The sequence below is a fragment of the Actinia tenebrosa genome, unplaced genomic scaffold (genome assembly GCF_029948245.1).
Source record: "Actinia tenebrosa isolate PJP-AT-01 unplaced genomic scaffold, QUT_ActTen_1.0 PGA_scaffold10__47_contigs__length_13832649, whole genome shotgun sequence".
Taxonomy (NCBI): Eukaryota; Metazoa; Cnidaria; class Anthozoa; order Actiniaria; family Actiniidae; genus Actinia; species Actinia tenebrosa.
Window position 1 is genome coordinate 7,052,979 of NW_028292570.1, and position 71,823 is coordinate 7,124,801.

General features: G+C 37.9%; 6 protein-coding genes and 2 pseudogenes across 6 annotated transcripts in view; 4 read left to right on the forward strand and 4 right to left on the reverse strand.

The window, feature by feature from the left end:
* Positions 1-1,386: 1,386 nt before the first annotated feature.
* Positions 1,387-4,000, reverse strand: LOC148912904 (uncharacterized). The gene is made up of 2 exons (XM_089026873.1): positions 3,401-4,000; positions 1,387-3,156 (listed from the first exon to the last, which is right to left on the reverse strand). Exons 1-2 carry the CDS (start codon positions 3,994-3,996, stop codon positions 1,881-1,883), a joined length of 1,872 nt encoding a protein of 623 aa, XP_088882999.1. The 5' UTR covers positions 3,997-4,000; the 3' UTR covers positions 1,387-1,880.
* A 349-nt stretch (positions 4,001-4,349) lies between these two features.
* LOC116307331 (uncharacterized) lies at positions 4,350-6,362 on the reverse strand. Its single transcript, XM_031717517.2, has 3 exons — positions 6,240-6,362; positions 5,887-6,161; positions 4,350-5,377 (listed from the first exon to the last, which is right to left on the reverse strand). Exons 1-3 carry the CDS (start codon positions 6,322-6,324, stop codon positions 5,279-5,281), a joined length of 459 nt encoding a protein of 152 aa, XP_031573377.2. The 5' UTR covers positions 6,325-6,362; the 3' UTR covers positions 4,350-5,278.
* Positions 6,363-21,036: 14,674 nt separating this feature from the next.
* Positions 21,037-21,573, forward strand: LOC116307332 (uncharacterized). The gene is made up of 2 exons (XM_031717518.1): positions 21,037-21,354; positions 21,487-21,573. The coding sequence occupies exons 1-2, from the start codon at positions 21,037-21,039 to the stop codon at positions 21,571-21,573; spliced, it is 405 nt and encodes a 134-aa protein (XP_031573378.1).
* A 4,082-nt stretch (positions 21,574-25,655) lies between these two features.
* On the reverse strand, positions 25,656-29,219 carry LOC116307336 (uncharacterized; annotated as a pseudogene).
* Positions 29,220-41,444: 12,225 nt separating this feature from the next.
* Positions 41,445-42,275, forward strand: LOC148912905 (uncharacterized; annotated as a pseudogene).
* A 4,445-nt stretch (positions 42,276-46,720) lies between these two features.
* LOC148912906 (uncharacterized) lies at positions 46,721-48,872 on the reverse strand. The gene is made up of 5 exons (XM_089026236.1): positions 48,492-48,872; positions 48,057-48,130; positions 47,862-47,953; positions 47,421-47,530; positions 46,721-47,333 (listed from the first exon to the last, which is right to left on the reverse strand). Exons 1-5 carry the CDS (start codon positions 48,870-48,872, stop codon positions 46,953-46,955), a joined length of 1,038 nt encoding a protein of 345 aa, XP_088882362.1. The 3' UTR covers positions 46,721-46,952.
* A 3,311-nt stretch (positions 48,873-52,183) lies between these two features.
* On the forward strand, positions 52,184-56,458 carry LOC148912907 (uncharacterized). Its single transcript, XM_089026252.1, has 2 exons — positions 52,184-52,674; positions 53,714-56,458. The coding sequence occupies exons 1-2, from the start codon at positions 52,239-52,241 to the stop codon at positions 55,123-55,125; spliced, it is 1,848 nt and encodes a 615-aa protein (XP_088882378.1). The 5' UTR covers positions 52,184-52,238; the 3' UTR covers positions 55,126-56,458.
* Positions 56,459-67,159: 10,701 nt separating this feature from the next.
* LOC116287822 (uncharacterized) overlaps positions 67,160-71,823 on the forward strand; it is an 11,851-nt gene continuing 7,187 nt past the window's right edge. The window contains exons 1-2 of the mRNA XM_089026693.1: positions 67,160-67,224; positions 68,779-68,880. Of these exons, the coding sequence (XP_088882819.1) occupies positions 68,817-68,880 (64 nt within the window). The 5' untranslated portion in view covers positions 67,160-67,224; positions 68,779-68,816. The remainder of the gene's footprint in view (positions 67,225-68,778; positions 68,881-71,823) is intronic.

Consider the following 71,823-nt stretch of genomic DNA (forward strand, 5'->3'; position numbering starts at 1 on the left):
ATATAAACTTACTTTATTTAGCTTAAGGTAAACATCTACGGTAGTTTCCCAGATAAATAATTGTTAAAAATCCATTAAAAGATGAATAAAACTTTTCTTTTCATACCTAAATATCGTTATCTGATACTCAAACGGTTTTCTCTGTGTCAAAAGAAGTCTAGAAGCACTTCAGGTTATTTTGAATTCCAGTTGCAAGAACAATGTGAGCAATGAGTCCAAAATTACCTAGGACGCCATTTTGAATGTACAAGGAACCCCAAAGCCAGGGCCCCAAAGCAGATGATATTCAAAACAAAGGAAGCCCACACTGCATTTTCAGACAAAAGGCACGAAAGGCGCCCTTCGCTTCCCTAGGCCCTTCCAGGTCTGCGTCATGTTCCCCGCTTTCTAGATTTTCCAAGAAAAACATCTGTTTCATTAAGGAAATTGATTCCAAATGACTCTGGTTTTTACAGAAGTTTTGCAGGTAAGTTTTTTCCTATGTATATTCCGTTTAGAAGTGTACAATCAATAGTGGAAATATCCCGAGGTATATAATTTATAGTACTCCCATATCTCTTTTAGGGGTAAAAATCGTAAGTCGCCACCGCCGGCCCTCTTTTAGGCGATAAAAATGAAACTTAGCTGAGGTTTTCAGCACTTGCGTTATCTTTTAGGGGTACGTGATGGATAATTTCAAGAATCAAGCTAGTGGCAATCTTGTTTTAAATGGTTTACTTTGTTTTTCAAAATCATATCTTTTAGGGCTAAAACCAAACCAGGATGACGACCAAAATTCCCTCTTTTACGGTTAAAATTCATTTTTTTCGACGATCATCCCCGCCCTTTTTATACAGGAGTACCCCACCTCCCGGGAGAAATATATTATTGTGGTCACTCAACCTATGCAAGTGATTGAGTAGCGTTTAGTAAAAAATAACAATTGGCAAATTTAGCAGTCAAACATCATAATACCTTCAAGGTATTAGTGGGCATTTCTCCAAATGGCCAAGTTATATTTATTTCAAAGTTATGGGGAGGTCGTGTATCTGATAAACTTATCACCCAAAAATCTGGACTAATTCGTCATTTGCAGTCAGGAGATGTCATGGCAGATAGAGGCTTTGACATTACTGACATCTTGCCAGCTGGGGTTGGCCTGAATATCCCCCCGTTTAAAGGTGCTCGTGCTCAGCTGTCTGCAGAGGAAGTAAGAGAAACTGCTCGCATAGCTGCTGTGCGGATCCATGTGGAGCGTGCAATTGGGCGAATAAAAAATTATCACATCCTTGATGGTACCCTGCCCCTCAGCTTGGCTCACCTTGCTGACCAGACATTCAGTGTATGTGCATACTTGACAAACTTTTTACCTCCTCTCCTTCCCCCAAAGGAAAAGTAAGAAATTAATTTAAGTTATTTTGTTTTATTTATTGGGTGTGTTCATTCTTAGGTCAAAACGTTTGCACTGCAATTCTTCAATGTCAAAAATGACTGTTGAGATATGTCACAGTCAATACATGTCAAAATACTTATGTATCTCTACAAAGTGGCCTTCTGCTCGTAGATTTATTGTGATGTATATGAAAAATATAGTTAAATTTCATTACATAAATTTCTCTTCACAAACTCATATAATATTAATTAGAGTGCTTGCACTATACCTGTGAAATATCATCAAAGTTGTTAGTAGCTATATAGTTGCTAGTTAGTAACTATTTTGTCACTATCACTGAACCAGAATATTGTTAAACAATACACTTGAGACACCCCATACACTAGAGACCCAATTATATTGTTATTAACAATGTACTGGTTGACCAATAGTGACTACTAGTTACTATCTAGCAACTGATGTTTCACATATATATTGCAAGCAATCTAATAGAAAGGAAAGCATTTTATTATTTAAAGTGTTTCCAACCCCCATGCTTGTATAGTTTGACACCACGCTGAACTCTTCTGGTTAAAACTTCAGGTAGGAATGCTCTTTTATAGAAATGCATTATCCTTGGTAATGCAGTCTTATACCACCATTCTTTATTAAAGTAAATGCGTTCAATAAATATGACATCATCACCAAACCATGTGGCAAAATCCACCCACTCTAAATTACATACAAACATTTGTCCTTGAACTTGATAATAGTACTTGTGACCAACTTTTAGTTGTGGCTGCCCACTGCCATTGATACCCAAGAAAAAAGCTTTATCCTTGCATGCATCCTCCACAGACATCCCTTGTTTTGAGTAAGGACATTTAATTTCAAGACCCCCAGTTTTCATGCCCTTTGCAAGTGGATCAATAACCTTCCTATCTAGGCTAGCTCCTAGGCCAGGTTCTTCTTTTGATAGAATTGTTCCAACTTCATGTACCTCGAGAGCATGATTCTCATCTGCTCTTTTCATTGTAAGGTATGTCTGAACAGCATCATCTTCATGTTCTCTGCCAAATCTAAGAGATGGGGCTGAGAGATTACTATCTTGATACATTATAGAGTGTAAAAGAGCATCTGGCTCCTTTTTCCTGACATCTGCAGAGTAGAAATTAGATGCTGTAAGTTTCACTTTTCTTAGGTCTCTCCACGCCTGATTGGAATGTTGCCCTCTTGTGATACGCTCTACTCTTTCAATTTCAGTGTCATCAATTTTTTCTGTGTATAAATCCATCATAGATTTAAATCTAGGTATTGATATGTCATAACTATCATTGAATGGCATACTACCAGAGTCCAAAGGTTCCTCCCTAATATCAGGTGCATTTTGAGGTATGTCTGCACATATACTGTCTATTTCCACCCCATTAGTACTGTTAGTTATCAGTTGGCTCTTCACATTGTGAAATAAAAAGTAGCTGCTACTATGAAGGCTGTTGCTTAGGGCCGTAGAAAGCTCAGCCACTTTTTCAGGATTGACACACGTATCTGCTGGTGCCCTGGGATCATAATTAGTTGACTTGGGAACTGTGGCAGATAATTTTCCAAACTTATACTTTGTTATTACAATGTTGTCAACTGGTTTGGGTTCCACCTTCATGTTTCTAGGAGTATTCCAAGAGCAAAGTTTTGATGTACAAGAAATGGGCTCAGAATGCTCCTTCAATCCTTGGTGGCAGAAGTCCTCTATTGCAAATAATAAGCCTCCGGCATGATTACAATGACCCAGGCCACCAACCCCTTTCCTGGTAATCAGGAAAATAATATGTATATAAATAATAATAGTTTTATCTTGCTATAAGTATATCTTAATGGGTTGAAATAATGTATTAGTATAATAAAACAAAAGTGGAGAATAAATTTATCTTAAAAATAGAAATGCTATCCCCCGGAAGAAAAAAAATTCAGCTAAAACTGGAAGAAAGGAGAGGACTACATTTCTCACTTGGGTAAAAACTAAAAATTGTACAATTGAAGAAAATAACTCACCCTGCCGGGCATTGACATGTGGCTTGTGAAACTTCGCCGCTTTCGCTGTCAAGCACAATCATGACACCATATTTTTCCTGCTTCATGGAAGCCAGAACTTCCCCTTTAACGTAAGTAAGTTTGTCTCGTACTCCCACTTCCAGTTTTTTTATATGTCCTTCCTTGAAAAACTGAAAAGCCTTAAGCTTTTTGTAGCCAGCTTGGCGAATGGAGGCGTGATCATACTTAGCTGTTTTTATAACCAAGTAGTCGTAAAGTTTGAGGAAGTCGAACAGAGGTAACTTGCGCAAATCATTCGTCCAAGCAGAACCAGCGGCGCGTGCTGCAAGGCTTCCGTAAGTCACCTCTCTGTTGTCTACTCGGCTCGAAGATGCTGTTGTAACGAGAGGAACGTTTGCTGAAACTGGAGTAGCAGTGGGAGTGGATGATTTTGCTCTTTCTTGCAGCACATGGCATCGAATGACCAGGTCTGCTTTTTCCCCAGAAGTTAGCTGGCCATGATCTTTGAGAATCTTTTTCAGTTCATCCACTTTTAGCTTTCTCAGATCATCGAGAGATGCAGAATCGATTTCTGACAGAGTTTTCGGAGATTCCATGGAAATCGAGTGATTATGGGGAATTATTATTGTTTAAAATCTCGTATGCCGACGGTATATTACAGCTGATGATTCTCTTTGTAAACAAATGTTACAGTGGGAGCCTCGCATTCATGCCCCAAAAGCGCGCCCGCTGTACGAAATATAGCGGTTATGCAGAGGCGCGGGAGAATTCGAAACTGGACTATTAAAATGCCTTTAACCAACCACAATATGCATAAATTTTGTAATTTACAAACTCAACAAATAATTCCTAGTATTGCAAAAGTTGACTGTCATCAACGAAAGTAATTAAAATCCGTAAACGAACAATAAGTCACTAAGTTGCAAATTATTAACCACAATACGAGTACTAAGTAGACAAAGAACTATTCATTGATTCACATTAATTTTAAATGGACAAGTACTTCAAAGCCATAAGATCTGTGGTGATCTTACCTACAACAATCCATAATAAACCTCTAGCTATAACTGGAGTCACTTACAATTTGATTTGCTAACCTTCACAAAAAAAAAACAACAACAAACAAAACAGAAACCCATGACACAGGATATGGGCATGAGGTCTTCAATCTCCTGTTTTAGACATAATTTATAATATAATGGCCAACAATCAATCTTTCTAAGGGAATGGTATAATTCTATGTTATCTAAATATCAGCTTATACTAAAATCACAAGTTCATGGCAAACCAATTGTAGCAATATTCAATTCAGCATTTTGATTTAATATTAAACCCTACAGATTTACATTCAACATTCAAACCCTTTATTCAACCTCCAACCCCTTCATTCAACCTTCAAACTCTTTATTCATGCAACCTTCAACCCATTCATTCAGCCTTCAACCCATTCATTAAGCCTTCAACCCCTTCTTAAACCTTCAACCCATTCATTCAACATTCAACCTACCTCAACCTTCAACCCCTTTATTCAACCTTCAACCCCTTTATTCAACTTCATCCCATTCATTCAACCTTCAACCTCTTTATTCAACCTTCAACCCATTCATTCAACGAAGGGTTGAAGGTTGAATATAATTGCTCATTTGAATATAGCTACAATCGGCTTGCCATATATAGACAAGTAAACGCAACCAAGACTTGAGTACAGGAAAAAGTCTTAAAATGTGACAGCTTTTACAATGTTAGTTTCTATGTCATACTGGATGGTCATACCAGATGAACTCAAAAGTGCACTTGTAACGTCATCCTCTGATGATGACGCATTAAGCTGTGGATCTTGATTCTGGATTATGATCTGAAGCTCATCATTGAAAACGGTTAACCAGAGTGGATTATCTTCATCATCTGCAATAGCAATCCGCACACTTGCACGACAGCCTTGCACAACATGCATTTCACCGCTTGTATTGTAGATACCTACAGATTAAATGTATTCATTTATTCATATATTGTTTATAATTGCATTAAGTATGATAATTATTTATAACTAACAAGGAACCGTTGCTTGTTATAAAATTTATTTTTTAAAAGATTTTACAAAATAATTTAATATGCTTGATCTGAAAATGCATCCTGAAATAGTCATACTACCTCAAGTGCGCATGCACAGAAAAACAATCCATCTAGAAAAAGAGCAATCTCGTACCCAGAGCCCTTATTTCTTACTGCGCATGCTCGACGAAATAATTATTTCGTCCAGCATGCGTAGTAAGAAATAAGGGCTCTGGGTACGAGATTGCCTGGGTACGAGATTGGAAAAAGAAATTCTAAAATTAGCATCACGTACCTAGGCCTGATGATGGGTAACGACGATTTCTTCTCTTAAATAATTTTCTATTATCCGAAAGTTTGCACAGAAGGGTTTTCACTCTCTGATGTTATCATATAAGCAATACTCAAAAGCTTCGGTTTACTTATTAACTTACCTGAGTTAACTGCTTTTTGCAATTTTTGCAGATATACCAAGATGAGAAGTTGTTAATCATCAGTACCTCTTGCACTGCGATAGACCTTAGTGTGTCCAGAAGATCAATCTCTGGCTCCGGAAACTCTTCATCGATTTCTTCGTAGACGGTGTTTGGCGTAGTCGTCAGAAAATTTTTTGCGCTGTATTCTTTCACTCTCACGCCACTTAACTTGTAACACCGGCCAGCCGTTAGCGTGTTGACCATATCACCCCAAATAGTCACTTTGATGGAGCCTACGGTGTAGTGGGGAAAAAAACTTTTAAAAAGGCAACAGATTTACTAATTAAAATATATAGCGAGTTTGAAATTACCTGTGCTGTCTGTGATTGTACAGGCATCTAGTAAGGTTTTGGAATTTCCGTTAACTTCAACAGTGCGGATTCTGGTCTTATCCATTTTAAGTAAACCTTTCACAGTAAGGAGTTAGCCAACTCGTACCGATGATATATCTAAAACCTGGTACTCGGGAGCTTCAGCATCCTCTCTAGGACACGCACTGATTTCAAAATTCACCTCTGTATTTGCTGCTTCTTCTACTCTAGACCTGTTATTTATCACGATGTCTAAGTTCTCTGGTTCGTACCAGTTTGGCTTGTACGTGCAGTTGCGAATTTTTACAGGAATTCCTGATGTCTGGTACTCTTCGAAAGATGGTTTAAGTCTTTCATCAAAACAAACAGCACGCTTGAAACTGTGCTCGCCAGTTTGCAAGCTGAAGTCGAAGTAAGAGGTATTTTTTCGTTTCCCTCTTTTAGAAGGGGATAAGTTTTGAACATAACCTACTTTATCCATAGCTTAGACTACTCGTAAAACTTCCACCAGCCAAGAAGTGCACATGCAAGTCTGATGAAGAATTCCAAAATCTCCGGACATAACTTGAAATATAAACCAATCACGACCCAGCTGAAAGTTGAAATGGACCAATCAGCATTCTCGCAAGATAACCTCGTAATCTTATTGGCCGAGCGGCATTACCAGAAAGTAACTATTTTTAGGTTGTTTTGTGGGAAAATCGACGTTGTATGATAGGTTGCAATGTTTGGAAAATCAAATGCCTCGTATGGCAAACTCGTGAATATACGATTAGGACTGACGAAAATGAACTGTAAACTTCATGTATCTTTTACAGTGCTGCTAATTCAACTGAGACCACCTCGCGTTTATTACCCAACCACTTTTTCGCTCGAAACAAAAGGTATGTTGTCAAGGGCAACATCAAAATATATCCACAGTGACAGTGAACAAAGCCCACAGCGGCGAACAAGCGTGGAAAAAAACATTTTGATTGATATTGCTATTGATATCTTTTGACGTTGCCCTTGACAACATGCACATTTTATGGACAAAACGTCGTCACAAAACCTGTGTCCCGCCGAACTTAACAGCTCAACTGAGAAGTGTAGTATCACTAAGATTTTACTGTAAAACACATTCGAATTTCTCGCGTACAATTTCATTGGTTGTTACTATGCAACTACTCCAACCAAAACCACCCAAACAAATTTTTCACACCAATTAACCAATAGCGATTAAGTATTTAAACGACAAAATCGGCACAAAATTTTTCAAATTTTCGATTTACTGTAAAAGCTAGCATATGAGAATTCAACAACAAACACTTTAAATTAGTCGACACCATCCTGTTATTCAGCTTCAAAAACGCCACCTTTGTATATTTCATTTAAAATTTGTTTGGGGCCTTGCTTCGAGTAGCCGCACTGTAAAGACACAAACTCTATATCTTTTGTTCTCGATCGAAAACTTGATTCGCTAATAAACGCGAAATACCGGTTGTTTAGCTTAGGTTACCTGGCTTACGATATTCACTACTAAGAAATAGCTGTCTAAAGCAAACAGTTGTCTTCCATGTGTTACGTTAAGCCTTATTCACACTAGCGTCATTAGCATCGTAATCGTAGTCGTAGTCGCAATCGCAATCTTCAGAATCTTACGATCTAGTGTGAATGAATGCGACGCAAGCCGAATCTTAATTATTTTCCCGCCAGCTTCGAAATCTTCATCATCATAATGAGCCCAGTGATTGGTCCGTTCCTTACGATTACCATTACGTTTATAAAATTAATAATGGAGAAAAAAGCCGAAACCTATGACAGGCCTGCAGCATGCAACCCACTAACTATTTGAAATGCGCTATTTTAACATCACTTGCACCATTCCAGTACCATTTCCATTAACTAGTGCTCTCTGTTTTCCCTTTAAAGTTCTACATTCTATTATACACAGGTAGCCCGAGTATACGCCTTTAGGGCGTCTAGTTATCTATTGTTTAGTGTTCTACCTAATTAGCGCCCTGAGTGAAACCCTACTTAGATTTCATTCAGCGACAAAACTTATATTAAGCATCCTTTTTGGGAAATAAGCAAGAGGTATTTCAACGTAACCATGAATAAACTTGACATGAGAACTCTACAAAAAATCGGCATTAATGGTTCGCAGTAAATCACAGAAGGCGAGAAAAAGATACTGAAAAAAATGTAATAGCGATTACAGAGACAATAAATAACTTCTAACATGGAGACTTTCTTTAAAGTGCTACTACGATGAAAATCGCTCAAACTTGGATTCAGCTGAAACTTCCTAAAAATACTCTTTAAAGGTCCAATAATCACTGTATGAAGTGTTTTCTCAATATTCAGGACGAAAGTATGATATTTTTACGATTATTTTTTGGAGTCTGTGACGTCATACACTCAACATCAAACATTGCTACATATATTTCTTTGTATTTAAATCCTTAATTAATCTTATTCCTATGAAGCCCAAAGGGTGGCTAATGTGCTTATTTCACATTACTTGTGACTATAATTTATATTTTGGGGTGTTTGGGTATTTCTTTCTCTCTTTACTACTGATATTTTGATCATAAACTACGATTTTCGTCGTAGTAGCACTTTAAGGAATGGAAGAAGTGAAGCTTGCTACTTATATGGCGAAGTGGCCCTCCATTTCAAAACTTATCTTCTGGAGAGAAGACGAACGAAGGTTTAGTGGCAAAAGTATGGGAGAGCTAATTACCTTTCAAGAAAAGGATAAATGCAGGGAAAATACGCAGACTTACATATAGCGCCCCTTTTATGTAGGTATAATCAAAGCCGCTCTACACAGTGTGAATGTACGATTGCTTTTTTATGCAATTTACAAACATGACTGAGATGGTTAGTATGAGTTGTAGACACTGAGGGTACTCACTGCCAGGGTTTCTTTACGTCCTCAGTAGTTCTTTCTGCTCAGTTATTTAAATACCCTGAGTGTTGGTCCAGCCAGGACCCAAACCACAACTTCCTGCACAAAAGTCTGATGCTCAATGAACTGAACCAACCAGTTGGCGGGCAAATCGGAAATATGTTGGACAAAACGCTTAAAAAAGAAAATGCGTTATTTCTTTTTCATGCAGCCTTCGTAGGGGGAATGGTGATCTTTACTGTATCACGTATATCATAGCTTGCTAATACATAATAATAACCATGCGTAAATATTGGGGATGTTCACTCATCGCGTTTCTCTTTTGTTGTTGCACATCACGTTACAAATGTTTCAGTGTGCAACTTAAGTTGAGATGAGTTGGCCGCAAAGTACTAGCTAGAGCTGTGCTATATCGTGAATGGTATTTTGAAAGCATATCATAGCTGAGCAAGTTTGCGCTGATTGTGGGTACTCTTGCCTGATAAAAAAAAATGCAAAATAAAGAACAATTTGGAGATGCAATGACTACTTGAACTTGTATATTTACTTTAACAAAAGCAAAAGAAAACTGGGGCTTAAAAGAACCCTAAACAATAAGAAATTGTTTACAAATGTGTACAAATGTGTTATTTTCTTTTATCAAGGTCCATTGTATATAAGGAATGTGCATACTATGGAACAGTACGAAGCGATTAAAATGCCACAGGTTTTGTCTGAATATGTGAATATTACAACTCACAACCGAGGCTAAGGAAAGAGAACTTGAGAAAAAAATGTAAGCTCAGGCAAAGAAAAACCTGTAATCATGCTCCCTTTTCCTGTTCTTCTTTGGGAGAGCATATACCAAGACACATTGTCATTTTCTCCTCCTTTATCAGAACAATCACGAGATTGCAATCTAGATTCCTCAACAGCAGCAAGGAAATGAGCTTGGCTGTTCCTTCTAGTGTTTTTACCTGTCATGTCATGTGTATGGACAGCGTCAGAATATTGCATCATATTCAATCGTACTCAGTCCTAATCGGTCACAGTGGAGGTCCCTGGCGATTTTTCTAATTTGTACGGCCATCTTGTACGAGTTACTTTTTAATAGTTCACACTTTCAGTTTTAAGCGGGAGGTTTGAAGATATAAACAATGATTTGGAAAGTTAATTCATTTGCCGATGAGCATTCCACGCTCATTGAGCTAACATGGCCAATATGCCCTCGCTTGGTAGCTCGATTTGTGGCGTCACAAGCGAGTCCCTCGGCCCACAAAAGAATTGGTACGTCCTAACGAAGGAAATCTGCAATCGCAACCCTGTCGACATTGTCAGGAATGATTTCTTCGTAGAATTTCCCAATGAAGTAGTCAGCATTTCTGCGGGAAAGCTGAAAGCCACTGACAATCAACTGCCATTCAAGAACAGATTGCCAAGTCGTCCCGTCTATGTTGTGTCTACTTTTGGTCTGTGTTCAGGACTGCTGAGACAGCGAGACCTCTCAAGTATCGACTTGCTTCATTCGAGCCAGTTCAATTCTGTGATAACTGCAGTGAATAGAATCAGTTTATCAGAGGAATTATTGGCGCCAAAAAATGGCGCCAATGCCTCACACACTTCTTCAATCTCAAGTAACAGTCCATCTACTAGCCCTTCAATGTCCACAACTTTACCAATCAGACCTTCTTCGGACTTTGAAATGAGTTTTTCAAGTAGTGATTCATCTCCTTCAAGCCAAAATATCTTCAATCCACTGTCATGTTTTACACCTACATGCATATCCACCTCTCCACCATCTATCAACCCATCATCATAGAATCGACACTGAAAACAACAGAATTAGAAACAGACTTTCCATCATGTGGTGTCGACCTAAACTCTGTTTTGATATGGGCCATAAGAGAGCAGCGATTGTAAGGAGCTAACACCCCACATATGGAGTTCAATATCAAGATAGATGGACGACCCCTTGGAGGCAAAGATCAAATAGCTGTAGGGATTGTGCCCATTGACTTTGTAAAGAAAAGTCCAGAGAGTGCACTATCTGTCTATCCTGTGCAAATTGCTAATTGCAAAGAAAAAAGGTGAATGAATGAAAAGCAAATTTAAAATAAACAGTAAAAACTGATAGAAGCATAAATTTTGCTCTCACAGGGCTTATTGAGAATGAGATTAAGCCTGCATTACGGTATATTTTGTCAGGAAGTTAACTTAGTCTTTGGCAACTCTAAACTGTGGTATTTGGTATTAACAAATTTTTTTCTTGAGACAGGAGCAACATGAAGCAGTTAATGGGAATGCTGAACAAGCAAAAGAACTGTCTTAAACAACATGGACGTGTGGATGGGAAATCGTACAATTTCAAGTTTACAGGTTCTTGTCTAAGTTATAGAGAGTAGCATTGTACACGTATTGGAATGTGTACAGCTCCTTACTCCTGTTTTCCATTTTTTTGCAACTCAGACATTCCAATGTCTAGTTGTGGAATGGGTTTTTCACTGCTGCCAATCATGTATTAGTCGTTACCTCTTATGTTTGTGATTAGCAGTAGCAAAAAAATCCATTCCACAACTATCCATTCGAATGTCTGAGTTCGCAACAGATAAGCAAAATACTTGAAGTGTTAATTTCCAGATGCCTTTTCATGTATGCATAGATAAATATTGCTAATAGTGGTTGGAATTTGCTAATCATTCATAACTCTTTTTTTTTTGCATGTATGGATATTTTTCAGTTACCCTTGCTTATAAAGCTTTACTGCTGTTGATTCATAAAAAGTACGATGAATCGTTCACTCTAGGAGGCAAAGGATATGGTGTGGAATTTTGTCTTTTGTGATGCTGTCAGGGTAATGTCCAATAGCAGTGCAACATTTATGCAAGAATGCTTTATGCTGACATACAATATTTTAAAATCTGTTAGGCCTGTACACATCATGGCGAATTTCCAAATCATGCTTGTGTTGATCATTTAAAATCAAAAGCCAATTTTGCAAGGCTGAGTATATTTGAATGATACCTTATTTCGTCCTCTCGCATGTTATGCACATTTGAAACAATACATTTTATTTGGCCTTGACATGGTTCTGTATTTTTAATGTGTTCGTGACGATTTAACATTCCTCTTGAAAGAGGATTTGTCAAACATCAACCTCTGCTCCCTGCACTGTGAGATGAGGAATATGGAGCAGCTTTTAGGTTCCTTAGGACTATTTTCACACCGTATTGGTACTCTTAACCAGTTAAATAACATCCTTTCTCAATATGGGCCTGCGAACACCCATGGAAGAACGAGGATTCAAGTGCAAATGAGTTATGATGCATTGATTAATTCCCACAATTTAATGCAAAATGTTGAGACTATTGTGTTAAAATTTAATCTAAACATATGGACGGTTTTTGAAATAGGTGTATACATTTATTTTGACACAACTTAACAGAAATTGATATTATAATTGAAGATAAATGCTTGAATAGCCAACAAATAATGTTGTTTTTTCTTACTTAATACTGTTGGATGTAGAGGCAATTTCTGGATAATGCTGAGAATATAATAACAGAATCTCTACCCACTGAGAAAGTTGCAGATTATTTTTCCGAATGCAGGAATGTCTCCAAGTCAATAGTACTAAATTACATCACATTCACAGAAGAAAGAAAGCAGGTGAGCCATAACATTATTTTATTGATATTATGTATCCAAATCATATTAATAAGCAGTAGATACTATGCCATTGAGTTTACCCAGATGTACTTCAGATCCTATTTAACTAGCGAAAAAGATAAATAACCTAAAATAGTTGATAGTTGACCTAAAATATGAGTACATGTGTCCACTGCTGATAGATACACAGCAACATTTTTGAATCATGTATATGTAAAATATTCACTTGCAGGTATTCGGGGCATAATATTCTGCTTGCGGAGCTCAGTTATCCCTTTAAAGGGCTCAAATATTGGCATTATAACAATCTGAGTCAGTTTCACATTGCATCGGTTCCGTAACAATCGTCCATGAAGCGACATTGTTGACATGCTTCTTGTAGCACAGACACGCCAATTCAGTGGTCGTTTCTTTTTGCGATAAATTCTTTCTAGATATTGCAAGTGCCTGAAAGCACCTTATTAAACAACACTTTACACATTCCACGAAATCTGTGCGCCTTAAGCTTGTTCCAAAAAAAAGATAATTCACTACAAAAATGGTTGCGATTAACTTGCAGAAAACACTGAATCCTACCGAATCATGGTTTGATACATTGGTCAAACGTTTCCCAGTCGATAAAAAGCCGTAAGCAGTCGCAAACAGAGCAGCCAAGTTGACCAGCCAGTACGTGGGACTTCGAATAACATCGGCTATCCTCGCCATGCGCCGCTAGCTGTGCATGTGGGATCCGAAAGTAATCCGAAGTTTTACGACCCTTACATCGGGATGAACTTTATGTCAGTTATATCGTATGTCATTTAACTATCTTTTTCGTTAGTTAAATAGGATATGAAGTATATCTGGGTAAACTCGATAGCGTAGTGTCTACTGCTTATTAATATGCAGTAGACACAAAAATGGCACGTCGATTTGCAGAATGAGAGTCCTTACATTTTTTATTCAGGTACTAAAGAGCAAGCATAAAACTGAAAAGGGCAGTGCTTATAACGTCCTTTTTTTTTCAGGAGGGTAGCACTTTATAGGCAGTGACTAACAAACCTGTGGCCCTCATTTCATGATCGAATTGGAATTTAGGAGTTGATTTTTGCGGAGGGAAGAAAACCGGAGAACCCGGAAAACCCTCGAAGCACAGGAGAGAACCAACGAACAACTCTTGTAATACACAACACCGAACCCGGCGGGACTTGAACTCGGGTTCAGGTGAGAGGCGAACGCTCACACCGCTACGCCACCATGCTTCCTGACGAAACTAGGCAAGAAAGTATTGAGCGATCTGTTGAGGCAAGAAATGATCTGCCTGCCTCACTGAGTGTTAACCTCCCTACGGTCTTAGCTCATTTATCTGATGTAGTAGAAGCAGATCAGCAGATTCCCGATCAGTTATCCACTTCCCTTAAATTTGCCATGAAAGGGAACAGCAAGTGCCGTTCCAGAAAAAATGATGCAGTATTACGTTACACTAGGACACTGTGCTCTTATACGCTTTTGGTTCACTTACAACATTTTTCAAATGTAGAGTAGATGCGACTACTCTATCAAACAAAACAATGATATCAAATCCCCTCTAAAGGAGCGTTATTCATTTTTTATTTTTGTGTTTGGCATTGTATTGAAGACCAAACTGTTAACAAACTCTTTAACAGCACCGAGAGTGGAATACAAGTTACGTGGCGTTGACAACGTTTTCGTGAAGCAGCTGAAAGAGCAGGTGCTTAACAACCCTATTCCTAGCCAAAAGCTGTTAATTGTCGTAGTAAAGGGGCTCCACAGAATAAAAGATTTTAAAGCTGAGAATATTGATTCTTATGAATTGGAGGTTATCTGCGGAAACCAACAGCGAGTGGCTCTGGCAGAGCTCAACGAGGAGCACCAAGATTTGTACCGGCTCAATTCGGTAGATGCCATCTTGTTTACAGGTTTATGGATTCATTTACCATAAATACATAAATGAATGAATGAATGAATAAGTATGGATGACGGATAAAGAAATATATGAGAGAAACTGAGAGAATCATGATAAAGCAATAATTCTTTTCTATTTGGATCTTTCTCGTTGAAGAAATGCCCACCAATGCAGCGATAAAACGTGCTCAGGCACACAATAACATGAACCAGTTCAGTTATGAACTCGCGTCTCAAGATAACGTACGTTAACTAAGTAGTTTAATAGCCTGCATGGCACCGCAGGCTAATAGTTTAAAAGCAATGCTCCGCAAAACCATGTCTGAGTACTGGAATAGTGCATGTTTGCATGGTGGTTGGTTAACTTCAGAAAGTAGGACTGATTAAATGTATATGCTTGCATCATCGTTTGCCAATAACAGATCTGAATGAAGAAGTTATTGCGTAGATCTATTTCAATCATCTAAGGTAAGTACAAACAATTTGCAGCAATGGATAATTCTGCGATTTTGCAAACACATGTAAATTTTCGCAGTTCAGTGCTATGTGCGTGCCTTGCCGTGACAGTGATGTTTTCTAGTATTTGATTGGTTTTTACTATTTCGCACAATTTTATTGGCTTAGCCGTGCAATGTGCTCGTAGTGACAGTATTCGTGCCGTGTTTTGTGTATTTGATTGGACGACGAGTGCGTCACTTGTCGCGACCATGATGTCTTCTAGATTTTTCATTGGTCGAATTCTTGTCTTAACTGCGCTGGTGCAGGGAGCTTTTCACAGGCTTACGAAAACTGCTCTAGGGCTCTATGTTTTTAACAGAAGTTGAAGTTTTGATTACCCTCCCCTTAAATTTTTCAAATTCAAATAAAACTCCATGTATACAAAGGAAATGTGGAAAATAGTGACAGGGACTCTTCAGAGATGAATGCGAAATGTAACGTTAAACAATATTGAAATGGAATCATTCACAAGCACAAAAAAGCCGACAAAATTATGTGGCTTCCACTTGATTCTCAAGTTCTAAAGAATGGTCAGATTAAAGAGGAAATTCTAGGCAAATTTCAGCTTTACCAGTGCACTATGGCAGGAAATTTACACTGGATGAAATCAAAAACTCTGTTCGTTGCTGTTATCAGCATGTGCTAAGGTTGCTGAGTATAATATAGTAGTATGAAAGTACCAGTTCTACATCAGGATCATGCGGATTCATTGTGGATAATCAATTATATCCGGATTTTTCACTCGGTCAGCTTCAGATCTTGGATTTCGGATTCATAGGGGTTTTTTATATTTGTTTTAAGATCTCGGAGAGCATAATGTGGGTTGGTTTTCTTGGCTGTTTTTAGTTATGCTTTATATGTGTCTGCTGATGGTATTACTCACCATCATACCTCTGTTTTATTGCCTTGTGCGAGATACATTTTTTTGCCCCTTGTGGCATATACACGAAGAAGTTGACGGTCACTATTTACATGAAGATGTCAAGTACTTTTACTTGAAGGTCGCTCTGCCAGTCGCTTGAGTTTTTAATTCACGACTCTAGTTGCATAACAAGCGACTCATCATGACCATTCATTGAAACTTTTACCCAAAGGTCGCTTGAGCTTTTAATTCACGACTCTAGCTGCCAAACAAACGACTCATCATGCTCAGTAATTGAAACTTTTACTTGAAGGTCGCTAGAGAGTTTTTAATTCACGACTCTAGTTGCCAAACAAACGACTCATCATGATCATTGATTGAAACTTTTACTTGAAGGTTGCTTGCATTTTTAATTCACGGCTCTAGCTGCCAAACAAACGACTCATCATGATCATTCATTGAAACTTTTACTTCAAGGTCGCTTGAATTTTTAATTCCACGAGTGTAGTTGCGAAGTAAAACACAAATAAACGAATCATCATGATCATTCACTAAACGATCTTTTCTCTTTGATCAACCATACGATGTGAAGACTTGATTTAAACTTCCCGTGCAAGGATAAATCCAATGTAAATTCCTATTGTAGTTTTCTTTGAAGATCAATTTCAATGTTTTTAAATTAATTAACTAATTCCTAAAGCTTTGTTTAATCAAAAGATAAAACACCACACGAATAAGACGCTCTTCTTTATCTCTAAAGCATGGTACGAATATTCGATTTTTTGAGAGACAAAAAAAAAAAAATGCTAGCGTTACCGAGTTAGTATTATTGTTTCTCGATTAGAAACCATTTGTGTTCAAGAAACGTTAGTTCCTATAGCAACGTTTGAAAAACAATAGGAATAAATAAAAACAATTGGTTGATCAAAACGACTTTGTCTAGAAGTTCCTTCGCCGCTTCATTTCATCTCAGAGTTCAAGTGTTTTATACCTTCATATTAGTCTTCAATCCTAAATTATGTGTTCGAAACAAGAAATGCAACGTATTGATGGGGAGCTCTCTTCAGAGCTCGTAGACCCCAGATCAATCCGTTATTCCTGAACACGCGTCCACCTTTGGCTGAAAAAAAACAAGATCCGTTCTTTTGTCTTCAAATCAACGGATGTCTTCTATGGGAATGGCGAAACTTGAATATAGATGATGACCGCATCTTCAAGGCCCTACAAGACACTTTGCCTAAAATTGGATACCGATTGGGTTCTTGCGTGCGCAAACGCGTTGGAAATAGTGTTAAGGCGAGGGTGCACTACCTCGTGAAAAAAATTAGGAGCGCCAAAAGTGGCAAAGAAATCTTTGAAGGCTGAATTTTGGTGTAAGATGACAATTTACCAAGAAGAAATACTTCAAGCGCCCGACGATGTCATCGCTCAGCTTAAAAAAGAAAAAGAAGCAGTCGAGCTGAAAAAAGAAAAAGAAGCAGTCGAGCTGGAAAAAGAAATTCCCCGACAAGAATTAGAAGGTAACTAAAAAGCAAAACTAAACAATGAGAAATTAAACACCTGCTTAATATTGATATGAATAATCTTTTTTTTTTTTAAACACAGAACAAGCATCTCTGCTTCACAAAGCAATGTAAGAAATTCAAAAAGAAAGATCCCATGGTAAAGCGGAAACGGGCCAACGTCAAAAACAGCGTGATCTGAAGAAAATACAGTAGCGAATTGTTTGTTCGTGTTCTTTTTTCCGTTTAATGAAGACATCACCACAACATGGTTTAATTTGTATAAACCTTCATAACTTAGAGACGCATCACTCAAATCAAGAAATATTTTACCAATCAACTATTTACTTTATGCAGAACCAGTACTGAATATATTGTCAAAGGGTTCATTTGCACTTTAAATTTTTTTTCTTTCTTTCCCTTTGTAGAAAAAATTACATACGAGATGCTGAAGACAGAAGACAAAGAGAAAGTCTGAATAATATTATACATAATGGACCGGTTCTCAATGTATCTCTTGGTTTTACAACTCTTTTTAATCTTTTGAATATTTTATTTTCATTTTTTTTAAATACGGTGCAAGCTCAGAAAAATAGAAATTGGAAGTCTCTGAAAGGCTGCTGAAGGAGCTTCTTGACAGTGTCTATGACAGATTAGACGACATCGCAAAACTCTCTCGGCATTCTCTTTTTGAGAATAATGGATCATATAATATGAATATGCCTATGAGTTGAGCAATAAGAAAACTTCCTTTTTTGCATATGAAATGTGAATTTTTCAATGAAGAGAGCATGTCAGCAAAAATCAAACATCGGGCGGCAAGGGTCGAAAATTTGATTTTGCTAATATTTTAAACTTAGGTAGGCCTTAGTGTAAGTAAAACCACTGTGTAGTTTGGTAAAATAGCGCTTAGTTTTCGAGAAAATCGAAGAAAAGAGTTTTGGACTAAATTCGCTAATTTTCGGCTGATTATTTACATCAACTTTAACAGCTTATCGCGACCAAACAAAGCAACCTAGCACTGTAATAAGACTAAATAGTAGTTAATTGTTATCTTAAGAAACAATTGGTAGAGTTTTAGTAATTTTGGTGAAATTTTTCGATTTTTACTTAATTTATTTTTGGAGCACATATAAAACTCCTCTTAAAATAATCAGATTTTTTTTCATGTGCAACGAAAAAATTTTACCAAAAAGACAACCTGAATTAAAGTTGAAATAATGATTTCCACGAATCATGCAAAATTTTCTTGGGGGAATTATTTTGCGCGTTGCACCTTATCCCTGTGATATCACAAGTTAGACTGATCATAAGACAGATAGGAAAGCAATTGCAAATCTCGTGAAGCAGATGAGAAATTTAAGCATTTACAAAAAAAAACCAGAGAGTTGAAACTGAGGTTATGGATGACCTAAAAGACAATTTTCAGATTTTTATTCTATCAATGATGTGAAGGCCTTGGCAACAAAGTCAGGTTGATGAAACATAGAAAGAGTCCAAGGACGAAAGCCAAACTTTTAGGAATTGATAAACTGGACTGATATGGATACAAAATTGTTTCATTCAATCAAGGACAATTTAGACCATCCTTTAAATAGCATTCTTCCAAAAATCAATCATACAAGATATAATCTTAGAAAACAGAGTACTATAAAACCCAAAATTAATACAGAGCGGTATAAAAGCAATTTTTATGAATAGATTAGCTTTTAATAATTTAGGAATTTGATATATTTTAATTTCATTTATTTTAATTCTTAAATTTATATAGTTTTCAGTGGTACAATTGTTAATATATATTTGTGTTTTATTCATATAATAAAGACGTTATTATCATTATTATTATTATTATTATTATGGAAAGTAGATAAGTTCTTTTGGCTAACGACCTTCCATGAAGCCCTGCGTCGTATGCAATTCAGACTTCCCTTGCCAATTTTTTAGAAGCTTTTAATGTTTTTAAGAAGTATGAACATGGTTCAGAAGATCCCGAGTGCCTAAGACCAATCCTGAGAAACTACCTCAACGAACTTTACAATAATAATGACAGTGAAAAAATGATTCAACTGATGGAGGAAATAAACCAAGTCAAAAGCCATGCCTTTTCATTATCTGACAAGAAGATCTACCTCCAAGAGCTAGCCAGTGACCTGGCATCACCAATCGTCAACCCTTGGTTCACCAATCACCCCAATATCATATCTTTGGATGATTTTTTCCAAAACTCCAAATCAAGAATTTGCTATATCCCTGAAGTCGATGGTGGGCATACTGTGAAAAAACTGCTTCTCATGACATGCAATTTTTCCATGTTTTCAAGCCCCATGAGATCCCAAGCGATCAAATTCCAGCGGTCGTGGATCGAATGATAGCTTTAATGTTTCCAGATGAGGTAGCCATTCCTTTTTTAAATGTGTTATCTTCTTCGCCGGTTTTTCCATAATACATTTGATTTTACTTCTCAAGCGAATGAACTCAGTGCAAAAAAGAAACCCCTACAATTGAATAACTTTAATATTTTAAGTCTAAAGACACTATTTCTTATTTTTACAGAACCAATCTAAGACTTAGAGTGGAGGTGGACAGCAAACTGACCAAACCAGCTCCTATCAATGTTCAAGATGCCAGAAAACTTTCACAAATAAAAAGACTTTCAAGCTCCACCAGCGGGAACACGACAAGGGGAAAAGCCACAAGTGTCCACACTGCCTTAAAGGTTTCAAGAGAAATTCAGACCTATCAAAACATCTGAAAACCGTCCACTCGAAGCACAACACGAAAAAAGAATTCAAATGTGGGAAGTGTAATAAAACCTTCTCTGAGGAAAATACCTTCAATGTACACGTAAGACAACACTCCAATCATGAAAAGAAGAGAAAGCTGCCAAGCGATGATTCCACAGGTATGTTGATAATTTTTTTGCTATATCTTAAAACACGCATAATCATTACGTTGTGTTATGTGGGAAGTATAAAAATATGTCAAAGTTGAGCGACTTTTGTAATTATTCACGCTGATAAGCGATTCATGTCCAGTGTGTAAACAATAGTGTCTCGTGTGTAAACAAATGATGGATTATCTGTCTCAAAAAGGAATCAAGTTAAATTAATTTTTGGTCCAGTGAACTCGTGAATAATACTTTGTACAATTTTTAATATTTTATACACTTTATTCACAGGATGTTATTAGACGGTCACAATTGTTAAATTACCAAAGGCAAAACTGAAAACGAACGATGTGGAAAGTCCATGGCTGAGCTTTATGAAACAACAAGAAAGAACAAACAGTACCTAGAGGATCTGGGGTACACTGTAGTCGAGAAATGGGAGTGTGACTGGTATCGAGAAAGGAAGAACCCATCTTCGCCGTCCACTAGACAAAGTACAGCATGACAGAAGATGAGGTACTCAACATGTGAGTGATGGAAAGTTGTTTGGTTGCGTGGAGTGTGATATTCATGTTCCAAACCATCTTAGTGAATAGTTTTCTGAAATGTGCCCCATATTTAAAAATGCTGAAATCAATCGTGATAATATCGGTGATTTCATGAAACAATTCGCTGAAGAGAGAAATATCATGAACCAACCAAGAAAAAGTTTGATCGGTAGTAATCATGCTACCAAGATACTCCTCGCCACTCATCTTCTTAAATGGTACCTTGAACATGGACTGGTGGTCACCAAAGTATATCAAGTTGTCGAATACACCCCTGAAGCATGCTTCAAGTCATTTGGCGATGCTGTTTCGAACGCTAGAAGGGCAGGTGACGTTGATCCAAGTAAAGCCATCATAGCAGAAACTATGAAATTGGTGAGTAACACTATGCATAATTTATATAAAAAATAAAAAAATAGAGAGAGAGAGAGAGAGAAAAGAAAGGGAAGGGGAAGAGAAAGTAATTCGGTATCACTCAAACTCAATTGTTCTTGTCCATCTCAACAGGTTGGTAATTCCAGTTATGGGAAGACAATAACCAACAAAGAGAAGCACAGGGATATACAGTTTTGTAGTGAAGACGAAGCTCCATGAAAACGATGTATTTTAGAGGAATAGAGCAAATACAGTCAACTCTCTTTGAACGACCACCCTCTAAAAGCGACCATCTCCCGTAAGCAATCATTTTTTGAAATTCCCATTTTGTTCCCCATATAAACTCTGTAAAAAAAAATCTCTCGTAAGCAACCACTCTCATAAGCGACCGTGACCACCTTTGAGTTAAAATTTTGGAATTTTCATTGTCTTTTTTCTCCCGTAAGCGACCACCCAAGAGCCAGTCAATGACAGATCCTTTAACAATAAAAAAATTAAGAACACAGAGTCATCAGGTATTAGAAACCCGACCAAATATTGACAATTATAGTACTGTAAACATATAGCAGTTTACTAAAGCAGTTTAATCGTTAATATAGTAATTTTAAAACGTGAGTTACAAATTATAAATGGTTTAGTGTTCCTGTTTTAGGATTCCCATTGTTTGGGATTCCTGTGTTGACTCTCTAGTAAGTGACCATCTCCCGTAAGTGAACACTTTCTCCTGGCCCCAGGGTGGTCGCTTATGGGAGAGTTAACTGTAGATGAACAAACATATGAAATACAGTCTTGTAAACAGAAAATTAAGTTTGATTTGCCAATACAAATTGGTTTCCTTGCATATCAATATGCCAAACTCAGGATGCTACAATTTTATTATGATTATTTGGTTAAATATATTGATAGATGTAATTTTCAATACACAAAAATGGATACTGATTCAGCTTATATAGCTTTAGCAGAAGAAAGCATAGACCAACTTGTAAAGCCTGAGTTAAAAGTGGAGTATTTGAAAGATAAATCAAACTGGTTTCCACAAACAGATACCCAGGAACATAGAGCTTAATTCAAACGAACTCCAGGTCTGTTCAAAGTACAATGGGAGGGGGACGGGATTATTGGGTTGTGTTCAAAAACCTATTATTGGTTTGGTCATAAGGACAAGTTTTCATGTAAAGGCGTCAGTAAAAATAATAATTGCATCAATAAAGAGAAATATTTGAATGTTTTGCTTGACAAAGACAGTGATTCAGGTATCAATAGAGGCTTTAGAGTTGTGAGCAATAGTGCCTACACGTATACACAAGTAAGAGATGGTTTCTTGTATTTCTATCTTAAGTGTAAGGTTTTGAGTGATGGTATATCAACCATCACTTTAGATATTTAATCAACACTTTATATGATAAGATATTTAATATTCCTTGATCTTTTATATTAGGTGCTTATCAATAACATATAGACCAAACATGTAGCTGTAAGTATAACACCTTTAGTTACTCATTCAATAAAATATTTTATGAGTGAACACGCGTCTCTATTAAATGTCCCGATTATCCCCTTTCTCCCTTTTGTCCCTCGAAGCCTATTTAAAATTCAAAATTCCCTAATATGAAACTCATGTTCAATGGGGTTCCTCAGAATATTATATGGTGCTATGGTATGCCCCAACCTGCATATGAAATGATGGTTACCGTGCCAAACCTTTCTTTCGTGGTGAATTGCTAGTAGATTATTATGCCTCCAAATTGGGATAGGCAGTTGAACCAGGAGACAATCCCCTACTCTTACACGAATAATTCAACAGGTTCTTTTATGTCCCCCCATTAACTGTAGGTTAGGAAGGATTGGGAGACAGGGCCTACAGTTTTCAGTCCTTGTCTGAGAAGACTTGAACTCTAACCATTTGCAGATGTAATTACAGGCAGCACCTTCTACTCAGTTATTTTAAGACCCTGAGTGTTGGTCCTGCCGAGGCTTGAACCATGACCTCCCGCACAACAGACTGACATTCTTGCCAACTGAGCTAACCGGGTGGTGGTACACATGGATTACCCATACTGCATCCAACACTTACAGTAAACTAAAACCTAAACCCTAAGGTACAGCTGTAAATCTAAACTCAAAGGCTGCATCATATCTTTTGTGAACTAAAGGCATTCGAGACGGTAACCGATGCTTTAGCCCCATAGAGGTTTAGCTGCAAGAGCTTGGAAAATAAAACCAAGACATTAAAAAGCATTTTGCCTTTTGTCACTACACTGGCATCTACTATCTCAAACTGAGAAGCTAAAAAGGATTTATTCAGATCCTCAAACAGTGTCTTACAGGAAGGACAAATCACTAAAAGACCTTTCGGTCAGAGCCAAGATACCTTCCATTTAAATAAACAACCAGTTTTTTTGAAAATGGCGAATGTAGAAGGTAAAGGCAGTGCCATTTTATCATAAAAGTTCACATGGGACAGAATGGGGTGGTAAAAGTGTACAGTAATGCAGAAGTGCTGTCCTGTCCAAGATCTTTCCATGAAGATCCAGTGCCATATGGTAAATAAGGATTTTTTTATTGATGATAAAATCCAATATTCCAAATAGCTTTTTTTCTATCTCTTCAAAATTTCAGTTCATTATTATTAACTTTTGTGTAACATTTCATTTAATAGATGATGTTGGCTTTGAAGTACAAGTACCTTCCCATGACTCTTCTACCAATGAAATTAATAGTTGATTATGCATACAAGCTATACAGTGGCTGTACCTTTCTTTCTGAATCAACTAAATTTATCTTTCTCGTGTCAGATCCATCTATCCATGAAGTCCCTGACGAAGCAATCAAGTATGAGGTGATCAACGGAGGATCCAAATGTGGCAAAGAACTGTTAGTAGACAGTTCTGGGCATTCATACAGGAAGCATAAAAAATACAGGAAGCTGCAGAAGCTTGCATTCGAATTGTGGGCAACATACAAAGAGGGGGGAAAATCAGTCATGGAGCTACTGATTGGTTCCCTGGTGCAAAACCTGACCAAGATCCTACAGGATCCTGTAGGATCCTGTAGGATCCTGTTTAGGAATAAGATCCTATGTAGGATCCTATTTAGGATTAGGATCCTAAATAAGATCCTAAATAAGATCCTATTTAGGATTAGGATCCTACATAGTATCAAGATCCAAAGTAAGATCCTGGTTAGGAAGTAGGATCCTAAGTAGGATCCTGGATAGGAATTAAGATCCTGAGTAGGATCCTGGGTAGGATCTTGAACAGGATCCTAATAAAGTAATAAGCAGGATCCTAAGTAGGATCCTGGGTAAAAATTAAGATCTTGAGTAGGATCCTCGGTAGGATCTTGAACAGGATCCTAATAAGTAATGAGCAGGATCCTAAATAGGATCCTGGCTAAAAATTAAGATCTTGAGTAGGATCCTGGGTAGGATCTTGAACAGGATCCTAATAAGTAATGAGCAGGATCCTAAGTAGGATCCTGGGTAAAAATTAAGATCTTGAGTAGGATCCTCGGTAGGATCTTGAACAGGATCCTGATAAGTAATGAGCAGGATCCTAAGTAGGAACTTGGATAGGAATTCTATTTTTTGTGGAAAAAAAGGTAGACTATATATAATCAATACATAATTACTTGTAAAACAGTATTTATTTCAAGGATGCATTTTGTTATCACCAGCTTGATTATATCCAGTGTTATGTAATATATTTTACAAAAATACCTTATGTATATTCTAGTTAATTAAAAGTAGTCGTAGTAGATTAAATAAAAAGCTGTGTGTTTCAACTCCGGTAGCAGAGATGTTGCTCACAGGCCAGATGGAATCAAAGTATTACATACACTCCGACTTCATTATCACAATATAAATTTGAAAATTAAATGCTCATTCAGCCAACATAAATACTGTCAATTGAATAGTGTAAGTCAGTCTGTTACAATCACTTTAAGTTTGTTATCAAGAGTATTAAATTACAAGAGTTTACTTTAGACCTTCCAGATAATGAACACGTCTTAAGATATTTATTATTGAATTCATTGTCATTTTCATGATGGAACATAAATGCATATGCATTAATTAGCATCTGTCACTGCAAAAGGGATACCAGAACCAATTGTAATACCAAACTTTTCATCAAAGATATGTTAGACTAAATCGTGAACAAAATTATTAAGTCTAGAATTCCTACTTAGAAGGATTATTCTGGGTATAATCTTCAACAAAATTTTAATTAGCTGGAATATATAATACAATTATTTGTAAAATTCATAGACATATATACAGTCTGATATTATATGCATCTGACATTAGTTCTGCGGTGATACGTCTTGTGGTTGTGAGTTGTGACTGCCTGATGGCTGTGTTAGCATACTAACCTAGTCATGCTGGTAGCTCTTTAACACTGAGGAAACATATCCATCAACACCAGCATCATTACTTTCTACATATACCACCCTTGTTTCAATGTTGGAGCACTTTATAAGCTTAATCCTCCTTGTGAATAGTACTCCAATAAAGGACTGACCAAGAATACCTGATGCCCAAAATTCATGCATCACATCATCAGTTGGAGGAGGTAGACCATCTGAGCAGATATTTGAACCTGTGCTGCATAATTCTTTTATAACAGCATAACCATCATTATTAGAATCCTTAAGGAAGTACTGGATCTCACCAAAGCTCGTGCTGCTATCTTGATCAGACTTGTATTTCACCAAATAACTTGCGGATTTCCCCTTCTTCTTGTAACACAAGCTATGGTACACTTGGCCACCTTTGGACATTCTTTGCGCAGCATTCACATCTCTATGGTCATCAAAGTATCCCTCTATTGGACCATCAACTACTGGAACTTCTCGGAGTAGTGGAGGAAAAAACTTGATGCCATTATTGATTTCTACACCACTTGACGATCCCATAAGTTTTTCAACAAAGCCACTTGCTTCATCATTACCACTAATATTTTTTTGGACAAAGTGTTTAGAATGTAGAGCAACAGCAAGTCTCTTAACGATCTGTTCTGGAATACCACGTGTCCCATGAAACATACGTTTCAAATGAGCCAACATTGACTCAAACACAAAACTTGAATGTAGAATTAATGGCCCATGCTCTCTGACTTGTTGTGGCAGGTGAGTTAAAGCATGAGAATTATATGTACATTCTCTTCTGGAAAACAACTTTGGAAGAAGGCGTGTATAGCTTTCAATCATAGCTTCAGCTATACATATATCATTAACAGAGATTGTGTCATTGCAAAGTATCGTCATACTGGTGACCAAAAGACAATGATGATAAAATATCTCAGGTGGTAAGAGAGTTTTCAGTATGGGTAGTCCCGAATGAAGAAATAGTACTTGTTTCTCACTAGCTTTCCATTTTTTAAACTCTTCCACTGGTCTGAACTTGCGTTTAAAGTCATGAGGTAATTTAATGTTTAAAAGGTTTCTGGTCATAATAGTTCTCTCAGCATTATTAATGCAGGTACCGCTCGGACATTTCCCCTCAAGCCATTTTGCTAATCTTCTCGTATATTCACCTTCCAGGACTTGGTGCATGTAATCAAATAATAGCATTTCTGGGATTTGCAAAATTTGATGTATTGGGGATGAACCCTTTATTCCAAAAACAGCTTCTCCTGTCAGGTCAGCAAGCTCAGCATGGCCTAATGAATCATCATGATTTCTTCTTTGAAATTTCTGGGGTAAGTAAACTCTTACATTTCCACGGCAAGGCAGTTTTAGACCAGGGTGTAGTCAGTCAGAACACCCAAATTTACCACAAAAGATTTTAAAATTGATGGATGGACCTTTAGCCATGAGATCTGCAGCCTGGCCATTGACACTCAGCTTGAACTTTGGTTTATCTGGATCACCTTCAAGATAAAAACCAGCCTGTAGCTCTTTTACTTGTTGAACAAATTGTTCTTGAAACACATCCATATTTGGTTTTTTTCTTCCAAACCATAATCCAGACAAAATTATATTCTTATAAGAATACCTAATTCCCAATGGGAGTTCAGCAACAAAACTCTGAATCGGCCAAATGGAGACACTTTTAGATTTGAGAGCTGGTGCTCCATCTAAATGCCAGTACAGGGATATACAAAAACTTCCGTCTTCCTTTATTTTTGCACACTGCTTTTGATAAATTGATCCATCGATTACATCTGTGTAAATTCCAGGTACATGGACAAAGTTGTTTATAAAATTGCTCATTGGAATCCAGTTTTCTGTGGTCAAAAATAAGACAAAATATCAGCAATTTGGACCAAAACAATAAGCATTATCAATTTTTTTAGCTTTGTTACAAACAACACAATATGCCATTGTTTGCTTCTAGCACCAACACCAGACATAGACTTCTTATTAAATCATGATCAAGAAAACTAATGGCCCTCTTGTTTGCTTCATTGTTTGTTAATTGTGAACATTTCAGACCATGAGATGCCACTGATCTTGGTAGTTGATTCTTTCATGTGTAAATATTACGTCCACAATAAAAGAACAGCTCTCAAGGGAATGTAATGTGATCTAATATAGGCAATTTGCATTTGAAGGTAGAGCAGCATGCAAGTTTCAATAGGTAAATGTTTTAATCAGATCTGTGTCATTCAGACCAAGATGACCTAGATGCAAACACTGGTAAGGCATATTAAACAATTATTTCATGTACACCTACTGTTCATTAACAGATTGCACTGTTATGCACATGAGAAGACTATTATTTGTAGGCAGTTATAATATTGCAGCTACTGTATGTCAGTCAATCAAAATGACAGAAAAATAATTTGTATGATAAACCAATATACTTATCGATATAGGACCTGTTAATTGGACTTACCCATTATCAATGACTTAAGTTCAGGCAGCAAGTTTATCACATAAAAGATACTTGAATCTTGTCCCTCTGCATTTTCCCCCTTCTGACTACAGCTATTTTTAACACAAAGTTCATTTTCTAGAGGGGTCTGGCATTTCCAGCATGTAATATATTTGACATAATTGTAGCCAATGTCATCAAGTGATTTATCAAACATATAAGAGGAAGTTGGGCATTTGTTATCTTCAGGTAATGAAAGTTTCAGGAGTTTTAAAATGCTGTCCACAGCCTTAGATGGAAGATTGTGTTTTTGAGTGAGAGCTAGAAATGTTCCCTTGAAATTATTTTGTGATAGCGAAGCGCCATCATAAAGTGGCGAGTCATCTATCCTCTCATGATCACTGTCGTTCGAATAATTATGATAGCTCGATTCAGAAACTACTTCACTTTCAGATGTCGACTGATCATTAGAGCTATCACTTTCACTGGGATCTTCTTCTTCGTTACCTTCATTGCTGTAAGAACTTTGTCGAGTGCGTTTGTTACAAATAAATGCATTTTCATCGTGTTCAACACACTGTAAAGATGTGTCGTCTGTTTCAAGCGCTTCAATGTCTCGACTACCGGTACTGTCCCGACTATTAACGTAGCGTCTGATGGAGTAGTCTAAATCCTCTTCGATGCACACGTCTGAACTGTTTTTTTCTTGGTGTTCAGCATGACTACAATTTTGTTTTTGTTGGAAGGTCCTTTTATTGTTTTCATCACTTGTCGAACTGGTATCTTCATTGCTAGGATCATCGTACTTCCAGCGTTCGGTAAAAACACATTTTACACTCTCATTTTCATCGTAGTCAACGCTATCGCTATCAGAACGGTAGAAATCGCTAAAATCTTTTGTATCTTCAGTCAAGTCACTTTCTTCAGAACTTTTACTGCTTACATTACTTTCAGAGTCTGTTAAACCAATACTTCCCTGTACATATTGTAGCTCACTATAAATAGTTCCAGTTTCACTGGAAGATTCTTCATTATAATTACTAGCCATGCATTGATATCAAAGCATACGTCCTACGCGCGAAAAGTTGGAAAAACTTTCGCGGGCTAACATGATACGCTTTCAATTTTGATTGGTTCAAATAAGCCAGTTTAAATCTGACGTAGTTAGGTCCCGGATGTTGATTATATAAGTCAATTCAACCGCCTGCAGTGACACTTCGGTTGATTTCCACGCTGATCGGAGTACTTACTTGCGATACATACAGGCTATATTAATTTCTTATCCACGAACCCACCATCAAAATGTCAACAATTCCAACGAGCCTTAGACTCCAAAAGAAGATGCTTGCCGATAAGTTCCCAGGTAAGTTAACTATTTTGAAAGAATGTATACATATCATAGTGTGACTGTTTTTGACGAATGACTTTTGCTGCACCGTTTTAATATAAAGCTAAGTAGTGTTTGAAATCTGTAATTTTTTTCGTCAAGTTCATACAATTTTTATTTGTAATCCTTGTATAAGAAAGTTAGAGACCTTTTGGATCTTAAGATTTATCAATTTGTAAAACAAGAAGAATGGCGGTTGTGTAAGCTAAATCCCGAGTTAAATGCGGCGCCCAAAAAAGTTTTATTTAAGATCTTGATCAAGAGCCACCTGAAAATGAAACGAACTATATAATGTTTAAGTTAAAGGCTGAGGTCTTGATATAAGAATGTTTAAGAGAGTGGACTATTTTGCTATGATTACAATAATATTCGTAAGTGAAAGACAAGAGTCAAACGAGTCTTAGGATTTCACACTTATACACGTGCTTCCTGACCGGTTTCCTCCCACGAAAAAAAATCCTTCTTTAATAAGATATGTTTGTCATTGGACTTCTCGACAAAAAATGAAATTCTAATTCCTTGTAAATTAAATAATTTCAAGTGAGGGTATATATGCGTCGAAATTTAAACATTTAGATCATATGAAACGTGGAATCACGTTTTCACACCTTATAGGCGGTATGTCATTTGAAAGCATAAAGGAATGTTTAGGCAAAATGATGCTAGACATAGGGTACAATCTTTCTTGCAGGCGAATCAACTTAACGGTTTCATATTTATTGCTTACTGTTTACATGCCAAGGCTCTTCTCGCGTAATGGGAAGAATATTCCAAACAGTAGGATCTTCCTCTATTTCTCTTAGGCATAAAGTTCACACCCCTTTCTCATGTAAACTAAACGCATTGTTGGTTTCGCCGGCAAAGAATATCCTATTTCTAGGATCATCTACCTATCTGATTTTGAATTAAATCGATTTCTATTCTCCTTTCAAAGGTGCGACCATCCCGTCCTATTTCCTCGTATGGTTTCCTGGGGAAATGGCATACTCTGTGGTGGAGAAGAAGTGCATAATGGAAGAAAATCCAGAAATAAGAAATAACGCGACAGTAAAAGACAGCAAGGGCAATCATTGGAAGTGCCAAATAGTGTTTAAAGGTATGCTTTTGGTAAAGATTTTCCATCTGTATGTTCTGTTACAGAAAACGCACTTTTTATGCTATTTTTTGGCCTATTTGGCGGTACAACTATTTCCACTTGATAATGTTTCTTTAAACTCGGTAGAAAGGTTTGTGGCCATCCATTTACCAATAATCAGAAGTATCTTACTAGTAAAATCGAAGGAACAGGAAGACAATATTGTCAAAACTAAACTATTGTTAAAAAATCGAACCATAACGACAAACCGGCCTCAAAAGTTACATTTCAAATACTCTGTTTAAAAGCTTGAATGGCAATTGAGCTAAAATCAGAAATATCCGAGCATTTTTGACGCGATATAGCTTCGATAGTTTAAAATAAATAGGAAATTCTTTTATCATTTTAGGCAAGCACTGATATTACATCACAATATATCTTTTGAAATATTGCCGTTGTAGGAACAAAAGATGCATGTCAGAAAAAACAACGTAAGTTAGAATCCATCCTGACGAAAACCGACAGGATGGATTCTGAAGAAACAGATGAAGATGACGTTGTTCAACCACCAAGAAAAAAGAAAAAAGGTAGATACAATTTATAACTGCCATAGGAATAATAAATACTAAGTGTAAATAAATATCTTATTAATTTCAATTCTTCAGATACTAATTTGGATGCTGCTACTCAAGAAGACAATCTTGAGAGTTCAGATGACAGTTCAACTGGTAAGAACAGAATGTATTACTGCAATTACAATGATACGCATTCATCAAAGTTGCGTGTTGTCTGGTTGAATTTACTTTTTGTCACCTGTGAAAATTGTAAAAGTTATTGACTGATTGGTAGCATCGAAAATGCCGGAGGTTTAAAAAATGGTGTGAGCATTTTACATATTCAGATTTTAAAATAGTATTTTGACCAATAAGAGAATATAAAAGAACTATGTCTGTTAAAATGCATGATTGTTACTTTATAAAGTGTCATTATAATATGCTCATTTTTGTTTTACTTTTTTTTTTCATTTAAGATAAAGACGAAAAAGATGTCGAAGATGAGTTGAGAAGGGTGAAAGCCCTTATTAGAAAACGTCAGACCCCAAAGGTACTGAGTGTGGAATATTTACAGCAGCCTGAATATGACTTTTAACAAATGGATTTCCAAAGTTAGTTTAGAAATTCCCAAGTTGATTGCATTAACTTTGGACAAACTTAAAAACAAATTTCATTTGTTTGAGAAGTTCAAGTTGAAAACTATTGGGAATTTACCATGTTTTATTTTTATTTTTTAATAGGGTGCAAGCTCAGAAAAAGACAAAACTGTTGAAGTATCTGAAAAGCTGCTGAAGGAGCTTTTTGACGGTGTCTATGAGAGATTAGACACCATCGCAACACTCCTTCAGCAGCAATCAACAGCTACTACAGCAGCAAAAGTGCAGGTTCCTGCATTCAACAAACTAACGAGTAGCCCAAGAGCAAATCACATCTTGATACATGAGGTATGTTTTGAGAATATTGGATAATATAATATGAATATGCCTTTGAGTTGAGCAACAAGAAAGACTTCCTTTTAATTTTTCAATGAAAAAGATTTCTCTTACAAACTTCTCTTACAAATTTAAAACAAAAAAGTCAAAATTACTAATTTAAGTTGGATTATTATTCAAAATTAAGTCCAAAGTTCAAACATAGTCGGATCGAGCTTTGCATAATGAACTACAATATCTTTGATTGACCAATTGGTTTACTGGATCATGATATTGCAAGTTATGACTTGATATTTACTCCTTTTTTCCAAATTAATGATTTGTTTAATGCTTTCAGGAATCATCAACATCGCTTAGTCCAACTAATCCTTCAATACAAGAAGATGTTAACAATGAAGAATTTGTAAGTGTTTAATTAACTTTAAACAATTTGTTTATTTCGAAAATCAGATACTAAACTAAGTATACTTTTTCGTTTTCCTATAGATTTTTAATGGGACTAACTTGCTGACTCATGTCGGATCAAAGGCGAAAAAGCCAAAGCTTTACGCAACAGCCCTACTGTCACTTCTCTTCACAGATGAAGAGATGAGAAGTGGCAGTGTGGAACCAAAAGATGGAGGATTGAAAAAACCGGCCCTTGACCAGGATAAAATAGATCTCATTAAAAGTAAGTTACATTGATTAATATTCAGATTTTCACCTCAATCAACTTCAAGGACGTGAACTAATATGTGTTATCAAGCATACACTCTAATAGTGGTACATAGCTTATGATTTGCGATAAATGCAATGCTCGTCACTATATATCAAAATATGAAGGACAGCTTATTGGATAGATTTTAGAACATTTTGATGAGAATAGTTGACATGTGCAGTAATTAATGTTCATGCAAAGTTTCAGGACAAGGTTATGGGTAAAATTTCTTTCAAGGGAATTAGCTTAAGGTGACTGTCTACTTTTGGAAAACAATTTAAACTTTTTTTTAAACTTCAAAGTTTTAAGACACCTCAAAGCTCTAATTATTTTATTTGTGTGAAGAGACATTTGTTTATTATATCTATAATATGTATAATTGAAAATTCTAAAGAGACCATTTTTCTCCTTTTCCAATATGTAGAGTGCATCAAGGTGAAATATGGAGAGAAAATGGTTGAAAGAAGCTGGTCTGACATCAGGACCAGTTTAAATCAGAAATGCCTTGATAAACTCAAGGCATTTCGAAAGTTGGAGAAGTATGAAGCTGTTGATGATCACCCGATATTAGATGAAAGTCCAGTTTAACAGAAATGGTTTATTACAGCCATTCACAATCACATGTGCCCTCTAGCGATTTTTCTGATGCAACAAAGAAGGTTTGGTGGATGTCAATCACAAGGCATTTCCATAACATTGTCGGTAAACACAAAGCAGTAAGGGCAATTGCCTATAGAATGGAAACGCCTTGATTGACGTCCACCAAAATCTACTTCTTGCTACAGAAACAATCACTAGAGGGTGCTTGTGATTGAGAATGGCTGTTCGAGTCAGAAGCCAAGAACACAGGGATTAAGCCATATACAGTACATCGAGGCCTGCATGATGCATAGGCTTTAATGCCCTTGTTTTTGGTATTAAAGTGCATATTACCCTTAGCTCGATATTTTCAGTTTGATTCTAAATGAAGTGAATTAATGAATGGTAAAATATTTTAATATGATTTGAGTACGTAATGCATCTTGAGATATCTCGAGATATCAACTGAAGGACATATCCTTCCAATATGCCATAAATATGATGCCATAGGAGGCATTATTGAAACGTTCTGGGGGAGTAAACAACCTTCACATTTCCTTCTCAGGGTTTACAGAAAGGTTATCATTACAAATTCTCATAGTAATCAGACTGTTTCAATTTTAAAATGATGACAAATAAATTAAAAGCCTCCTATTACATAACACTCATCAGCATATTGGAAGTATATGCCATGATAACAGGATCTTCAAGATGCATCCCTCAAGTCATATAAAAATATTTTACCATTCCTTTATTATTCCTATCATTTTTGTAAGCTTTTATGTCAGTTAAAGTATTTTTGATAAAGACCCTTAATATTAATACTATTAACATTCACTTCATGCAGACATCGAGGTAAAGGGTGATAAGCACTTTGACTAATTTACTACTTCACATTGTAAGATATAACTAGCTAATTTACTAGATCACATTTTGATGCTATGAGAAAGGTGTATGGTCTTACATTTTTAAACAATAACATATAAAAGATTCAGTGAATTTAGTTTCCAACAACAATGAAGTTTAGTAAACAATTTAAAGCAGGATTTGTGAAAGTTAACAATAAAAGTAACATTGTTCATCTTAACTTAGTTGTTATGACAAGCAGCAACTTTTTTAGCTTAGTAGATTGTTGTAATATTAAAAATTTTATATGATTTAAGTAATAAAATAATAAACTTTGCAAAAAAAGTCATAACTAGTCTTATTTTGAAAACTATACTCTCAAGAAAATAACAAAATCCTGTACAGGATCCTATCAAAACCTCAATTAGGATCCTACATGATCTTGAATAGGATCTTGAATAGGATCCTAAATAGGATCCTATAGGATCTTGAATAGGATCTTGAATAGGATCTTGAATAGGATCTTGAATAGGATCTTGAATAGGATCTTGAATAGAATGCTATAGGATCCTGTAGGATGTTACAGGATCCTGTAGGATCTTGAACAGTATCCTGTAGGATATTAAGTAGGATGTTATAGGATCCTATAGGATCTTGAATAGGATCGTGAATAGGATCTTGAATAGGATCTTGAATAGAATGCTATAGGATCCTGTAGGATGTTATAGGATCCTGTAGGATCTTGAACAGTATCCTGTAGGATATTAAGTAGGATGTTATAGGATCCTGTAGGATCTTGAACTGGATCCTGTAGGATCTTGAACAGGATCCTGTAGGATCTTGTACAAGATCCTACAATATATTAAACAGGATCCTATAGCATCTTGTACAGGATCCTGTGCAAGATCCTGTTTCAATATCCTATAGGATCTTGAATAGGATCCTATAGGATCCTGTTAAGATCTTATAGAATCCTATAAGATCCTATAGGATCCTATCAGGATCCTATAGGATCCTATTCAAGATCCTATAGGATCTTGAAACAGGATCTTGCACAGGATCCTGTACAAGATCCTGCTCAGGATCCTGGTAGGATCCTAGTAGGATCCTACCAGGATCCTGAGCAGGATTTGCACCAGGGTTGTTCCCATCTGTTAGCAAACCCAAAGATTTGAATTATTCTTAGCTTATATGACAATGAATAAATATACTTTATCTATAATAATAATAATAATAATAATAATAATAATAATGATAATGATTTTGCACAATGACTAAAGTAAAAATTAAAGAATTAATCATGTAAAGAAAATTTAAGCTTGGGCTTCCTGTGGTCGGATGTTAAAACAACATGGCTCTGTCGCAGCGATATGTGTATCCCCCGAGATATGTGTACCCCCGAGATATGCGTACCCCCGAGATATGTGTACCCCTGCACACATAACACTAGTGATACATGTATTCCCCCCAAGATGGCGACTAGTGATATGTGTATCCCCCAGTCCCCTCCCCCATCACTAAACAGAAATCAGATCAAAGGCTTTTCAATACTGCTTTTAGCAAATAAAACTTATCTTCCTATGTGGCAGCGAATTTTTCAAAACAACATATCAAACATCATGTGTTTTTTTTGGCAAAAAATACCTGAATATATGTTACCGTAATTGTTTTTGAAGCAAGTAAAATATAATCTTAAATTCTTTTTGGGAGAAATATTTTGATATATCTAAAAATAAATGCTAAGAGGCTAAAAATAACAAATAAACAACAAGAAAAAAACTGGATGGGAAAATGCTTGAAAAAATTTGGGATACAGATATCCCTGATAAACATACGAGTCGCGATAACTGTATCCCCACCCCTCCCCCACTGTTATTATCATAGTATGTACCCATGAAACTTTGCGTGAGATATTTACTTGTTCGCGGGAAAAGTGAAGAATTTTAAGAAGATGGATTCTATTAAATATCAGAATCTGGTTCAATATTTAACCGATGGCCAGTATCCTAACAGTTTCATTAAGTCAGAGAAAGGTGTTCTATGGTGTCTTAGCAAAAGCTAGAGCCACAATTTTGAGGAATGGCAAATTGAGTGATCATCAAATTGGCATTGCTCAAAATATATTGAAGAAACAGTTCACTAAAATTGGTGGCCTGCAGCTAACAACACTTGAACCTGCAAAACAGTTTGATGTTATGAAAGGAGAATTTGTCCAGGTTCTTCATACAGGTTGGGACCACTGGATCTGTACCAGCAATATAGGGTGTGAGGCCCAGAATGCAGTAAAACTGTATGATAGTCTTTTAACTGGAATAACATTGCTTACCAAGCAGCAAGTTGCAGCTATATTACACACACAAGAAGCTGAATCCATTGATGTTCAGATTATGCCTGTCAAACAACAAACAAACAGTACAGACTGTGGTGTATATGCCATTGCTTTTGCAACATCCCTTTGTCATGGGGTTGACAATCAAGTTCAATAGACGAGCCATACGCTCACACTTGTGGAAGTGTATGGAAGAAGGAAACTCCATTGAAATGTTCCCCGGTGTGGTATCCTCAGCTGTGTGTAAAACATCCAGCAGTCATATCATCAATATCTACTGCATATGTCGCCAACCCTACAGCCCTGGTGAGGACATGGCCAAATGTAGCTCTTGCTTAAAATGGTATCACAGACAGTGCATGAAGATCCCACATAAAGTATTCAAATATAGGCAGTGTAAATGGCAGTGCAATTCCTGTGCATGCAATAATAACTAGATGAAGAAAAGTGATGTCCAGTATGTTCATGGCTTTACTTAGCAATAAGCTTAATTGAACGTTTCTAAACTCTAGAACAATTTAGTAGTTACGAGGAAAACAATCGCCAATCAAAACATCGATTAACACATATTAAAGGTTGTTATTTTTGATTTCAGCACACATCGCAAGCATGAGATGAATGAATAACAAGTCAAATTAATCCAAATACCCTAATATTATATAAGATGCATGGGACAACCGGATGGGGTTCAAATATCGGATTTATTCAGCAGTGCTTTTACACAAGGCCGTAAGCTTATATGCTATAAAATATTGACATTATTTTGATTGTTATTAAACTGACCTGTTTACGTATATGCCTCGATTTATTCATCCTTGCTTGCTCCCTTTACTTTTGTCTTTCGAACAGCAGTGCTTGGATGCCAATCCTCAGTGTTTTGTGTATCCCCACAGGGGGATACACATACAGTCAATTCAAAAAATGTTGTCGTGGACCAACTCAAGCCTACGCGACTGGACCGAAAGGAACTCTGGGTAGCAATCATTGAAGCCGAATTGACTCCATAATTTTATCTGACTAGTTATGCCTTGTTTACAGCACGAACCTTCGTAAGCGAGCGGGAAGTGTTGAAGGAGACGTTCATTAATACCTTCATATTTTCGAAATTGTGAACTGAATCATAACTACTTTGTTTTTCTTTCACTAAACCCAAAGACATGCATTTGATGGATTGTTTCTCGCCATTATTATCTTATTACTAGCGGGAACAATTAATTCAGAACGAATATTTAACCGCTTCATTGATTTTTACCCATATTTTTTTCGGTCCAGTCGCGTAGGCTTGAGCCGGTCGACGACAACGTTTTTTGAATTGACTGTATCACTAGTGTTATGTGTGCGGGGGTACACATATCTCGGGGGTACACATATCACTGTGACACCGCCAAAGAATATCTGTTATAATTATTCTAAAAGCACTCGTTGAAAAGTTTTATTGAACTATCTTTAAAGAAAAAACGGCTATAAAGCTCATTTCAGTGAAATAATGGAGTTAACTCACTGGAAGGTATATATATTTTCACCAGAACTATAAACTAAAACAACAGTCCAAAATTCATTGGAACTACAAGCCCTATCAGTCTTATTATTAACTTTAAAAGCTTATAAATACCTGCTTTAGATTTCCATCCAGGAAAATTATGTTCGCATATGGGGCTAAAACCCTTGCCAGATGGGGCTAAAGCTCTTGGAGCTAAACTTCCGTGGGGCTAAAGCTGTGGTATTCGTCGAGACAAATGTGGTTAAACCCCGGTGAAATAGTCACATGCCTTTTAGCGTTTTTTGGTATAAAAAAACGTTGGAGACGGAGAAGAAGGAAATTAAAAATTAAACATAAAAATATTAATTTACTTAGCTGGATATGCTCCGTTTTGGTTCCCAATAAGAAACAAAAGTCTTGTCTTCCTTCTTTCAAAGATGGAGCTGCTTGGCGGTGTTCTCAAAACCCGATCACAACGATATCTCGCCTAAAGTCCAAACTTACTGACACAAACTTCGATTATCTGTACCTCTGTAAATTATTCCATGATAAACTTTCCTTCCTTGAATTTTACAATGAGCTTAAATAACTAGTTTAGGTTCAAAATCTTATTTTTCTCGCAGTCAACTCGAGGAAAGACTGACCACGCTGTTCGTACTGTAGATTTACCTCCACCCCAGATGCCTCATGGGATGCCTCCACAGGAAGACCAAATTCTTTTTTTAAAGAAAACTGAGTTTTTACCACAATCAACATATCTTATTTCACGTATCATTTAATACTTTGATATGGGGATATTTAAATTTAGATTAAAGTGGAGGACAGCAAGTATGGACCTACAAACGACCATACATTACATTTACTTTTTATCAATATTTTTCATAATGTAGTAATTTTATACTAAGGCTGCGTTCATAATGTATGGCAGAGAGGGGGGGCAGGTGAAATTTAGGGGGGATCGGAAACATTTTTACCAGTAAAATGGGGAGGGGGGGGGGGGGTTCGAAAAATGTTATCAGAGAATAGGGGGGATGCAAATTTTTTAGAAGAAGCTACGAGAGATTGACCGGGGGGTATAGTTATTTTTTGGGAGAATTCAAGGGGGGGTCTTAAGAATCGTTTTGTCATTTTAAGATTTAACCTGCCCCCCCTGTCATACATTATGAACGCAGCCTAATTCTTGTAAATATTCGTAAATATGAGTTCAAGAACATACATAATGTATCCTATTTTACTAAAATTTCTGGAAATATTGTGTAATGGTAAAGAGTGAAACTAAAGTAAAAGCTATAGCATGCAAGTAGATAAAGGCAGAAAATTTAGTCAGCTACATATCGTACCTCGCAAGCATTCCTTGATAAGAAAAAGACAGCATTTTGGGGGCAAATTGATTCACGACTGAATGGTAACCTTGCAAGCAGCTGGTCTTTCCAATGGGAGATGCTTTTTTTATAGCAGCAACAACGTTCTTCTTCGTAAGGGTATCAGAAAGTTTCTCATTTGCGCCAGATCCTTATACACATATAAAGAACATATATAATCCCTGCACACCTACAAAACTTACTTGGCTATTAAATAACAATTCAAAGTGTTTTAAATGGGTATATGGTCACGTTGATATTGTTATAGATCTGTAGTCAAGTCACAGCAATTTTCTCATTAGTTAAAACATTTGATTTAGAGTAATTGTAAATTACTTTGTGATGTGGAAAATTTTACTGATAAATACTTTGAATTAACTTTTTTTCCCGTCAAATCACTATCGTCACGTGTAAAATAGACTGTTTGTTTGTATTGCTCCATGTGAACACTCGTTTAATAACATATTAGGGATGCCTTTGTTCTGGTTTTGAACACTTGACCTGAATTTGAAGCATATAAAACATCGCACTATAGCAACATTATCAAGTTAGTATTTCTGATGAGCCTTACGAAAAATCAGCATCAAATCTTGAAATTTTTGATTTCAAAATTACCGCTGTGTTTCTTTGATATACAGACACATTTGCACACGGTTAGCCTCGATTTTGTGCAGAATATTCACGTGTTCCAGTCAAGCTCTGAATAATTCTGATATATTATGTTGTGAAATGTCTTCTTTGCCGTTCCGTTGCTCTTTTTACGAAATCTTACATACGGAATGTGGATCTAGTATTATAGGGGCATTTGCCACACATGTGTTGCTATCAGAGTGCAACGTTAGTATTTCTGCTCATTTAGAGAGCTGTCACTTGTCCCACTGCTTAGATGTTACAGAAAGCTAATTGATTTTAGCGAGAGCTGTAATTTCAGAGGCTTATCATCAAATCATGTCGGATTCATGACCATATGTCCAAAGCGCATGCATCTTTAAGGAAGATTCTGGCGACCAAAAAGTCTTGCCAAGAAGTCATTGTGGTAAAACAACTAGCGTGTCGGGAAGACACGTTGTAAATTGGCAAATGCTACAGCTGTCGGAGCACTTAAGTATTATTTCTAATTACACGCATTTCATCATTCCCATAATGTACATTCTATTCTTTTGATGACACTTTAATGTTACTTTTCATTTACTTCTAAAGCCGCAAAATATTGAGAATTCGGCGATAAGTGTAGATACCGCAGATATGAAAACAACTCTTTTCCGTGAAATATCGACGCTTGATTCACTTATCCTCAGTCCATGTTGTACTCCAGAAATTTATCAGTCTATGGCATGCGGGAACAGCAAAGATGTACTGAATGTTCATAATGCAGCGATGGATGACACCGCAAGAAAGATATCTTGTTCCCAAGAGCGTTTGGATTTTCTGGAATAGTATTACTGTAAAACATCAACAACAGAAAGCAACTGAAGACTGCATTCTTGTGCATGCTTGTATGCGATGTGAAAACTCTTATGAACGCATATAAAAATGCTTATAACACAAACACCAAAATCCAAATCCTCCTTCTGTATGCATACAAGTATTCAATCAATTAGAGAAAATTCACTTGCCGTACGGAAAATTGTCTACGCGCCAAACACAATGAACAAGATGCCACGCAAAAAAATTAGGACCAGGCACTTTATCAGAAAAGAAGAAGTATCAACGTGAGCGGCAAAAGAGGGTTAAATGGCACATATCTAAAGAAGGAAGGCTCGTTAGAACTACAGTCGTATGCCAATCTCTTTGATACGTGACAGCAAGACTGGTTTGCAGTATCTTCAATTATCGAAAACAAATTGAAGGTCATCAAGACCTAGAAACCCCATGTTACTCAGGTTTATCTGTGGTCAGATGAAACCGGCTCTTATCATGATAACGGTCTAATTGCAAAATATATGGGCCAGCGAGTAGGTATACCTGTTTTTCGCTACGATTAGTCAGAACCACAGTATGGCAAAGATGTTTGCGATCGAAATTTATGCCCGATGAAGACATGCATCCGACGATACTGCAACAAAGGACATTATATGTGCAGAGCATATGAGAACAGCATTTTCAGAAAGGCCAGTAAAAGATACGTCTGCATGTGTCTGCGTAGTAGATGAGGAGAAGGAAACTTTACAAGTTAAGAAAATAGATGGCTTCATTAAGTTACATAATATTCAATTTGAGGAGAAAGGCATTCCTGTTTGCATGGAAATCTTATGGAATAGGTCGTGGTATAGAAATTCTTTTTGAGAAGCTATTTTCACTAAGCTAGAGAAGCACCGCTTCAAGGCCATTAATGACGTTTTTGCTCCTAAAGATACACGAGTATGGAAATGCAAGGAGACTTTACCAGAGAGGATGATAGTGAGGATGACAGTGAATTGGAGCTAGACATTTTTGAGTGTTCGAAGCCAGAGTGCGTGAAGACTTTTCAAACCTTTTCAGAGCTCGAATCATATTTGGATATCAGGGAACATTCCGTTAGAAAAGGAGCTGGCGTAGCTCAGTTGGTTAGTGCGCGCGCGACCTTTAGATCTCGAGGTCCACGGTTCGATCCTTAGAATCTCCACGTCTGTTTCGACTTCTCTCTAATCCGTGTAGCTTTAAATACTCTTAAAACAGAGCACTGATGATGGAGAGAGGGAGTAAAGTACGCATTGTCGGCTTCCATTGATAGCAGTTGAATTTCAACTGAAGTTTATCGACGTTAAATATAGGTACTTAACCTTTTTTTTAAAGAAAGAAAACACGAAACACTGTATGATAAACTAAGGAGGGACTGGATTGAAAGGTTTTCCACAGCAATCAATATCATGCACTCCTACTAACGTTACAAATGACAATAAGTCATCGTCACCAACTTGACTCAGCTGGTTAGTTAGGCTGGGCCCTATCCAAACCAAGAAGTGGATCTTCGAGATTTTCGGATAAATTCAGAAGCAACTTTATTGCAAGGTTTGACATTGGCGGCTAGCAGACGGAATATAAAGACCCTCAAGAGGTTTCTACTAATATGCGGAAGGCGAGAGATAAACAAAATAATCGTTTGTTTACAAGAGAAGGATGGTTAACAAAAACGAAAATACAGGGTTTTTTTAGTCCGCCCCGCAGCTAACAGGAGGAAAACAAGGATCTTCTACGGGTAAAATTGACCTTGAGTATAAAGAACTCCTGCAATAAGATGAAGAATGTGAACGACAACGATGTTAGAAGAGATTGCTAATGAAATCAAACCACAGCATTCAATATCATACGATGCCTTTAATCTTTGCGAGTGTGCACGAGAAAACAAGTTACGTAAATTCAAGGTCGCAATGCTAAAACAAATCAGGCATCATTTCGCCATACCTTTCAAATCGAACGACAGAAAGAAAGACCTTATTTCGGAGTATATGTCCTTCATAGAGGAGTGTGCGTGTTTTGGAAAGTAGAATGAAATATTTTCTGTAGAATTGCTGTACATATGTCAATGAGATATTTTAAAGAAGTGCCACCGAGAAAGTAAGGAGCTGAGGAGCAGTTCGACCCTGTTGCCCCTGTTAGTGCTACTATGACGAAAATCGCTCAAACTTGGATTCAGCTGAAACTTCCTAAGAATACTCTTTAAAGGTCCAATAATCACTGTATGAAGTGTTTTCTCGATATTCAGGACGAAAGTATGATATTTTTACGATTATTTTTTGGAGTCTGTGACGTCATACACTCAACATCAAACATTGCTACATATATTTCTTTGTATATAAATCCTTAATTAATTTTATTCCTATGAAGCCCAAAGGGTGGCTAATGTGCTTATTTCACATTACTTGTGACTATAATTTATATTTTGGGGTGTTTGGGTATTTCTTTCTCCCTTTACTACTGATATTTTGATCATAAACTACAAAGAAATGTATGGAGCGATGTTTGATGTTGAGTGTATGACGTCACAGACTCCAAAAAATAATCGTAAAAATATCATACTTTCGTCCTGAATATCGAGAAAACACTTCATACAGTGATTATTGGACCTTTAAAGAGTATTCTTAGGAAGTTTCATCTTTATCCAAGTTTGAGCGATTTTCGTCATAGTAGCACTTTAAGCACACACTATATTCTGTTATGTTCTGTGATGCATGGAACAGATTCAGTATGAAATTAGAAGAATAATTTTGATTGGAAATAGCTCATAAAAAAAAGTTTAGTTTTAAAAACTTTTAATTTTAAAAACTTCACGCTTTCATGTTTTTTAGATTTAAATTTTTGAATCTAATTTGCATATTGTACCAATAAGACATCAATATAGTTTAGAAAAAGGCTTTAAGAGTGGATGTCAGGAAAATTCAGGCATTTTTGAAATTTCGTGACAAGTGTGAAAAAATCGATTTGTCTCATATTTTTAATTTCCTTTTCCTAACATTAGCTCTAATCTCGCTCTCAAACTCTTTAACCTTACTCTCGCTAAAACACGCTTTGTTAGTCATATCTATTTCATTGGTCGTTGTCTTCATGCTAAAGTCATTCCTGTTGGTTTTCGTGTTAAGTTTCATGCTTCTAATTTTGGTGTCAACTCTACTCAGTATTTTTCCGATATTTCTTCTGCTTGTTCCACTTTCTCTCGCTCTGTCATGCGTTCCACTATTCGTAGTATGTGCTGTAAACGTGATGCCCTCACTCTTGATACTGCTGCTTGCCTCAGAGACTTGTCTTATGTCTGTCCGGCAGTGTTAGTTTCCTCCATTCGTAATCACATTCATACTCTTAACCGCCGTTTGTACCAGTTTTTTTGTTGTTTTTTGTTTGTTACTAAGCGTAATAAGTTTGTGTCTCTTGTTGGTTTTGATCCTTTTACACATGTTGAACTTAGCAATCACAATGTCTTCAGTCATTCCGTTGTCACCATTCCCGAAGATCTACTTCTTTCTGATTCTGAAATTTCAGTTCTTAGCAAGGGTTTAAACTTCGTTCCTCTTGCTAAGAAATCTGATGAATTTCAGGTCAAGAAAGATTCTGAATTTTTTTTCGCCGTACTCGCCTTAAAGCTTTTTTCTCCGACTCTTCTAACTCTAACTGTGAACGTGATGTCTTTGAGCGCCTTTGTCCTCGTAAGTCTAACTGGGCCCCTCCCGAGGGACAATTTTCTTCTCTTGATCTTTTTGTCAATAAGTGTCGCCGTGATATTTCTAATCTCAATCTTAACCGTAAACTCAGTTACTCTAATCTTTCTAAGGACGAGTGATTGGCTTTACGTCAATTACGTAATCGTTCTGACATTGTTATTAAGCCCGCTGACAAAGGCGGTGCAGTTGTTGTCTGGCGTTCTGACCTGTATAAACAGGAGGCTTTACGTCAACACGAGAAGATAAAATTCTTATCTCCGCGCGCCCATGTAATATTCTGTTTATCATATTATTGTCAATGAAGTATGTTTTGGCTTTTTCAGGTAATTCTTTCCGTTTATTTTTGAATAGCCATCGCAATGGTGTTATCTTCACACGTGAAAATAACATGTTATTTTCACGTGTGAAGATATCAATTTTTCGAAATAGAGAAAATTAAATAGATATTTCATTGGTAATCATATAATAAAAACCCCGATACACTTAGTTTTTGAAAATATTGTTTTATTTCCAAGGAATTAAAACTTTTCTTTCAGGGCGTTAGTATGCTAATTCGAGGGCTCGACGCTCTGAGTACTTACCGCTGCATTATCCGTGCCTTTTACCTTCAGTACAGTAATTTTACTGTACTGAAGGTAAATCTGATTAACTTATTAAAGGTGAGTAATCGCTAACGAAACGGCGCCGGCGCTGCTTGGCACGGATAATGCAGCGGTAAGTACTCAGAGCGTACGTACAGCTGATTCAAACCAGAAAGACCGTTGGTGGACGTGGTAAATATATTCATATCGTACGGCTGATTCGAACCAGAAAGACCGTTGGATGGAAAGATAACACTCGACGAAAAAATGGATTTGTCATGTAGGCAAACATATAGACAAATATATGGGCAAATATCATATTTGACTAATAGTAGACAATATTTGCCCAATGACTGTATATGATATGTACCTACACATTTATCCCATGGGCACAGATGGCAAAGTCCGTATGGCCCAGTAAAATCCCAAACGGCAAATATATAGCAGATATCATATCATCCATACATTTACCCGGTAGTAAATGTGAATGCTCATTTGATATGTGCACGTATTTGCCCAGCCCGTATATGTGATTCATGCCTTACATATACCCTGTATTTTCCCAGGCCGTATATGTGATTAATGCCTTACATTTACCCTGTCTTTGCCCAGGCCGTATATGTGATTAATGCCTTACATATACCCTGTATTTTCCCAGGCCGTATATGTGATTTATGCCTTACATATACCCTGTCTTTGCCCAGGCCGTATATGTGATTTATGCCTTACATATACCCTGTGTTTTCCCAGGCCGTATATGTGATTTATGCCTTACATATACCCTGTATTTTCCAAGGTCGTATATGTGATTTATGCCTTACATATAACCTGTGTTTGCCCAGGCCGTATATGTGATTAATGCCTTACTTATACCCTGTCTTTGCCCAGGTCGTATATGTGATTAATGCCTTACATATACCCTGTATTTTTCCAGGCCGTATATGTGATTTATGCCTTACCTATACCATGCGATATGCTCTGACCGTATATGTGATTAATGCCCCCTTAATGCCTTAGATGTACCAGCGCGTCTTAGCCATATTTGCTCAGTTGAATTATGCTCATCATATTTGCTAAATTTAACTATATTATCAGTCTTCAGCTATTGTCACTTATGGCAGGCCAAAAAAAATAGAAACGATATATGTCGTGACAACCACCTCATACTTTAAACATAGCTAACCTATACTAAGAAGCAGGAAAAAAGACATAAATCATACTGAAACATTTTTATTGTGAATTTCCTTTTCTTGACGACTGATTAACTATGAACAATTTGTTAACTACAACTAATTGAAAATGCTAGTTCTGTAAATTAATTATAGGTGTTTGTTTCATCTTGTGACAGAATTTGTGAAAGGAGATCATAATATATTTAGTTGTCAATCGATCTGTGGCTTATGTACGATTCTTTTTAGATATTCTGTAGTAGTACACTTCATTTATAACTGCAAAAACTTAATTAAGGACACCGAACGTGGTTGGGTTTCTACGAGTTTTATGAATTAAATCTTGTGTCACTGTTCCTCCGTTCCTTTGGCCTGATTTCTAGGGTTTTCCTTCTTCTTTCGATTATTTGAACATTATACTTGTTTACTTTAAGAAATCCAAAGGTCAATAGGCTTAGATAGCCGCTGCTATACCGTTTGACCTTTGGATTTCTTCAAGTAAACGAGTATAACGTTCAAGTAATCGAAAGAAGAACGAAAACCCTAGAAATCAGGCCAAAGGAACGGAGGAACAGTGACACAAGATTTAATTCATAAAACTCGTAGAAACCCCAACCACGTTCGGTGTCCCAGTGCCCTTGATTTGATAAAAACCTTTAGGCTCTCAATGCCCATTCGGGACCTCCAGATGGCCTTGGGCGTCTTGACGGCTCCCCGATTTTCCGCTTCAAAAGCATGGTGAGACTGCGCTCTGACAGCCTCCTTTTTGCCTTTCGGTCCATGCTTTCCATGAACTGATTAGCTAGGGGGCTTCTCCATGGCAGAGGGTGTTTTATTAAAACTTTACTCTGCTTAGTAGGGCCCCCTTCGTTATCAGAGCCACTGTCCGCTGTATCGTCATCAGCCTGGTCATCCGCCTCTGACATCGACTCCTCTGATGACATATACTCCAGTTTCATAATTGCCTTGACTTTCTCTTTGTCCCCTGGCGATAGCGAGGTTGACAAGTCCGCTGCCTTGGATCTGGATTTTAGGAGCTAAAAGAAAAAAGAAAAAAAAAAACACCGTCAGTCAAAGTTTCTTATTAAACAAAGTCATAATCGTTGCAAATTCAGTTTACTTACATTTTGTTTTCTTTGTGTTTTCCGCTGCATCTTTTGATGCCTTCCAAGGGCCCCTGAACGCTCTCTTTTGTTTCTCTTTCTTCTCGTCAGAAAGTGACTTTTAAGGGCAGCTGAAATTATATCAAGTACCCATATATTAAAACTTGAGACAAAATTTGTTAGAAATTTTGGCATTTGGCCGACAATTACTCCTTTAGCATCCATTTGTTTTTGCTTTGTTTTGTTTTGTTTTTGTTTTTTTTTTTTGTTTTTTTTTTCCGTGTTATTTTATTTCAAACTGCTTCCCCTCCCTTCGGCATTTGAATATTTCTAAAAGGATTTCGTTACCCCCCTCCCCCCCCCCCGACCACCACCACCCTTTGTCCTCACCCCTCCCCCCCGGGTTAACTTTGATAGGTGCATAAGGCCTTTCGCACTTCGTAATATAAAATACATAAATACCTTCTAACTCGACGGCAGAGACATCCTTATGAACATTCAGAACTCTATCCCTTATTGCGTTATTAATCTGTTCGTTGACGTCATCTCTGAAACTAATTAGGAAATGCCATATTGGAGTGGTAAGTGGAAACTTAATATGGAAAGAAACTATGGATGATTCAGACAAGATCATTTTTATTAAATTTTTATACTTACGCTTTAGTAAAATCCCATATAAGAGGGTTTTCTTCCCTGTCCCGTAATTTCTTTGCTACCAAGCGTACTTCAGACTGTAATAACATAATATAATTCATTAAAATCATAAGATGTACCTTAAGTTATTCTTAGACATAGTAATAATGTTTTCATTATTTTTATGGCTGTGATTGTATAATATTGGGAAAAAAATCGAAATCAAATCAATTCCTTTACAAAAAAGGAAATTATCATTATCATTCAGTGTCTTGTTATTGGAAATCAATAGTAAAGTTTGGTAGCATTAACCACTGCCATGGCGGGTTTCCCGCCAATTTTAGCATTGCATAAATTATACCGCTGCATAATTATACCAACTACTCTTCGCGCCAAGAATTCCCAGTAAAATTATCAATAAAAATAGCTTGCTTTTTAAAATATTGCCACTTTACTTACTGCAACAGCCTTTGAGACAGTAATCTTGGTCTTGCTGTTGTCCTTGTTCTGCTGGCTTTCTTTTAAGGCGGCTAGTATTTGGCGGTTTTGTTCTTGCAGTTCTTTAAACTGTTTTACAATCGTTTCGAAATTTGAAGAAATTTCTTCTTTTTCGCTGTCGGGGTCAACGTTCTCATTCTCGCTTGTTGCTTGCAATAGGCGATTTCTGTGTTCTCTTAGCACATCCTCGTTACCACCAGGGACAGAGGGAATAAGTATATTAAGCCTTTGAGAATTGGCGCCATTTTCAGTATGTCTACTCGTACTGCTTGTACTGGTAGTTGCAGTAACAGAATGGATTGGCATTGGGCGTCCTGGTAAAGGTGTAGATGTTCTTCCCATTTTTTGATCGCGACGAATGAACGCAATTATAAGCAAATATGCGACGGGAGCGGGCGGGGGGGGGGGGAGTGGACACCGGAGATGTGTCGGGCAGGCGGGGGAGAGGTGTGGAGGGGGAGAGGGGGGGGGGGGGCGAGTGGGGGGGGGGGGGGGGGGTGGGTGGGTCTCGTCGGGTGTGGACGGGGCGTTGGGTGGTCGGGAGGGCCGCGGCCGGGGGTGTAGCCATATCTCAAAGGGGAGAGGTGGGTTGCGGGCGGGGGGGTTCGGGGGGCGGGGGGGGAACGGACAGCTCGCAGGGGGGGGGGAGGGTGGCGGTGTGGGCGGACTGTACGGGGGGGGGGGAGCGGCGCGGGCGGGCGGCCGGGGCGGTGCGGGAAGGGGGGGAAGGGGGGCGGGGGCGGGGGGGGTGGGAAGGTGAGGGCGGACCGGGGGGGGGTGGGGGGTGATAGGGGGGGAGGGGGGGAGCACATGCGGGGGTAGGCGCGAGAGGGGGGGGAGCGGGCAGGGTTGAGTCGGTGAGACGGGGCGACGGAAGTATAGGTGACGGGGGGGGGGGGCGGGGGAGGGGTGGGGCCGGGGGCGGGCGGATGGAGTTAGGGTCTGGATGCGCGGGGCGCGTGGGGGGTGGGGGCGGGGTACGGGGGTGTGAAAGAGTCGGGTGCGCGGGGGTGTGTGCTTGTGCGCGGGGGTCGGGGGGTGGGCGATTGCGCGGTCGAAGGGTCGGGCGGAGGCCCTCGGGGGTTTTTACACGTTGGAGGGGACGAGGGGCGGGGGGGGGGGAGGGCGGGTGCGGGGGCGGGGAAAGGGCGTACGGGTGGGGGGAAAGGGTGCGGGGCGCGGGGGGGCGGGGAGGGGGGGGGGGGGGGGGGGTGGGGCGGGGGTAGCGGGTGGGGGGGGGTTGGGGGTTGTGGCCGGGGGGGGGTTGGGCCTGGGGGCGCGGTACCCTAGCAGCGTTCGGGTGGGGGGAGGCTAGGGGGGGAAGGGCACGGGGGGTGGGGTGGGGGGGCGTCATGGGGTGGTGGGGTGGGGAGGTTTGGACAGCGGGGTGAGGGGCGCGGGGTGGTGGCGGAGAGGGGGGGGGGGGGGGGGCGTGAGTGGGGCCGCTCGGCGGGGGCCCCCGGGGGGGGCTCAGGGGCGTGGGGATGAGAGCGCCTGCGCGCGCGGGCGTGGGCGGGGGGTTGCGGGGGGCTGGAGAAGGAGGGGAGGGCGTCGTGGGGTGCGCGGAGGGGGGGGGTCGAGCGGGGGCACGGGGGCCGCGGGGTGTGTGGGTGGGTCGTGCGGGGGGGGTCGGGGGGGGGGGGCTTCGGGGATGGGTCGAGGGCGGGGAGCGTGGAGGAGTCTGGGGGGAGGGGGGTGAGGGCGTGGTGTTGTAGGGCTCCGGGGTGCCAGGGAGGATCCGAGCCAGTGCTCGCTGGGGCGGGTAGGGGGGCGTGCGGGAGGGCTGGGGGCCCGGGGCGGTGGGATAACGGAGAAACGGCGGGGGGCTGGATGGTGGGGAATGGGTGTTGTGTGTCAGGGGAGTCGGTCGGCGGTTGATGGAGGCTCGTGGAGCCCTGAGGCTCTGCGGGGTAGGCGCACCTCATGGGACTGCGCTGGGTGGCGGAGAGGGTGAGGCGTACGTGGGAGGTGAGGCGATGGGGGCGGTCCGCGGTACGGTGCGGATGGGGGTGGGTGGAGGGAACGGGGAGGCGGGGGTGGGGTGCCGGCGAGGGGGCCCCCTTGACGGGGGGGGCGGGGGGTAGCGCGCGCGGGGTGGATGCAGATGGGGAGGCGCTATGTGGGGGCACAGGCGGGGGGAGTGGGGTTGCGGGAGGCGAAGAAAGGGGGGGGGGAGGGCGGATGGGGTGTCTGCCGGCGCGGGTGGGTTGGGGGGGCGGCGTTGGCGCGGTGCGGCGGGGGGGGCGGCGGGCAACATGGGGGGGGGGCCGGAGGGGGGTTTGTGGGGGGTCGGTGCGGTGTCCGGGGGGGTGACGGGGGGGGGGGGGTGTCGCTGATCTGGGGGGGGGGTTGGATGGAGGCGGCGGCCCAGTCGGGGGGTGAGTGTGGGGGGGTGACGAGGGCGGGGGGGGTGGAGGGGGGGGGATAGGGTGGGATGTGGGGCGGAGAGGGGGCTGGAGTGTGTGCGGGCGGGGGGGGGGCTGGCTGTCTGCGGGCGGGGGGTGGGCCGCACGGGGAGGGCGGGGTGGGGCGGGGCGGAGTGGCTGGGTGAAGCGGGCGGGGGGGGGGTCGGGGGGGGGGGTGAGGCGAGGGCTTGGGGCTGGCGCGGAGTCTGGGTGGGTCCGATCGGGGTGAGGGGGTAGGGGGGGTTGGGGGTGGAGGGGGGTGGGGTTGGGGGGGGGGCGGGGTAGGCGGGGGCGGGTGGGAGGGGGGCAGGGACGCGGGGGGAGGTGGCATGGTTGGGGGAGCGGAGGGTTCCGGGGGCTGTCGGAGTGCGGGCGGCTAAGGGGGGGGGGGTGGGGGGGGGGGTGGGCGGAGGGCGGGGTAGGGGGGGGAGGGTGGAGGAGGGTGAGGTGGGAGGGGCGGATATCCAAGTAGGGGGCGGGGCGGGGGTGGGGGGGGGGGTGGAGCGGGGGGAAGGCGGGGGGGAGTGGGGGGGGGGGAGCCGTGGGGTTTGTTGGGGGGGTGGGCCGGGCCAGAATTCCAGTAAAAATTCTCATAAAAAATGGCTGCTTTTTTAAAAATGTGCAACTTGACTTTGCAAAGCTTGAGCAGTTCTGGTCTTGTGTTGTCCGTTTGGGTTCTTTTAAGGGGCGTTGGCGTTTTGTTCTTTCTTTAACTGTTTTACAATCGTTTGAAATTGGTTTCTTTTTTCTCGCGGGGTCAACGTTTTTCTCGCTGTGCAATTTATAACGGGAAGAGGATAGAGATGTTATGTGTGAGAAAACAGATGGATGCATGGCGCGCAGAGTTTGTTCCTGTTTGTGAGCGAAAGGCGCAATAAGCAAGAATAAGCGAGAAACTATCGACGGTTTGTTACCTGTTGTGACCAAAAAGGCTAATGAACGAATGAGCGCATCCACCGAACAAATCTACCCCCTATCTATCACGGCGTATCACGTGACTTGTGATGACATATACGTTCATATAATGAAGTCTAATAATAAAAAAAGGAATAACTGTCTTATAAAAATGCTGAAGTTGTATCCAGGATTCATGTTAAGTAATATATCTATTATCTTAAAGCTATTTGCTCCATTTTATAAAGTTATGAAATTTTTTCTAAAGCCTAGATTCACGAAATATCATTGCAATAAACTTGATTAGCTTCTAGCTCTAAAACCATCGTACCATTGTCTGCCGCCAACAGTGACAGCTCTAAGGAAAAGGGCGCGGTAATAAAGATCCGGCGTGCTTTTGTCCAATGGCATGTGGTTGATGGACGTGGAACTTTATTACGCTGGAATATGGCTGTTAGCCATTCAAAATGCTTGGATTTTGAGTAATTATCCCAATGATACACAACGTCTTTTTAATTATATAGTTCTGGAAAACAAAATGTCTTCTGCGATGTCAAAGCGTTATCATTGCTTTCATTGTAACGAAGATTTACATTACAGAGTATTTTGCCGTCACAAAGAAGAATTTTATGATCCTTTAACAAATCAATGGCAATTACAGCGGAATGACGACGAAGACTCAAATGATAGTATTTTCACTCACGAGATTGACGGCCAGAACGACACTTCTTCTAATGACTACAGCGAGATAAACGTTTTGGACCAAACTGATCAAGACTCCTCTGATGTGCCAAATACAAACCAACCATCAAGTGACGAATTCTTACCAGCTACTTCACAAAAAGGTATTGATGTTATACGTTTATTTGATGATTAGATTATATAATCTTTAAATGATAAAGTCAAACTGCATAGATAAAAGACTGAATCTTTAACAAGCGGCTGATTTGCACATGATCTAGCTCCCCTATTGGATTTACTACCAAGCATTAGTGTTATTGAAGCGAGATTAAGTTAGAGGTACAAATGATTCTTTTCTATTTCTATCTTAGCCTCGTTTTCACCGTTACTTTTAAGAAGGGTGCATTATTAAGTAATCGGCTTATGGTTGCCATTAAAACCTCAGTGTTCATTCAGAAAGGTTCATTCAAAGAGTTTATAAAATCATAGCTAGAGATAACTCATTTAAAAACGCCAAAAAGAATTTACTATGTTCAAATGGATATTGCTGTACATTTTCGTCTCCAAATCAATTCATGACTGTGGTCATCCTGAGATAGCATGGTATCCGGCAAAACACGTTTGTCAAGTTAGAGAAATACAATTATAAGTAATTTATTTAATATGTCTCTTGGGTTTTTTATTTTCGATTTATCATTTTTCTTTCACGAATTATAAATTGTTGTTTTGCTGACTTAGAAATTTATATTTTATTTTCAATGGAAATCATTTATTTTCAGAGCAAAATTTGGGTCAAAATTATACATTTAGGGACCGGTCATTATTTAAGTTGTAGGTAGGGGGGGGGGGGGGGTGGAGGAGAAATTGTCAGTGACGCAAAAAAATTTCAAGGCCCCCCCTTTGAAGGCATCCAAGTTTATCCAAAACCCCCCATGGATTTTATTAAAAAATTTAAAAATTTTCCCTAAAAGTCATTTTTAAATTTCAAGACTTTCACTACCAAAAATTTCAGGCCCCCCCCCCCCAATTTTTTCTCCCCCCCCCCCCCAACTTAAATAATGACCGGTCCCTTAGCCCATGAGGTTTTTTTTACTGACATTTTTTTTTTCTAGTATTATAATGGTTTCAGACTTTATCTTATACTATGTTGCAGTTATACAATGCCGAATGAATAAAATACATCGTATTTGCTTATGTTTAAAGGAGACGGAATAAATAACTTTGAGGAAGAAGATCAAGTGTTTTTGGATGACAAGTTGGACAGTGAATCTGACCATGAAGAGATAAGAGGAAATGAAAGAAGGAGATTGGTTGAAACTTGGGATATTGATATCGAAGACGTAGAAAGAGATTTTGAACAATCTAGTGCAGAAATAAGCGTTGCCGTCGAAGCAAGTTCCCGAGTGACCCTTATTAACTGGATTGCCTTGTTTGTGTGCTTTTGGTCTGCATACTTTTCTGTACCAGACCGAGGCATTGATATTCTCCTCGCCTTTTTTAAAGCGATTTTTCAGGTTTTGTGTGAGCTTTCGCCAATCATTTTCCCAACCGCAGTATTGGTTTTCCCGAGCTCCTTCAAACTCTTGAAAAATTATCTTTCTTTTAAAGATAAGCATTCAAAGTATGTTGTTTGTCCGAAATGCGACACCCTATACCGTTTTCAAGACTGCATAACAACAAGATTCGGGCGTGTCATTGCTAAACCATGTTCTCACATTGCTTTTCCGAATCACCGTCAATTGTTTCGCCGCACACCTTGTGGAGCGGAATTGCTTAAGGAAATTCGTTTGAAAAATGGACAGACGAAATTGTACCCACATAAAGTTTATTGTTATAAAAGCATCAGAGACACTCTAACTCACTTTATTAAGCGACCAGACTTTGTACAAAAATGTGAGATTTGGAGAAATCGGAATGTACCGGACGATATTTTAGTTGATATTTACGATGGCCAAGTGTGGAAAGATTGGCAATATTTTAACGGCACTCCTTTCCTTGCCCAGCCTAATAATTATGCTTTTATGCTGAATGTTGACTGGTTTCAGCCTTTTAAGCACAGTGTCTATAGCGTTGGAGTCATATATATGGTCCTCCTAAATCTTCCGAGAAAAGAAAGGTACAAAGAGGAAAACGTAATAATAGTTGGGGTAATACCTGGTCCACACGAGTCCAAATTGAATATCAATACGTACTTACAACCACTTGTAGCCGAATTGAACTTATTGTGGCACGAAGGCATCCAAGTTCGGCCTCATGGGAGTAGAACAGCAAGATGTTTTCGAGCTGCCCTCCTTTGTATTGCTTGTGACATTCCTGCACTAAGAAAAGTTTGCGGTTTCTTAGGATGTACTGCTCACCGAGGGTGCTCAAAGTGCACAAGATTTTTCCCGGAGATTTTAGTAGCATGGATTTTTCAGGTTTCGAAGATGACGATACACCAAGGACAAATGAAGAGCACCGAAGAGAGGCTCAGAAAATACTCAATGCAACAACCGCTGATGAACGAAACCAAATTGAAACTTCCACTGGAACAAGATATTCTGAACTCTTACAGTTGCCTTACTTCGATTGTACTCGTTACCATGTTGTTGATCCTATGCACAATTTGTTTTTAGGGACAGCAAAACATTTAATGAAAAATGTATGGCTAAATGCTGAAACGCCAATTATTTCTAAAGAAAATTTGAATAAAATCCAGGAAAAGGTAGATGACGTCAAAGCACCATCATTTATTGGGCGTCTCCCGAAAAAGATATCAACATCGTTTGGAGGATTTACTGCTGATCAGTGGAAAACATGGACTCTCTTGTATTCTGTATTCTGCATTTGGAATATCGTTCCAACAGATGATTTGGAGCTGTGGAGGTTATTCGTATTGTCCTGCTTTCACCTTTGCTCTCCACTTATTACAACTGAAGAGCTACAAGAAGGACATGATTACCTAGTGGAATTTTGTAAATCGTTTGAAAAACGATATGGAAAGGAACGTGTTACGCCAAACATGCATCTACACCTGCACCTCAAACAATGTATTTTAGATTACGGGCCTGTATATTCATTTTGGCTTTTCAGCTTCGAACGTTTCAATGGGATTTTAGGAGCGTTTCGAACTAACAATAGATCTGTTGAAATACAAATCATGAGAAAATTTCTCCAAAAGCATGAACTAAGAGATATCCCTTTACCAGAGAGATTTCGAGAAACTTTCCAACCAGTATTTCAACTTCTTCAGGAGGCACAACAAGTAGGAACACTTGGCGAAAGCATCCCATCAATACCATCAACACTTAATCTTTCAGTTGGTCAAGTACTACGTTGCTTAGAGTGGAGCAATATGAATGCATACTCATGTTTTTCACCTCGATCCATTGATGTTCTTGATGATGACTATACAGAATATCTCTTTAAAACTTATGAAACAATTTTACCTCAACACTCGGTCATTGAATGTGTTACCGATACGTTTGAGAGAATTAGTACCATTGGATATTCGGGGACAAAGCTAGGGTCCTCTGACTCTAGACTGGAACGTTCTTCCTTCATTCTTGCAAGTTGGTGTGGCCAATATAGTGGCAGTATTGAGACCGATTCATTTGACTTGCGCCCCGGTGTTGTCGATTTCTTTCTTAAACAAACCATTATAATTGATGGCAAGCAGGAATCATTGTGTATGGCAAAGGTTCGATGGTATCAGCGACATCCAGAAAGACACAGGATTGGCAGACCACATGAAATTTGGTGCAGAAACTTGTTTGAAATGGAATGGCCCTCTACATTCATTCCCATACAAAGGATACACAGCCAGTTTGTTGCTGCTTACGATGTTATTGACAAAGAAAGAGTATTAATTGTTTGTCCTTTACTACGTAAATTGTACGGATGATGGAGATGACAGTAAAGTATCATCCAGGAAAAATATTCAAAGCTATCAAAAATAAACTGTTTGAACTGTGCATCAGTAACTAGATAGTCAAAATGAAAATTGAATGAATTCTTTGATGAGTTTAAAATTAGATGAATTAAAATAATTATGAATGAAATTGCATATATTGCCAATAAAAAAGATGAATTCATATGTTTAGACTAAACAAAATTGATGCTTCAAATAATATTACAGATGTTAGCGGTTTGAAATGCAGCTGAGGTTAATGGGTTAATGAGTTTTCTTATTGTCACTGGAAAAAACGCATGTACGAGTTACGCATATTAAAAATACATCGTCCGCGTTTTTTCCTGTGTGTATCAACGCATATAACCTCACTTTCATGACATCAAAGCAAAGCAATGATTGAATTAATGTGGTCGCAACATTGATGTCATGCGTTAGGAGAAAAAATTGACACATATGACTGAGATGGACCTGCATGCACTCCCCCCTCGTAAGTCGTAAAAACAAGCCAACATCCATCATAATTCAGTTGAAAAATTATTGATTTGTTTTGAAAAGTTTTGATTGCAATAAATTGAAACGGAAACCTCACATCGGATATACTCAGTTTGGGGTATTGTATTTGCTCCCCAGGTAAATATGGGGCAAAGCCTAGTGCAAAGTTGATTTCATATGTGCCCTTCATTTGACAATAGGGCAAATATAGGGCAAAAACGGTTATCATATATCCCCACTGGGTAAATGCGTCTAAACTAAGGGCAAATATATAACATATTTACCCATGTGTTCAGATGTATGGCAAAGCAATGGCAAATTTATTAGAAATTTACCCCGACCTTTGCCTGCATAGGCAAATGTATGGGCAAATATAGAGCACCATATTTGCCCAACATTTGCCAAGCGGACATATGATGACCAAATCCATTATTTCGTCGAGTGTAAGTGAACACTATTTAGTATCCATTTAGAAACAAACATATATCAATTCAATTAGAAATCTACGAATAACTGAAACAATCACACATATTCAAAACCCAATCCGTCTGTCCTGGTGCCCTTGTGAACGATTTGTTTGTTATATTCAGTTATTTTTGGTTCCAAACTTGGTCTCTTTTTCATCCCACCGGCAATTATCCGTTTTGCTCAACGTGGCGAAATTTAATTAATTGCAGACTTCTTGTACGGCTTGTAAACAAGAGTGCCCACAATATTTATTTCATGTGTTTGCAGACTGGTCTTAGTGCATTTGAGCTATAATAGACTTTAGAAACTCTAGGTTAGGTCCCACTTTGGAGAAAATCGCCTTCAGCTGCACGTAATTTAGCGCCTAACGTGTTTCGAAATTTTAGTATATGTTTTCAAATTATCATGTCTCAGTGAAAAAGAAAGATTGAATTTAATCGTCAAGACTTTTATAATCAAAAGTTATAAAATTTATGTGCAAAATTTTAAGTAGATTTTTAAAATTAGTAATACATATTTGGCGGCGCACGATATGGTATTGAAATACTCGTTTTTGAACTATTTTTGAACATTTTCAATGCAATTTTAAAATTATAGGCCGTTATTTTATATTTTTACAGAGATCCGTCAAACCCGCTATGATTTCAGTTCTCGATAACTTCGTTCCGGCACACAATAAATTCAAAAATATTATACGTGGTATAGCTCAGAATAATTTAAAATTTTAGATTCTAAACAAGTTAATATTGTAAATAAGGAATCAATGATAATAAATCCATAAGCAGAGAAAAACCATTTGTGGCTCAGTGAACGCCAGCAAGTCTGACATAAGAAAGGAATAGGAAAACGACAAGAAACCGACAAGAAGCCTACCTTGTTCTATTTGGTTTCTTTTGTCTTATTCTATCATATAAACACTCCTTTCTACCACCTCTTTCTCTTTTACTCCGACGAAGGACTAGCGTCCGAAACGTCAGAAAGTTTTTTCATCTTTTCACGGTGTATAATTTACCTTTTTATCATTAAGTTTACCAGCATGCAGCATAGTTTTAATGTTCAGTTGGAGTTAGTTAGAGAGTTGCAGTCGGATTAAAGCCAGAGCCACAGAAAATAAAGAAGTACTAAAGAAAGCCACGAAAAGCGACTCACAATCTGTGTCCGTGGGGAAGTAACACCCACCCCCCCGCACGATTGGTTCCGAAGTTTATCCATTGTTGAAGATCTCGACGGACTCATTGTTGAATTGTTCCGAAGTTTATCGATTCGTTCCGAAGTTTATGGATTGAGAAATTTTGGGCTTCCTGTGGTGTTACGAACTTACTTACATAACTCGATGATATAGCGGGTTCGCCTCTACGAGGCAGCAACCACAAAAATGCCTTTGGAAGGCTTTTGAATTTGAACCAATTTTTTTTCCCCAAATGACAGATTGTAAATTTATACAACCTTAAGAGGATTCTATGAGTCGAATTCAAAATATTAAAGTTTAAGAATAATCCATATTTTCTTTTGTTTACATTGGTAAGAATTGCCCAGTTTTTACTTAGCATAATGCCCTTATTAACTCGTAGATTTCCAAATAAGTGAAAACACTTTTACAGTTTGATGAACTTTCAAAAGTAACATAAAAGAAAGAAGTTTTACTTTGCTTTACATGTCTTCTTGGTAATTCTGTACAATTTCACATTTACTTTTAGAGAAAGTTGTAAGTCATAAGAAATTAAAATCAGTACACCAATTAAATTGGACGGTAGCGTGGGGAAAGGGTGGGTAAAGGTGCACACAGAGAGGTTGCGTGATATCGTTTTTAACACAACATTTGGTGCCCGTGACCCATTAATAACTCAACTTTATAGATCGCCATATAGAGTTGTATAGATATATATTTACAGTCTTATATACACTTGGTTGCAGAAAGGTATACAAATTTATACAAATATCTAATGAGATGCAAGATATCAAATGAGACGCTAAACTTCAAAAATAACTTATCTGGTCTTAATTTATCTTCTATAATTTCAGAGACATTAGGTATTTCACAAGGTCAAGCTTAAAAAGAATTCAACAAAATTCGTGGTTAAGCAATCGTATTTAAAGTGCACATGAACCCTTCGACAATACTTTCAGTACTGATTCTACACGAAGTAAATAGTTGAATGGTAAAATATTTCTTGATTTGAGTGATGCGTTTCTAAGTTATGAAGGTTTATACTTCCAATATGCTAATGAGTGTGACGTCTATTAAGGCTTAATCAAATATACAAAATCGAACTGGTTCATAGAAACAGTATTTAAAAAGCATCATTATTTTACTCATGGTTTACATGAAAGCTATTTACAATTTTTATTTTCAAAATGGCCAGCATTTAGTATTACTAGTTACAACAAAAACACTCAAATACCTTACCTGACGTCATCATCATTAACATATTGGAAGTATAAACCTTCATAACTTAAAGACGCATCACTCAAATCAAGAAATATTTTACCAATCAACTATTTACTTTATGCAGAACCAGTACTGAATGTATTGTCAAAGGGTTCATTTGCACTTTAAGCATTCTGCATCTCATTCTATATATTATTGGTTTTCACCTACGTCATCATGAATTTCAATAGCAAAAATTCGCTTTATAATGAAATAAAAATTTCATAATCTTGTATATCTATATCTATATATATATATAAACCGAACACCTAAAACTTTGACAATTTAGCAATATATATACACATATATGTATCCCCCTTCTCCTATTGTCTTGCTGTCTGACTGTCTTATTGTATTCATTGAAGCTTGTATTCATTATTATGTCTCATGAACATGTTATAAGCTGAAAACTAACTATGATGTTTTTGTGATATGACTTTAAATGTCTTGAAAAAAAAGAACATTCAAAGCTACGAACATACTTAACCTGAATGAAAGAAAAAAAATCGATCCTTGGTGAATACAATAGAAACTTAGAGGCGGGAGGGACATCGAACTGAGTGAAATGAATCTTAAGGTAATATCAGAGCTAGTTCAAAAATATTAATCAATAAAAGACTCACATTCAAAACAGCTTAAACGTGTCTACTTGTGCTTTACATTCTTAGAAATGCCTATTGCCTTTCGTTATGACAATCTTTTTTGAAATAGGTGTAAACCGTCCCAACCAAGTAAACTGGTCAACGCTGCCACCAGCGTCTTTATATTTTTAAAAATAATCTTGTTGCGTGTGGATAGTGCTGAAAAACAAGCGCAATACACAAACTATGCCTCATTATGCATATGCTTTCACTTTCAGACCTTATCGTGTTCGAGTCAAAGCAATTATGAACCACTTAACATTTTGAACAAAGAATACCGAAACCCACTAGAAAAATTATCACCTTTCGCTTTAGGACGCACGGAGTTCGAAAACGGCCTTCAAGCAAAAAGGTTTATTCGACAAAAAACAAAACACTGAAAAAATGAGAGAATGATGAAATGAAATATGGATTCTGCATTGTTTGTACGTTCGAGTGTATCCATGTTGCTTTAATTGCTACGCATTTCTTTATACGCTTGCTGCGCATCACAAGTCACCAGCCTCTTAGTAGCTATTTCTCTTCTTGCTTCTCGGTACAGCATCGAAATAAATAGAAGTTAGAAACAAAGATTTAATATAACAGATAACCATGGATGGAATGTATTCATTGAAGCATATTCATGAGTATGTCTCATGAGCATGTTATTTTACTCTCATTATCATGTGAATCATGATAATGATTTTACTCTCATTATCGTGTGAAACTATATTGGTTATGTTTAATTGATGTCATAGAAACATCGTAGAACAAGCTATAAGCTGAAAACTATCTATCATTTTTGAGTTTGCCTAATGGTCGTGGGTCGTGGGTCGTGGGTACAAAGTCGTGGGTCGTGGGTACGAAGTCGTGGGTCGTGGGTACAAAGTCGTGGGTTCCATTTTTTTTCCAAATTTCCAAATTTATCCTTTCTTCACTATTCTTCTAAAACGAGATTGTGTAGCTTTCTTCCTGTAAATTCGCGAACTCGACTCGAAGTATTAACGTAAAGCTTATAGCTTTTTGTCTCTATTATTAGTTTATAGGTTTTTTATGGGTTTAAATATCGACTCTACTATGCAAAGTGGTTCTCAGTAAGGTGGTTCTCAAAACTGCGCAAGCTCCCCGCGTTATAACTCAGGGTTTTTCCTTTTTTTGAAAAGGCAAACCAAGCTCTGAACCAGGATTAACCGGTAACGTCTATAAAATTCCCAAACTTTGTTGTTCTCAAAATTAGCTAGTCAAGCAAATCTTGACCTCTTGGGTCATATATTTCTTGTTTGTCATTGGTAGTTGTTAAAAGCAAATATTTTGAGTTTTGGCTTGATAATAGAAAACGAAAGGAGCATCTTATCAGATATTTCCATAAACTTTACACCAACAATTAGAAGCAAAAATAGACTATGTGAAAAGCGATCGAATTAGAAGTGTGTTGAGAATGATTCGAAATTCAAAAAAGTTTTTGTAGTGTCCACACAGCGTAAGCAATGCAGATTAAAATATTTCAATCTATGGCATAGCTAGGCTCTTTCCAGTCGCACCCAATACGAAAAGATACTAGATCTCTCGTATACATTAAGACATGAAATTAAAATTTGGTTCCAATAAAACTGAATAAAAGGTTTGAGACTGGTGATGAAGATGAAGATGGAGACACGTGTTGGAATCTCCTAAACCGGCGATTATTCATTCCATGTAGTTGGTGGACATGATTTTTAGAGAGCTGACTCTATTGGAATTTCTACTTTCCTTATAATTTAGGTATAGACCCGCAAAATCAAGAATAAAACATCGTTTTGATTATACTTACATCAAATCGGTTCTTCTCTAAGTTACTAAATATAACTTCTTTGACCTTCTTGGTATTTAAGCCCAACTGATACGCTGCCGCTGCATAAAAGCAGTCTCTATCAACCTTGGAGTCGTAGGTAACGGTAAACCCCGCACTTTCGAGTCGTTTACTCAGGATTTCCATACTAACACAGAAAACTACTAAGAAATAGTGAAACAAGCTTTCTCGCAACGACAAAAAACATAGAACGAGGAGAAACGCGATGCCGAAAACGCGAATTTGCTGTCCATCAACTTCACACGTTTGCAGCGGCTTGTCGCTCCAGTTTCTAGGTAACATCTTGATGAAGTCCATTGAAGACTCCTCGTTGAAGCGAGACAAGGTAGAAGACTAGTTGTTGTTTTTTTCTTTTTCTTTTTCTTTTTTTCCGCCAAATTTATGTTTGAACAGCAAGGCCAATATAAATGAAATGTAAGAAAGTGCTAAAAGGTTTTCCAGGCCACCAATTTTGGTGTATTTTTATAACACTGTCACGCAAATCAGACACAGACTACCTTGCACAACCCACAATTACACCGAATTTATAGGAACAAAGCCACACGATTTCGTTTTGGAAGTATAGTGATAAATTTAAATTTATAAATGATAAATTTGGAAAAAAATTGGAACCCACGACTTCGTACCCACGACCCACGACCCACGACCATTAGGCAAACTCATCGGTTTCATGTGATATGACTTGAAATGTTTTTTTAAGGTGTCAGGGTACCCCTGGCGACCAGTGTACATTCAACTCTTAATAGCGCAAAACCTTTTAATCAAAACCTCAACAAAGTGTACATTTTCTGAAAGCTAAATAAATGTAGAAACTATTCCTTTTTTCCTTTTCGTAAAATAAGTTTATCCCTTTAAGTTAGAGCGAATTATTCAAATTTTAACCTAGCCATCTTTGCGGAGTTCGATGACAACCGGTTAAGATCGGAATACAATGCTTATTGCCTTTCCAAGACATCACTTGTGAAAGTGTGTATCCGATTTTGATTAGTTGCCCCGTTGTTTTTTTTATACGCTCCTAAAGTTATGACGCTGCTATATTAGCATTATCAGAATCAAAATCCACGATAACTTTGGAAATAAACAAAAAATCAAAAATTGGAGACACTCTTTTGAAGAACAACTATCTTAGATGACTTCCTCAAAATTTCAGCTAAATCGGTTAAATTCCCTTTGACAACGAACTCAAAATGAACGTGTAGCTGAACGCAAAATCACTTCTGAGAAAAACCCAAAATTGTTTTTCAAGCCAAGAAGTGCCTTTGTTGACATAAGGAGATTACGGACACCAAAATGTGTTCTCGATGACGGATAAAGTTTCCAGAAACCAAGATCGAATTACTTTATCATTGTTATTCAGGGCGGGAAGTTCAGATAAATTCCTAACTGAACTTTGGTTATTCAGTACCGCTCAATAGTATTTTTTTAGACATTCATCGCTATTATTCAAGTTCAGACATTTTGTTCGCTCAGGGCATACTTTTTATTTCTAAATGTACGCCTAACTAAAGAGAAGAGCAAGCAAGCAGCAGGAAATCATAACGAAGGCGAGACAAACTAACAACAGAGTTAGGATTCGAGTTGGGATTCGAGTTGGGATTCGAGTTAGGATTCAATATTGGAACAAATATTATTGATAATTTCTGGGTTATTGCCAATCATTTGTTTAGAATCACCAAGCAGTTCTTTTGACTAAAACATTCACAGCATACAGTTTGTTAGTCTCCCTCGCAACCGTTTTTAGTGTCGGTCGTCACACAACGCTCCCTCCCCACAAACGGCTGCTTGCATTCGAACTACATTCCTTTCTCATTGTTTGGCCAATCACAAGACGGGTTACATATTTAGAGAACCGTTCGCGGACTTTTAATCTGACCAATCACAGTGCAGCTTTTATTTCGCATTCTCAACTCGTTCATAGAAGAAGTGTACATGTGGCCTCGTGTCTTCAAAGTTCGGTATTCGATTCCTGATCTAAATGCGCATCAGAAGTCGGCTATCAAAACTTTAGTCGAAGAGAAAAAAGATATTTTTGACAATCTTCCAACAGGGTTTGGCAAATCTCTAATTTACCAAGCTCTGGCTCTCATATTTGACTACAAATATACACTAGAGTCTGGTCACATCGTTGGTTGTTGTGTTTCCTTTAATTGAGACCTTTACGTCCGACGAAGAGTACGAGAACGGGTCCGAGTTAAAGCTTTTAAAGATTGGCACTATCTCTTTGTAGTCTTGATCGTGTATAAAATAGATTGAAACTTTAGATTGTAAACAAATCGGAAATCGACTACGATTTAGCGTTACTCGTACTCGTACTCGTCGACGTATCTAAAGGTCGCTAATACGTCTAATGGATGACCAAGTCTCAAAGTTACGTAGTTTAGGAGTTAGTGCTGTGAAGATATGCTTACTAGAAGAGGAAGAACGGTGTGAAGTCGAAAGCGGCGAATATTCCGCACCGATTGCTTTCGAGGATGTTCTTTGGCAGCTCGATTGAAACTCACCATGTTTATACTTTCGGACACTGTGATTGGCTCAATAGGAAACAATACGCTCGATCTCATTGGTACGATCCAGACAATGAGAAAGGAATGTAGTTCGAATGCAAGCAGCCGTTTGTGGGGAGGGAGCGTTGCGTGACGACCGACACTAAAACGGATGCGAGGGAGACTAACAGTTTGTTGTATACATAATAGATATATCTGTACATAATGCTGTGAATTATTAACAATTAACATTCACACAACCCCGAAAAAAAAAATATATGATCTTGTTTATGCAATATGATACGAATATTATTATATAATTACCAATGAAATATCTATTTTTCTCTATTTCGAAAAATTGATATCTTCACACGTGAAAATAACGTTATTTTCACGTGTGAAGATAATAACACCATTGCGATGACTATTCAAAAATACACGGAAACAATTGCCTAAAAAATCCAAAACATACTTCATTGATAATTATATGATAAACAGAATATTGCATGGCCGCTTGGAGATACGAATTCTATCTTCTCGTGTTGAAACTTTTTTCGTATCTCCGCGCGCCCATGTAATATCCTCTATATTATTCATGTTCACTAAATTGACTATTTTTGTTTATTCATTTATTCATGCATCCATTTATTCAGCCATTCATTCCAGTGGCGGATCCAGGGTTGTCGAAGGGGTCCACGGAACCCCCCTTGAAGGTTTGATCTTTTAGGTAATAGTAATGTTGAACAAGAAATGATAGATATTTGATGTTATAATATTTAATTTACCTTTAAGTTCCGTTACTAGATAGTAAATTAGGTGATTAGAGCCAATTGTTTTGTCAAACATCGACTAAACAAAAGAGAAATATACACAGTTTAAGAAACGGAACCCCCCTTTGAAAAATCCTGGATCCGCCACTGCATTCATAGAAGATATTACAATGAATATATATATGTTTTGTGGACGCGGGGTTTTCTTGTTTCTGTGTATATATGTATATATTATACTTAATTTTCTCTTTTCTTATATTTATACTTTAAGGTTCTCAATCGCAGATTTTAGTATAGATTTTATTTAGATTTTTATAGATTTTATATTGCTGATCACCGGTTCATACCAGCTGTTCTATTGTGTCCAGCTGATCGTTTTTTTAAAAATCAGGGTAAATAAAGATATTATTATTATTATTATTATTATTATAATTATTATTATTATTATTATTACATGGGCGGCTAGTGTTGCAAGGATTTTCACGAGTGTCGAGCGCAGCGATGAACGATCAAACGCACCATATGGCCAACTCGTTGATACTTATGCACAGAGCACAGAGATTTTATGAAATAAATGTGTAAAACATATAGCAGATTCTTAAATCATGCTTATGCAATACTGTCATATCAATTGACTCAACTGACCAAGGTGGAGCACAGCAAAATTTGGTTTAATGAAAGAGTTTTTAGCTGTTTTTGTTCTTGTTTTTTGATCTCTTGACTGTACGTGACTTTTCCCTACAGCGGCTTGTTTACCCAAGTAATTAAAATCCCTGATCTCCCATTGTGATGCGGTACTTTTACTTCAAATGCATAAAAATTATATTTTTTCGGGGTTTGTATAATTCGAGTAGACCAGTAGTAGTGTATGGAATGATTTTAATATGTATTACGTATTAAAAACAAACTGTATGCTGTGAATGTTTAAGTCAAAAGAACTGCTTGTTGATATTATCCAATAATATTGTTCCAATATCGAATCCTAACTGGAATCTCAACTGGAACCCCAACTGGAATCCTAACTCGAATCCCAACTCGAAGCCCAACTCGGAAGATAGGCATCATCAACGAAGGCCAACAGCGTCCAAAGTAAAACAGCAGTGGCTGATAGAGACGTAACGACAGATCGTTGACAAGTGATGTCAACAATAAATAGAAAACTATTAAAGCTTAAAAGTCGTTTTTCGTTTATTTCTCGCTATTAAAAATCGCTATTGGAAAATTATTTTTGAAAAAATGATAGCTTATCGTATATTCTCTCGCAAAATGTAAAAACCTAAAAATAAATCTTTCATAGCAATTTTGGGGTACCCTGATACCTTAATAAAGGAAATTCAAACCTACGAACATACTTTTAAAGCCCCGTCCACACTATACCGGATAAATTTGAAATGAATCCTTAGGTAATATTAGAGCTAGTTCAAAAATTTTAATCAATAAACGAACGATATTCAAATTAGCTTCATAAATAAGCTTTTAATCACGAATATTCTAGTTCTATTTTTGTCGCATAATAAGTTGTTTCCCGGCCTGCATAGCCGCCCCTTTTATAGGGATTAGGGGAGGCACAAATGGAAAGTATCGCCGGCAGGGTTTCTGCCAATGAAAAATCGCCACATTTTTTGAATAGTGATGATACGTAAATTTGTTTTCTCGAAGTTTGGACACTCATAGGAAAGGAACAAGCCAAGTTGAAACCGTGCTTCTTAAAGGTAATATGAGTTTCATTTGCTGATAATCGTTTAGGCCAATACTGCTGTAAAAACATTTTGGGATTTACGCAAATTATTCACAAATTTGCAAAAACTAAACACCGTTCAATTTAAACAAATTTTCATGATAATGTATCAGTAACCTGACCTGACTACTAGTAAAGTTAGTGAAAATTTGTAGCAATCAATTCACAAATATATACTAGGCAAAGTTAGAAAAAAATTTGTGTATACTCCTATGAAATGCTAAAAAAGCAATCATTAGCGTTTTTCTTTAATAACATAATGTTAGTGAGCAAAATCTCTCTGGCGATGCAATTACTGCTGTAGATTACAGTCATCTTTCTATTGCTTCTCAATTAATACAACGTGTGAAATATGTTTGCATAAATCTAAACCATTGCCCACTTTTGGCTACTGTTACATAATTTCCCTATGTTACGTTGCAATGCTTTCAGCAGTAGTTGTGTGCGATAATGCCCTAACCAATTCCTTGTCGCCTTGCTTCGGCTCTATCGTTTATCTGGCGTTGAATGTCTGGACGGCTTATGTCTGCTTTTATCGACGCTTTTAATGCACTTATTGCCTGTTCTATTTCTTGGTGGCATATCGTACAAAAAGTGACTGCTATCGCTAAATGTAGGTCGACTATTGCGTTCAACGGTTTCTTTATATCCTTCAGAAGTTAAGGTTGTTTTTTTTTTCCACAGTACACGTACACAGTACAAATCAGCTCTTGTTCTATCTTAATGTTTTTGTGAATTGTTATATTTTGGAAACAAATGTCCTATGCATGCTGGAAATTCGGGTTTGTAAAGCCCTCGGAAGACAAAAGAATTCGAGGTGATCATGGTATTACTATACTACCTAATCATAACTACATCAGCGTAGAGCAATTGTGTGTCAGCTTGTGGTCTTGTATATTGGTTAGTGTGTAACTTGCCACTTCAGTTCGTAATACCTATATCTTCTGTATACTAGCCACCAAAATGTATCATAAAATTGATTGTATTTTGATGGCAACCTGTGTCCAGTTTCGTGCTACCGGTTCCAGTATCGCACAAATTCAAAGAAGTTTGTTTTTGGACCTTTTTCCCACGTCTTATTCTTAAACAATTAGACTAAATTTCTCCATTTAATGACCAAGTGCAATGCGAAACCTACGATCACGTATTGCAACACTTAAACATGGCTTGTGCACTAATGAATTCGCGACAATTTGCTTATTGGCACAATATGTACTGGGCACCTGAACTGAAACCTTATAGGAAATGATGGTGAATATATAACTTGTCAAATGTTCTTATATTGTTATAAAAACATACACTATTTAGCTATAATCAGTCCAAGAGGTATTTCTTGGAAATTACAGGATCTTGAGACCGTATTTTAATTCCGCCAAGTTCTATTCAGTGAGATTCAGTTCACCTGAAAAACTCTTGAATTTTAGCTCAGATAACTGCACTCACCTGCAGTAATGGTGGTGCTATTGAATGGATGGATCAAGGTGTGATGATATTAACTTTTAACTTATTTTTGTGCTGTTCTTTTTAGCCTATTCACATACTTCATCTTTCCGTGGGCAAACAAAAATGATTTCGTTACAGTCTTGGGTCCTCATCTGCCTCGTTAGTATTGCAGCCATGAAGATTAAAGGTACCAAACATTTTTCCACTAATAATATTAATAAAACTTTTTCGTTTTCTTCTTTTCTTGTGTGTGTGTGTGTGCTTCAAGAATCGCTTCTTTTTTATTTAAACTTTTCTTCAGCATAGTGGTAAGAATTATTAATCACTGTTTAGCAATTCTTTATGGTTTTTACAGAATTTTTAAAATAAACAAAAAAAAAAAAAATCTATAAGAAAAAAAAACAAACAAAAAACAAAACAAAACAACAACAACAACAACAACAAAAACGAAAAAAACCCCCAAAAAACAAACAAAACAAAACAAAACGACTTAACTACGTAATGGAATAACAAGATTCAAAACAGGAAACGACAAATTACAGGAAAGTACAGTGCCTTGGTATATTGGTACCCTTTTTAAGATCATCAGTTGAATTAAAGTTCTTGATTATTTTATTTGTTTGCTTTGTTTTGATTACCTTATATTTGATAATGTTTAGGCATAAGATAACGACAGTTTGTAAACTACGATGATAAATTAAATTGATGGAATTATCATCGACCCCAAAATTATGTTGCACTTATTAGACTACGGTAAAGCATAATGTCGAATGATTCTAACCAGTCTCGGATTTAAAAGTAAAGGTTTTTGTCTCTAGGCAATCAATAAATAAATAGTGTGCTGTTTCAGGATAAAGTGAACAATAAGAACAAAGAGGAATAACCAATGATCTTAAAACGATGAAGTTCACGGTTTAAATATACAGTATAATATTGTTAAAATTTCGTATTAAAACATCTTTAAATAGGTGTCTACAGTTGTGGTATAAGTTAATCCATAATTTTTTGTGGTGTGAAATGTGATCGTCCGGGTGAGTGTAGTCTTGAGAAAGACTGTTGTTGGTGGTGACTGACGTTTCGAAAACCTGAGCGGAAGTCATCTTCAGAGTTCAGAATGAAGATGACTTCTGCTCAGGTTTTTGAAACGTCAGTCACCACCACCAACAGTCTTTCTCAAGACTGCATTCACCCGACGATCATATTTCGCACGAAACTTCAGTACCTGGGCTCAAACCATTTACTCTTATAATTTTTCCCCCCAGTTAAGTTCTTTGTTTTCTATTAATTATGTTAAATTAGATTGTGAGGAAGGACTTTACATTGTTTACTTTCTATTTGTAGGTATATCTGATTCTCCTTTTTTCGTTCCTATATGTATGTACTTTTCCATCTGGGTTTTGTTTTTGTCAATAACACCATGGGATTATTTTAGCTTAGATTTCTAATCTCTTGGTATAGCTTGTATTATCCCAGCCCATCTAAAAAAAATTATCCACCTGCGTCACATAGATCACTCACTTTATTATTGTTAAGGTTCGAAAAACCCTTGTAAAATATAGATTTGTTGTCTTAATGTATCTATTGTTCTGTATGTGTATTTCGAGTATCATCGATATGTCCTCACTTGGATCCAGTTTTGTAAAATCTCTTTATAAAATGGAAACAAAGATTTGAAAATTCTAGCAGGTCAAAATTTGTATGTTTATATTTTAACCCGCTTCCCCAATAAGATCTTAATATATAGAGGGTATCAAGGCTCGTTTGTCTAGTGAGGTAAATAAATCTATCGCGTGTTAACTCGACTTGCCTTCAAAAGAGACTGAAAATCAAATAGCTTAAGACCCCCCATTTGATATTTAACTATCAGCGTGCTGAGTAACAGTTCTTTAATTTCCCTGCACGTGGTGGTAGTAAAAACTCTTTCATCTCTTATTACACTTACTTTGTCCTTGAGCTTTAGTATACAAATCAGTCAAGAAAAGATCAAATGACTCTTGTGGAGGTGTGTTCCAAAGACAAAATGATTCCAGAACTTCATTTTTCATGATTTGCAGTATTCTGAAGAATTTTTGAAGGACAATGGTGGGGCACTCTTATCATACTCTGTCTCAAACTGAAACTGATCGTATAAACTTCGAGAGTTTTTTGGTCCTGCACAGTCAAATCATTTCATTGTCGTTTGTATTGGTTTCGGCTTACTACAGCCTCCACTAGCCTCTAATTATTAAAATAAAATCCAATTGACGTTTCCATTTCTTGAAGGAATATAGCTAAGTTAGTTTCAACTAAATCGGCCATATTCGAGGCGTAAAGTTATTAATCTTGTAGAAAAAAAACCTTCAGGGTTTAAAACAGTAAATTATATGCTGTTTTAATTCAAGGCTACACTTCGCCGAACTAAACGTTGTTAAATTTTATGTGTATACCTAATTCAAAATATTTAGTTTAGCTTATAAGATCTATTATAATTAGGGAAAGCCTGTAATAGATTCCTAGCCTCTCTAATCACTGAGCTCCTTGACAATATGGGTAAGAGTAGGTTAAGTCAAGTGCAAAAAATAAAAATAAAAAATAAATAAAATAAAATAAAATAAAAAAATTGATAACTTAATCAAATACCAAATAATTACCATAACTGCTCGGGTTGTCTCATATTAAGCAAATTTGTAATATCATTAATTCAAAACAAATTTCACTAATCATAGTCAATCGTTTCTCTCATCAGATATTATCTTATTTGAATCTGCATCTTTCATCAATTCTTTTGTTCTATGTTTACCTGTGCGCACGCTCAGTGGTATCATCCCACATCTAAACCGCAAGATTCAAATTCGTAGTATAATTACTGGGTTGCCTGTAGCAGCGCAGTCTTAAAATGCGTTGATTTTTTCTTTCTCCTGCTCGTCAAAATGCAAAAATTGCGCAATACTACCCATATATGAATTGGATGACGTATCCAAAGCTTCGTGTGGGCTCTCGTGCAGGCTATCGAGGAATCGGATATGCATGTACTCTGAGGATGTGGCCAACAATGATCTTTAGCTTTTTATCGGACGCTAAAACTACTCACGAGCGGACACGGGTCGGTCGGCGAACTCGAAAAGACTGCCCAAAACAATGCTTACAAACT

What these genes read in the sequence shown, in the direction of transcription:
- LOC148912904 (XM_089026873.1), bottom strand. Translation starts at nt 3,996, where the DNA reads ATGGAATCTCCGAAAACTCTGTCAGAAATCGATTCTGCATCTCTCGAT. An exon ending in ACATGTCAATGCCCGGCAGG is followed by an intron (nt 3,157 to 3,400) that starts GTGAGTTATTTT and finishes CCTGATTACCAG; the next exon opens with GAAAGGGGTTGGTGGCCTGG.
- LOC116307331 (XM_031717517.2), bottom strand. Translation starts at nt 6,324, where the DNA reads ATGGATAAGACCAGAATCCGCACTGTTGAAGTTAACGGAAATTCCAAA. An exon ending in TACAATCACAGACAGCACAG is followed by an intron (nt 6,162 to 6,239) that starts GTAATTTCAAAC and finishes ACTACACCGTAG; the next exon opens with GCTCCATCAAAGTGACTATT. An exon ending in GCAAAAAGCAGTTAACTCAG is followed by an intron (nt 5,378 to 5,886) that starts GTAAGTTAATAA and finishes TTTAATCTGTAG; the next exon opens with GTATCTACAATACAAGCGGT.
- LOC116307332 (XM_031717518.1), top strand. Translation starts at nt 21,037, where the DNA reads ATGTGCCCCATATTTAAAAATGCTGAAATCAATCGTGATAATATCGGT. An exon ending in TAGCAGAAACTATGAAATTG is followed by an intron (nt 21,355 to 21,486) that starts GTGAGTAACACT and finishes CCATCTCAACAG; the next exon opens with GTTGGTAATTCCAGTTATGG.
- LOC148912906 (XM_089026236.1), bottom strand. Translation starts at nt 48,872, where the DNA reads ATGGGAAGAACATCTACACCTTTACCAGGACGCCCAATGCCAATCCAT. An exon ending in CTGTCTCAAAGGCTGTTGCA is followed by an intron (nt 48,131 to 48,491) that starts GTAAGTAAAGTG and finishes ATGTTATTACAG; the next exon opens with TCTGAAGTACGCTTGGTAGC. An exon ending in CTCTGCCGTCGAGTTAGAAG is followed by an intron (nt 47,531 to 47,861) that starts GTATTTATGTAT and finishes ATATAATTTCAG; the next exon opens with CTGCCCTTAAAAGTCACTTT.
- LOC148912907 (XM_089026252.1), top strand. Translation starts at nt 52,239, where the DNA reads ATGTGGTTGATGGACGTGGAACTTTATTACGCTGGAATATGGCTGTTA. An exon ending in ACCAGCTACTTCACAAAAAG is followed by an intron (nt 52,675 to 53,713) that starts GTATTGATGTTA and finishes TTATGTTTAAAG; the next exon opens with GAGACGGAATAAATAACTTT.